The 72,089-nt window shown below is 34.4% G+C and overlaps 1 protein-coding gene across 1 annotated transcript; it reads right to left on the bottom strand.

Moving 5' to 3' along the window:
• Positions 1–53,467: 53,467 nt before the first annotated feature.
• Positions 53,468–58,024, bottom strand: LOC149939241 (sterile alpha motif domain-containing protein 3-like). The gene is made up of 7 exons (XM_090179074.1): positions 57,980–58,024; positions 57,573–57,651; positions 54,458–54,585; positions 54,302–54,392; positions 54,000–54,176; positions 53,728–53,934; positions 53,468–53,593 (listed from the first exon to the last, which is right to left on the bottom strand). The coding sequence occupies exons 2-7, from the start codon at positions 57,591–57,593 to the stop codon at positions 53,468–53,470; spliced, it is 750 nt and encodes a 249-aa protein (XP_090035200.1). The 5' UTR covers positions 57,594–57,651; positions 57,980–58,024.
• Positions 58,025–72,089: the final 14,065 nt, after the last annotated feature.

Genomic DNA, 72,089 nt, shown 5'->3' with positions numbered 1-72,089 from the left:
AATTATCGATTTATTGGACCATTTCAAGAGGGTAGAAAGTGAAATACTAAAAAATGAGCTACCTAAAAAGAGTAAAACCTCTAAAACAACTGATAGTGAGAGCAAACGAGAAAGAACTAAATTCGCCATTGCCAAATTTTTATTCAACTATTACAACCAGGCCACTACTATATTAAAAACCTACTTGGAGTTGTATAAAAATACAATCACCGGCTTTTCTAAAGGCGTTTTGCAGTCCACGCTATCCTGCATAGTTAGCAAGATTTTTGAATATTGCCAGTATGTTGACCGGAAGGAAAAGTGGAAGAGTGAAGAATCTGAAATTCAAATACCTTCCTACGAAGACGAAAGCTTGAGAGCTCTATTAAGGCTCGGCGTAGGTGGTCTCGGAGGCATCCGAAGAGCCAGTGTTAAAGGAAAGAAAAAACATCTATCTGCTAAACAAGTGATCGAGCAACACCAATTTTGGAAAATGACTGTGATATTTAAGATTACAAAGGCTGAAAATATTATACATTCTACGACCGAAATCAAAGTCCGGGATGGTGGAGGTTTACTTTTACCCGAACCAGGCTTTTTACCCTTCATAAAAAGAGTAAATGACGTAACAAGGCAATAGGCAAATGCAGCAGGCTATAAAAAGTATGGAGTGAAATTAATAAAGATGGCAGCTGAACGCGTCTTTGGACTATCTGATGAATTACGTGATTTATACGAAGGAGGAATAATCAAGGAAAATATCAAGGTTGTCAGAGAGGATATGTCAAGCATTTATTTTTAAAATATGGCTTAGAAAAATGGTTCAATGTCGAATCCAAGAGTTTGTTAGTAGTTATTTTAAAATGTGAAAATACTAGAAAACTGGTATTGGATTAAAAGATTATTTGTTAGCCCTTACGGCTCGGCAAAGTAAATCTAAAAAGGTGGTTCAATTAAAAATGTCGCTAAGCAAACCAAGAGAAAAGCAGTGCAAAAAATGGAAATTTCGAAAACATCAAGATTAAGCTACGACAGTCCTCCGGATATCAAAATACATCTATCTCAGATGATCGGATTAACTGTGGTCCAGAAATTCAAGATAATTCTAGTTGGGGAAGTCTTCAAAGTAGGAAGCGAAGAGTAGGTCTCAATGGAAGAAAGTTATCAAAAATAAAGCTACTAAGAGAACTTTAGTCCAGAAATGAATAGTTCCTTTGTAAAAGATATATTTTTCATATATTTTTGATTAGTGATATTCTTAGTTTTTAAATACTAATCTTTCCTATTTTAACGAAGATAAACTAATTATTATATCAGCAATAAAAACAAAACAGTTAATTAATCAAAGCATTTATTTTGGAAAAATATTATTCAAAATGAAAATTTATATACTCTTGAAATAAAATAACAGAATTGCCCTTTTTTACAATTCCCCCGTCTAATATATACAGGAGCATCCCTCTCATTTTTATTTGAAGAATGCCTTCCTACTATATTAACTCTAGTTGCCACAGCTTTGCGAGCGTGAGAGTAGTTAACACTAGATTGTTTACTTCCAGTTGCGTATTTAAATTGTGAGAATAAGCTCTCTACAGCACTTCCATTTATACGGCATGGAGACAAAAAATAACCTGGGTTTCTGGAAAGAAAGTCCGAAGCTAAGCCTTCCAATCCGAAGACAGCAATTATAGTTAGGTCCCACGTTTGCCATGAAATGAACTCAGTTTGGGCGGATTTGTAGGTTTGAAAGTTGGGGTTTTCATTCAAAAGTTCAACTAGCCAGTCTTCAAAAAATTTTAAGCTTTCCCTTATTGACTTTAGAATTTCTGAATTTACATTTCCTTTATTCAGAAATACATTTTCATATAATTTATTGCCAGCGTCTAAATAATAATAGCATTCTAAAGCGCTTGAACTTCTTTTTTGCGTTCCAGGATTATATTCTGCATAGTATTTTAATTCTGCAAGGACTTCCGGTTGCTACATAATCTTTCATTCAATTGTTTCTGTTTATATAACTTTTTAATAAACGAGGGACAGATCTCATTTTCCCACTTTTAACCCGTTGTTCCTCTCTTACGTACAATTGTTCTTGATGTTTCCATCCAAATTCGATTCCTTTCCGCACAAAATTCTTCGAACCATCATCTCTGGAAGCAAATAGTAGTCCAATGTGGTTTTTACAGTCATGAGTAGGGCATGCAATCCAATATATATCCCACCCTGGGTTAAATGGGTTTTTAAATTTAGGTACAATTTTGAAGTCCTAAGAATTTCCAACTTTGTTGTAATCAAATGCTCCTTTACAGCCCATAGTTAACTTGATCAGCGAAAGGTTGGAAGTTGCTCCATCACAAACTAAACCAATTACTCGGAAATCAAAATTTTCAAATACCCGAAGAGTTTCATACAGTCATGACATACTAAAAATATATTTACGGAGTGGCTTGATGTATAATAAGGTCCAATTACATCAAAGTCAGATGTCATATCACGCCATAAAAATTGCATAACATATTGGGCTGGTGTTGGTGTTTTTTTATTTGCATTTGAAAAAACATCTCGTAAATTAGGATATTCCTCCTCGGTCATTGACAAACCCAAGAATGAATGGGACTTTGAATTCCAAATTACTTGATCAATAACCTTGACTTCATCGAACACAATAACTCCTTCGCCAATTGGTTCTTTTTCTCCCTTAGATTTATTTTCTTCTCCCAAAGCTTGATATTCCAAGTCGATACCAGGATCCCTTTCATATTTCTTTGCTTGAGTTCTTAAATATCCAAGCTAGGAAGTTGGATAATATTAAAATTACGGATAGCTTCGAAAGCAGCTTTACTGCGGTCATAAATGGCCAGAGCTATTCGATAGATTATTATATTCCAACGGTTTTGTTTTGATCCAGTTTTGCATTTAATTTGGTCTACAATTTTTTGTATCTTCCCGTTGCTTTCTTTCCGAGTCTCGCTTCCAAATTTTCTTTAAAACTGCACTGCTAGAAGGTAATCCATGACAAGATTCATCTATTAATTCATCGACCTTCTCAGGACAAACTCAATTTATGCTGTATACCAGTCTGCTTAATTCAGATGATTGTTCTTCATTTAAATTAATATTCTTTTCTTTAATAGTAACCTCCAATTTTTGTAATTTATTTTGTAGAAATCTTCGGGTATTTTGAACATTTTTCAATCTTATTCTTCGACTTCTTGGCGTTAATTTTGAAATGGGATAATTGCTACTATTTCGCATGCGCTTAAATTTCTAGTTGGCGTTTCTTAATTTTTTCATTTCAAAACTCTTAAAATATTTCTTTGTAAAGATTGACATTTTTCACATTTTGCTAAAAAAGTGTTACCTTCAACTTCATTTGACCGTGTAAAAAACACTGGACAGTCTACAGATTGATATTCTAAAGAAGGGGTGATTATTTTCATTAGTTTTGGGTAATTCAAATTAGATGACGGTGGGACATTGTTTTCAGATTTTACGCCAGAACAAAATACCATATTATTGGCCTCAGTTTTAAAAAGTAAAAGATCTAAATATTCATAAAGTTTTTCTTCATCAATAACCCCACAATTCACATGATCCGCTTTAAAAAAAACACGGAGATGCATACTTTTCCACTCTCGCTATTTTAGACATAAATAGGATCACGTTCGTCATCAAATAACCCGCAAACCTTAGGCGAAGTGATATCATTGACAAATTCTCCTCTAATAAGTTTTTTTTTACCTGTAAAAAAGTAATGAATAATTGAAATATTTATCTTTCTAATTCCAAAGAAGAAATTTTTGTTACCTTGAAATTTAAAATTTGCGTATTTTGAAGTCTTGAGTATTTCGATAACTTTTGCAATGACTGGTTTCTGTTTGGTCATCCTTCCTGATCTTAGCATATCGGTATATTATCTATTTATATTGTTTAATTTCTTCTTACTTTTACAGGATGCGTTAATTCAATGTATGTCCCCAGCCATCATAAAACAAGTGACCGGCGGTGGATTATTCAGTAATAATATAGGAAAAGCCATGAACGTAGTTAAAGTAGGTTCAATTTGATACTAACTCATTATTACATAACTTTTGCTAAAAAAATCTTCATTTATTTCTTATTAAAATATTAATCTTAAGAGAAATACAATTTTAACTACATTAAGCAAGTACATAGAGTAAAGTGAAAAATTATTTGGTAATTTAGCTCATTAAACTTGTTAGTGAAATGTTACAAATTTTAGGCCCTTTAATTTATACAAGTATTAACCAAAAGTACACCACTAGAGCAAACTCATTTACAAACTTTTTAGAAACTAGAGTTGATATATCTTACTAATTTTGAAATCCACAATAATTTGATAAAAAGTTATTTAAATGTAATTGTAAAAAGCGAATTAAAGAAATGTTATTTCCGAGTCTACCATCCAGGTAATCTGGCATGATACTCTACCAAACCACCTAACACAAATAACAATCAACTATTTGCGGGCCCGACGGAAATCGAAGGAAGCACGTTCAAATTCCGATTGGAAAGTTTCCAAATATCACTTGCGAAACTTGCAAAACTAGTTATACAAAACTAATATAGCTCTAGCAATTTTAATAAAAGCTGAACCCAACTACTTAATATTTAAAGCAAAAGACTTTGAAAGATCTTGACTCTTTTGGTAAATTTTATAACCGCTTTCAATCTAAAAATGAATATAATTTTATTTAGGGTAATATTAAATATAAAATGATTATATATTGAAATTGGCAAATTTAATATGTTGATGTAATTCGGTTCGGCATAGCTAGTTCTTTTTCCGTTACCGGCTCGACCAGTAGGTTCTCTATACAAAAAGTAATTCTTTATAAAAAATATTAATTAGAACTAACATTTTTATGGCAAAAAACCTCAAACAAATCTTATTTGAAACTGATCGTAAGCTATTATAAATCTCTAAAAAATTTTCAAACTGGATATTTTTAAGAATTTTATCAACATAAGTTTAAACTAAAGCATTAAGCAGATGCAATGTTTAATGAAATATTTTTGCAGGAATGCAGCCCTGGATCAAATGTGGGTCGTAAAAAATAATTAAGAAGAGACAGATTATAAATTTATTGTACACCTATTTATATTGACTCATGAAAATAAAAATTAAGAAGATTTATTTAAATGTTTTTAACTGCAAGTATAAGCGATTGAATCTGGTCTGATACAAAAATATAACATTACTGGCAACCTTTTAAAATCGTAGAAGAGTCTAATTTAATTTCAAAACAAGTATTTAGGTCATGTTAGGCAGGTGTTAAGTTAAGATCAACCAGGAAAAGATTTTGTTACTTGTATAATAATAATAATAATATAATAATTTATGAATCAAAGAATCAAGAAAAAAGTACATACATTTTTAAATAGCGAATTTAAGTCATTATCTGACTTTTAAACCCACAACGAAATTAATAGACAAAATTGGTTACAAAAATACTAATTTATGTAAAAAAATAATATCATCTGCATGGATACCTTGTTGAAAACTTCTGGTATATCTGCACATACACCATCTACAGCATGTTAAAAAGTATAGGTAAGCTCTTCTTAAAGATCACATCTTTCGATAGATGGCCATTTACAAAGATTTGAATTCTTCGATTGGAGAGTTAATTTTTATCAAATAATATAGATTGCCTTAGTATCCTGCGCTATGCAGTTTCTTGAGGAGGTTGGCTGTAGGGTCATTCCATGCCAAATCAACCAATTTATCGCGTGATTTCTTAGGCAAGCTTCGTTTTCCATTTGAGACGATTGCGGTATATAACGACAATCAAGTAGCACAGAAACTGGTGCGAAATAATGTTCTGCATGCCAGAACGAAACACATTGATATCCGGCACCATTTCATACGGGATTCCTCTGGGAAAGGATAGATCAACTTCCAGTACATGCCATCTGAGTAAATGCCCTCTGATGTCCAATCCCAAGCATTTTTTGATCCAAAACAACAATCCCGTGTTCAAGCTCTTGGTATTGGGTTTCTAACTTCAGAAGCAGTAAGACCTTAGATCTGAAAGGGGACTGTTGGAAATAATGTAATATCAAAAGGTCGTCGTTCTATCTTATCGTGTTATCTTGAGTTGCATTCCATATTGTTTTCATGGCGCGCTTATATCATATATAACCATTGTTTTTAACTTTTTTTGTATGGCAGTCAATCTGTGCAAGCAATTGACATGGTTTATTGTTTATTAATCCTTTAAAATAAAACTAATTTTAATCTATTCTACAAATCCTCGAGTCGTTTTTGTTGAAGTTCCAACAGGAAATAACATTTCCGTTTTATAATAGGGTGAATAGGTAGGGTCCCGTTGACTTAAAATAGGGGGAGAGTTAGGCCATACCCCTCCCTATGAGTCTTGGGCCCGCTAATGGCGGGCTTGGTTTTCGATATGGAAGTTTTTGGCGGGTCTTGTCGGGTCGGGTCGGGTTTCACTTTATATTTTTTTTCGGGCCGGGTCGGGTCGGTCGTTTTTTTTACGGGTCTGGTCGGGCCGGGCTTTTTACATGAAACTGAGTAGGTCGGGTCGGGCTTTTATATATTAATGATCGGGCTTTCCGAGTTTATATTCTATTCGCAACCGCTAATCTCTACAGAAAGCGAACTATTTCATTATTGCTTGTTAACAAAAGCGACATGATAAGACTCAAAAACGTTGCCATCACAATTTTTTTTACTGAGAGCTAGTTTCACAACAGAGTACAGACTACATAGCCTACTAATTGGAAAAAATACTTAATATTTGGTCTATATACCCTGGCGCCTTTTCACTTTTAGATTTACTCGCCCGTAGCGAGACATACGTTCTAAAACGCCTCACTTGGCGGCGCTGAAGTGGACCAAAATTTTAATTTGGCTTACCTATGATTCCCCCCTCTCCCGAGTCTCCCACGTGGCTCTATCTTTTCACTTCGTGACAAGCGTTGTTGTGGGAAACTGAGAGGTTCACAGTTCATGCGATATCAGTGCTCCCACATGTGGGGATTTTTTCCCTTTTCCGGGATTTTTCAACCTTCCAAAATGCTAAAAGGGAATAATGCAATTTAAGCGGGAATACGGGAATAGTGGGGGAAAACGGCATTTCGCTAAAACTTAAATAAATGAGTTTTGAAAGCCTTTAGGTAGTCAACTAGGCATAGCAATTGAAATTTTTAATTCGGGAGCTTGCTCTAGCATATAGTACAAGCTTATACTATAACCATAAAAAGTGCAAGTTTATCGGGTCAGGTCGGGTTTCAATTTTATCGGGCCTTGGCGGGTCGGGTTTAAAATTTTACAAATTTTATCGGGCCGGGCCGGGTCGGGTTTCAATTTTATCGGGCCTTGGCGGGTCGGGATTAAAATTTTACAAATTTTATCGGGCCGGGCCGGGCTTGGTCGGGTTTCAATTTTGGCGGGCCGGGTCGGGTTTCAGTTTTAAAGAATTTTGGCGGGCCGGGTCGGGTCGGGTTTTAAAAATAGCTGGCCCGACTCATCTCTACCCCTCCCCCATTTAAACTACTAATCTTACTTGAAGGACGTATTTGCCCAATACAGTTTCGACCAATTTTACTTTTGAGTTAAGCGACTCGCGTCAAATTATTATTTATTATTTATTTATTAATGAAATGCTAAATAGAAATACGAAAAGTAAACAAAATATCCCAGTGAACCAAGACAGTCTAAACAACTTTTTTAGTAAAGACACGTCCTTAGTGCAACCCAGTGAAGACCTCTCGTCATTTACCAGTAACCCTAATTCAATGGCTGTTTTCTCTATGGATGAGTTAGAGTTAAAGAGCGTAATAAATAATCTTCCTCTCACTGGCCCAGGTCTTGATGACATCAGTCCTAAAGCAATCAAATTTGCTGCCGATATTTTATTAGCTCCACTATTATTCTTAATAAACCTATCTTTTACCTCATGTGTTTACCCAGAACGGTTAAAACAAACTCTTATAATCCTAATATACAAAAAAGGTAATATATTTGACCCCAAGAATTACAGGCCAATATCCCTTCTTTCCTGCATTGCTAAAATCTTCGACAAAGCATTTCATGTAAGACTTTAAGACTTCTGTAATAAAAATAATCTAATCTCTGATTATCAGTTTGGTTTTAGAAAAAACTTAGGTACCAATAACGCCCTCGCAACAGTATACAACAAAATGTTACCGGCCTGGGATCAAAGCCAAATCGCGCTATCAGTCTTTTAAGACTCGCGAAAAGCTTCCGATACGGTTCCACACAATAGACTTTTGAATAAACTTTGTCGCCTGGGAATTAGAGGACCAGCAAACAGTCGGATTAACACATGCCTTAAAAACCGACCCTGTAGAACTAAAGTAAATAGAAAGATTTCCCCACCTAAATTCTTAATAGCAGGCACCCCATAGGGATCGGTTTTATCTCCATTATTATTTAATCTATACCTGAATGATATTGTCTACTCTGTACCTAGAAATTTCCTTTACCTCTTCGCTGACGATGCTATTTTTATTAAATGTAATAAGTGCATGAAATTCTTAACAACGTTAATGCCTTGTTGGATAACCCTAAATGGTCTCTCCCTCAACGTGGAGAAAACATAATTCTTTATTTTCCATAACCAAGGTAAGAAGATGGACTCCCCCAAAATAGTTATAAATAATTTAGAAATTAATAGGGCTCTAACATAAATATTTGGGTGTTATCCTCGACGGTCAACTTACCTTTAATAAACATGTAAATCATGTATGTAATACATTGGCTAAAGTCTGTGGTGCCCTATACTATAATAAGTCTTCCATTCCGAGGCACATGCTAAGAGAGATTTATTACGCCCTATTTTCTTAAGTTATTAAGTTCTTTTTATTGCCCAACAAAAGGTCGAAACCCATCACGTCAAGACACAGTAATACAAACAATAGGTATATACAAGAATCACTATACGGAATGCATACGAGAAGCTCGGAAAAATAGATATATATAAGCAGATAGACAGAGAATTTAAAAACCACATAAATATGTAACATAGATATATGGAATTAGAATATAAACAGGAACGCTATACAGTGTTCCAATAAAGAGCCGCTAGAGACTAGACAAAGAGGTCTAGGTAAGTCGTAAGGGACTTCCTGAATTGTTTGGGACAAGTTACGACTTTGAGAAGGTCAGGGAGAGAGTTCCAATCGCGGAGAGAAGACGGGAGAAAGGAATGTTTCCTGACGGAGAGGCGAAGGTCAGGGAGGATGAACGAAACTGCTTTGTCACCCCGAGATGGCAGAGGTTAGTGGGGCCAGGGCGCCGTTCGAGCGATGTATAACGCTACTGACTAGGGTGAGGCGTTTCACCCGACGACGAGAAGCCAATTTAACTCATCTCTCTCCTATGGGATAACAATTTGGGGTAATACCTCTAATCGTAACTTACAGAAAAGAGCGATAGGCTCGATTTTTAACCTTCCATTTTGTGCACATACTAAAGAGTATTTTTTCAAAATTAAAATCCTTCCCATTTTTAAAGTATATGATTTTAATCGTCTAATTGTAATATTTAAGGAATTGAATAATTTAGGTTTACAACGAAATTTTTTAGAAACCCTATTGTTTCGGTAACAAGATATAATTATTTTTTAACAATACCCTTTTGTAAAACATCTAAAAAAATTGTCATCAATATTTTACTATGGACTCTTTAGAATCATCCCTCCAACTCTTGTTCAATTTAAAACTAAACTTAAAACTATTAATATAATTTATCTTAAAGAGCATATCTAATTTGTTGTTGTAACCATTTTTTTAAAAGTACCTTTACTGTGTTATGTAGTACGTAAAAAATTTCGCGGTTTCGTAATTATTTAATTTAAAATAATGTTAATCATCAGAACTGTGTTGAGATAACATACAATCTTAACAAGAAAATACAATCTTGTACTAGTTTTGTAGTATATATTTAATTGTAATTATCACAACACTACAGCATAATAGTTCGCAACATTTGTTATGTTAACTAGCATATTCATTTTGCAAAGTGAAATTCGACTTATGTGAAAATTTTAATTTGACTTTTTAGTCCAGGCATTAAAACAAAACTTCATTAGGTAAGATTAAATAATTTCAGATGAGGAAGTTATAACTTGCTTAACGTAGTGTGCCGTGCCTTGGTGTCCGAAAGTTCACTGCCATCTTAAGAAAGGCAAACAAAACCGAATGTGGAATTTATTTTACACATTAATTTACAAACCATTTTTATAGGCCCAGTTTTTCTTTCTGCCTGTCCACCTTATATTTTTCTTACCTGCAACACTCCCGTTGCATATATGATTCCCGCAAAACATGATTTTCGACCTCTCCCTCTTCGCCGGACCACCAGCGATTATTATTACTACTACCTTCGCCTTACGGCCAAGTGTAAAACACCGAAATTTTCTCCAAATTGGATCCTCTTAGAGAAATAAAAAGGCATATCTACTGTTCAATAATTCTTTAACATGAGCTAAAAACGAATGTGTTTAGATATCTTTTATAAATGGTCTTATATCAGCTCATACAAAATTGCGTTGTTCTCTCCTGCATTAAAAAAAATATCCTCTGCAGTTGCATTACAGCCTAAGCCAAATGATATTACTGGATAACTCACTTCATAATTGAGAAAACAATACAACGAGTTATGATCATGAAGTAATATTTTGTGAGTGCTTTTTTAAAGTAAGGTTATGTTAGAATATGGTATTAATAAATAATATTCTAATTTAAATACGGAAGTCGGTTGTATGACTATTAATATTATATTTGGTCGCTCTTTTTCGAATACATAAATGAATAAACTCATATGTTTTCCTCTTTTTCGTTTTTTAGGCTTGCTCAAACAGGTAACAGGTATTACAATTAAAAACGTCATTTATAAAAATGTTATTAATTTATTTTACAGTATACGGCAACGTTGTATAAGACACCTTAAGTAAGTTTTTCGGTGCTTTAGAGCCATAAAACATTACCTTAAACATAAATATTAAATACTATCATATGTATTTAAAATGATTTACTTAGTCTCTTAATAAACGCGTTTTACAGCAAAAATTTTGAAAATTTAAAAAATCCTTTTAGGCTATGCTAACCTAGATGTCAGACATTCAGGCAATTAAAATGAATACCATAGATAACAATTTTAAGCGTATTTTTTGGATATAAAGAAAACATACCACTGTAAATGTTGTAGGAAGCGTATGATTGAAAACGAAGCTGATAACGTACAGTTTTTTTAAGGAATATTGGACGATTTAATTTTAAAAATGTATGCATAATTTTCAAAACAAAACTTTGTTAAAAATGTTTAAAATGTGGATTCCCTTTAGCTTGATATGATAAATTGGCATCGACAGTTTTAGCATAGACGAAGAACGGGTTTAAAATTGTATTGCTTAACCAGCCTTTTATACATATAAGGTCGAAATAAACAGGGATTTAGAAAAGTTTTAACGATGATGAAACCGAGGAGCTAATAATGTGTAAGGTATTATTTAATCAGTTTCTTTAAGGTTTAGGTCCATTTGTGCTGCGGTTTCCATTTGCGCACTTCCCATCTGCGTAGTTTCCGCTTACGAACTTTTCCATTTGCCATTTGTCAATTGCGCAAATTACCATTTTCACGGTTTTCCCGTTAGCGCGGATTTCTAAGTTTCGTGGTTTTCCGTTTGCGCAGTTTCTCATTTGAGTGTATTTCCCATTTGCGAGGATTTTCATGACTTAAATATTTATTATTAAGCCTTTTTTTCCCTTGACAAATGGGTTATTTCTGCCAGATAATTTTTAACATTACCATGTTTAACATCCAGCTTCATGTTTTGCTTAGTTAAAATATATCGACATTCAAACAGCGACTCGTAGCCTCTCGGCCTTTAGGTTAAGATCGTAGTGTTTAACTGTATACTGACTAGTTCCAGAAGTATAGCCTCGACTATAGCTTGTACTCTAGCCTGTACTATGTATTTACTTCCAAGTTGACGTAATCTAAGTATTGGAGCCTAACTTCGCTCGAGCCACCCTAACCCCATTCAAAGAAAAGCTATGGGCCGTCTATAACGCCATCAAGAGGACAGTACCAAGCCAAACGCATAAAAAAAAATCCGACCCTATAATAACCCAACCACCGTTACTCTTACGTAACCTTACCTAACCTAACCAAGCTATTTTACCCCTTAAGAAACAACCAATGCCATTAAAAGGTGTATTTTTGTGGCAGGCATTAAAATTAAATTGCAATATTTTGGAAAAGGTGTATTTATGTGGCAGCCACTAAGGCTAAATATAAATATTAAGAAAAAAAATTACAATTTTTTGTGCAGGCACTCAAGCTAAATTTGAATATTTTGGAAATCGTGTATATTATGTGGCAGCCACTAAATTTAAATATGAATATTGTGAAAAAAAATGACATTGTTTGTGCAAGGCACAAAGCAATATTGTGTGGCGGGCATTTGCTTAGATTGTTAAATTTTAAAATTAAAAATTCCTAATAAGCTGAACCTACGCCAAAGTCAGCTTATACTAGTAAAAAATAGTTTTGTCCAAGCCTGTGTTCTTTAACAAACCAAGAAAACCTTTTCATAGCGAGAGCCAGGTTTATTCCGTCAGCGATGCAGATATAACATATAAATAATAATAATAATAATAATCAGCTAGGCTAATACCTAAGGCACCACCTTAGGCCTAAGTCATCAAGCGACTTTTGAAGCCTTTAATTCAGGTGGCCGGGTTACAATGCGTAGGAGGGTGGTGGCAAGCCCTGCATGCCACGCGTACGAGCCAACAGCTCCCTACACTAACTATTACCGTTAACCTCAACAAGTTTTTATGGAAGGGGAAACCGAAGATCTCGGGGGAAAACCCCTTAAACCAGTGGGGAGAGAACTTGCAAACTCTACGCAGAAGGAGTTGTTTCGAGTTTTCACCCAGTGCCACAAGCTGGGATCGAACTCAGCTCCTCTTGCTGCGAGGCGAAAGTGCTAACCACTCCGCCACCCCATATATCTTAACTCAAATTCCGAGAAGCTAGGGATCGGTTTTTGACTGAAGATATATTCCCAACAGAATAATTTAACAAACGATATTTCAACTTGGAAAATCTTAAAAATTATTGGTATTTTCTCCGCGACCAGTATTTAACAATACACTAGCAGCGCAGTTGAATGGTAAACAAAGTTATGTTAAAAATAATCTGCCAGAAAAAAAATTTAAGGTAAAAAGGCTTAATATAGAATATATAAGTCATGAGAAACCGCGCAAATGGAAAAAAAAGCGCAAGTGGAAAACCGCGCAAATGATAAACCACGCATATGAAACTGAACAAACGAAAAATGCGCAAATTAAAAACGCGTTTATGGTAAAATGTGGAAATGGGATAATGAAAAACCTTGAAATTGGCATATGCGGTAATGGGAACTGCGCAGTTGGCCCATTACCATCTTTAATGTAACAAACGAGTTTTCTATATTGCGTATTTAAACCAGCTTAATGGAATAAAAGTGATTATAAATTCAATGGTTTCGTAATTCGTAATAAAAAAAAGGAAAATTTGTAAAGATAAAATATTTTGCGGTAATATTTGCATCAACAAATTTAATAGAATATTTTCCATTTCCACTTCATTATCATTCAAAAATAAACTTTTACGGTAAACCAAATTTTTAAATTAACTTTCCTTTTTACTAACTGGGAAAAATACGTTAATATATAATTTATTTTATAGGAAAGACTATGTTACACAAATCTTTCAAAAATGTACACTGGATTTAACGGGCATTGAAGTTTACGTGTTTAGTGGTAAAAGATTTGTACGGTGGAATTATTGACGTTAATAAAGAAAACAGAATAGCTTCTTGATTTTATTTTATAAAACTGATAAATGAACGACTGGTGGGACATACTTTAACTTCTTCATACCAAATCTTCTATTTAATATAAGTCAGCTAACTTTTCGTTGAAGATTACAAGAAGCGCTTAAAGTCCAATATTCAAATGATCTTCTTCCTAGATTTAGGGCCAACGGAAATGATTGAACTTGATTCATTGAAATCACATAAATCAAACCCTTGCCAAACTTAACTGCTTCAAGAGTAGAATGAATATGATCCAAACCAAATATGGTAAATATGTCAATTCTTAACTTCCAAATAGTCCTTTTTCAGACATGTGCTTTAGTGTCGTTAAGATAATAATAAAAATTAACACATTTGCTTCGACACTAAAAATAAATGTGTTGACTGGAATTATGGAAAACCACATCGTTGGACCAAATTGATTCCCACCCTCTTTAAGGGTGCAGTTTATTTCGAAATGCTGTAAAACGTTATTAAATCCTAAATAACCAAAATAGCGAAAAATAAACAAAAATAATTTATTGTTTTTTTTTTAGAAAACATGGAGCTTCGTCACAATAAAGCAGATATGAAAAAGGTAACTTAATTCGAGAATATCCCGAAAGATGTATTGTACAGTCTGTTACAAAAGTCTTCGAAAAAGGGAGTTTTTGCATATTTCTTAAATTTTCTGGAAACGTGTAAACGATAGAAAAATGAAACCCGAAGCAATTTTAAATATTTTTTTATTTCCTTTCACGTGGTGTTGTTGGTTTTTTCAAAGTGGCAATAGTTTCGGCAGTAACGCCAGATGTCGTTTTTGACAACTTTTTTGATAATGGAGTTACGCCCCTGAAACCGGCATTTTCGGATTCCGGGTGGTCAATTCATATTTAGAAAGTGTCACTGTCATCGCTCTACGACCAACGGTTGAGGAGCTATAGTCGGTTGCAATTTTGGTTTTGATTTGTGAAAAACTAAAAGACGTCAAATATCACTTGTGGCATTCCCCCGATAATACAAAGCGTTTCAACAACATTTAATATTGTATTGGAAAAGAGAAGAGAATGGAAGCAATGAAAGTACAAAATACGTGATGAAAACTGTAATCACTGGTGTAGCCAAAGGTTTCCGCCTTTTAACCCCTCAACCGATTCTGCCAAATTCGTTTTACCACAAGTAACAATCTCTATTATTATGACACTTTCCATTGTTTCAATGTTAAAACTTTTAGTCACTGTGTCTATCAAAATATTGTAAAAAAAAAGCCATTCACTCGAGGAAAGGATGCGAAACCAGTAATTACAGTTTTCATCACCTATTTTCTACTTTCATTGCTTCCATTCTCTTATCTTTTCCAATACAATATTAAATGATGTTGAAACGCTTTGTATTATCGGGGGAATGCCACAAGTGATATTTGACGTCTTTTAGTTTTTCCCAAATCAAAACCAATATTGCAACCGACGATAGCTCCTCAACCGTTGGTCGTAGAGCGATGACAGTGACACTTTTTAAATCAACCACCCTGAATCCGAAAATGCCGGTTTCAGTGGCGTAGCTCCATTATCAAAAACGACATCTGGCGTTACCGCCGAAACTATTGTCGCTTTGAAAAAACCGACAACACCACGTGAAAGGAAATAAAAAAATATTAAAAATTGCTGGGGGTTTCATTTTTCTATCGTTTACACGTTTCGAGAAAATTTAGGAAATATGCAAAAACTCCCTTTGTCGAAGACTTTTGTAACAGACTGTACAACAAAGACGTGTCTAATTTAAAGCTGACATTGTTCTGAGAAAGATAGAAATTAAATGGGCTAGGAATTGAAATAAGAAATGAAGTATGTAAATAGCAAAGAAAACCAGAATAGGGGATATGCATGTATAGTGGTGGTGCATAAAATCAAAAAAATGTTGAATTTATAAGTTCCACGTACGGACTGCTATACAAAATATTAAATTCTAACTTTGGACGGTTGTCGCTTAATTAAGTGCCCATCAGTACAGTGCGTTGGAACTGGCTTGCGAATTTCACAACGCTTTGCACAGCAACGGAAAGCCATTGAGTTGGGAAAAATGTAGAGGTGCAATTGAAAACAGATAGTAGTGGGACAAAAATTCAACTTCAAATCTCAAACGCTATCTCTCTACGATGTTGTCATTTATGATCTCAAGCGGTGGGAAACTGTAAAGCCTTACAGCAAAACAAACGAATACTGTTCAGGTTTGTGTATTTAGTTACGTTGATTTTACTTTCAGGCGACCTCTTTTCGGGCCAAATCGACTTAAAATTTTAAACAGAGAATTAGTCTTAGCAAACTTAACGATTCTCGAAGTTACGGTGATTATTTAGACCATTAAATTAATTTTATAAGATTATTTCCAAACGCATAAAGACGATTCAGCTTCCCAGCTATAAATCACAGTTGATTGTACACGAAGTCATTACTAAAAGTATGAAAACACTATATACCGAAAGCGGTTAGAGGAACCCTCGACCACGTGACGAAAAGGTGACTCCATGATTGTATCGCAAGAGAAAACCTATCAGATTCTTGAGACAGTCAAATGATTGTTGCCGGGTGTAATCAAAGTTATTATTTACGTTATAAAACTCAATAAGAGACGATTTTTAAATACACGTTTATGATTTATCACATAACTGATATTAAAAAACTTAATTATAACGAAAAGATGAAACTCGCTCTACGACATGGCTGTCTATATTTTATTAGAACCAAAGCACAACACTTCTGACGTACTAACTTATGGTTTCAAGCGTCTACGGAACAGCGCTATCATAAGAGCCTCCTAAAATGGAGGACGCGATTCTTGAATTGAATGGAATTACGGTTTTCACTCGATAGGACCTCAACAAGGGCTACCAACAAATTGAACTTGATGGCGAATCGCAAGAAATAACTACATTCTCCCCTCAGATGAGGCCTTTTCTATACAAATGCCTTATATTTTGAGATAAATCTTGGATATAATAGTATTTCGACATTGAAGATTGGAGCTAACTGTTGGAATCGTTTGACACCAAATCAAAATTGATGTTATAAATATGACGTTTATCCGTGTGTCTCTCCTAAATAAACCCCTTCTGTAGGCTTCACTTATACGAAAATCATGGTCAACTTCAAGGACATCGTGATATGATTCCAGTAACTTATAAACTAGTTGTTCTCTAATCTCGCTCTCACTATCCTCGAATTCTTTAATGACAATATTGTTCCTTCTAATGGCGCATCAATATTTTATAACTTTAATCTACTCTTCTCTGTTTAAATACTCAGAATTTTATTAATACTTTCTACGTTATCTGAACGTTATCCATTTCGTGCTTCACATCTGGGATTTCTTTGACCGTACTTTCCAATTTTGCACGCTAGTTGTGTAACTTCCCTATTAGCAGTTCAACGTTTTAAATTTTATTGTTATTGTCTTCTGGTTGTTCAGAGATTGTAGTTAGTATATAATATGTGGCTCTAAATTTAATCAATTTTATCGTATAATTTTCTAAATTCAATAAGGATGGGATCTCTTGTTTCCGGACCCCAATTTGTAGGAAAAAACCCAGCCAGAGTTTATAAGTAACAGATATAAACCGTAGGATATTTACAACTCATCTCCATACTAAAAATCTGATGAAAATAGGAATGCGAAAAGTCATTTTATCTGAACTAGGCCACAGTTAGTTAATACTCAGTAGAGCTGAAAAAAGCATTGAGTAAAATATTTTTACTACCTTAAATTCCAACGGATAGTTCAGTAGGGAGATTAAGAGGCCCACGAATCGTAAAGTTAAAGCCATAAAGCTTTCCTCTCACGCGAGAAGAAACATAATGCTAACATGAGAATTATAACCGAGTATTTTATATCACCACTGTGGAAGGCCACCGCCTTTCACCACCTGTCACCTCCTTACTCCGCTCTTCACCGCTCACGTGTTACGTTACCGCCTTCTCTTCCTCTATTTCGTTCTTCGGAAAGTACGTCACCCCCTCCGTGAGAAGATGTTTACATGTGGGAAGGCTATTCCGTGCAAAAACCGTGTAAATCATACTTTGAGAAATATACAGCATTTTTAGATGCAAATTAAATTAAAATATGAACCAATAATTTCTGCATTATTGGTTAAACGGCAAAATGGTGGTTAAATTGCACTTTTTATGGCTACAGCGCTGGGCGGTGAATTTAAAGGATTGCTGAAGGCAGCAGCCTTTCTGTGTATTAATGGTTGACGGTTGGCTATTTATGCACCTACAGATTTTCGGGTGTGTACTACAAGGAAGAAATACAGAATATCAGGAAAGATTCCGGCAACTGTTTGTTTCAAATAGATCCAGTTTTAAGAAAGATAACTCATGAGCTTCTTGTTCGTTGGTGAGGTTACAGTTCAGAATTTGATCTTTGGGTGCAAAAAATTGTCGTACTCGTTCAAACCACATTTAAAAAACAATACTTTAAGAAAGTTCAGGACGTGTTTGCTTGAACCAATTAAGCAATGTTCACGTTTTCGGACTCATTGGCACTAGAATTGGATTACAATTGCCGTAAATGGTTGGTCCATCCCAACCACCCATTTCTTAAGACCATAGACTAAGAAAGGTTTACACAAGGACAACCCACGTAATTTTTTTAAACCGAAATAAACTCACCGCGAGATGGAGATACGCGTTCAAAATTTAGAGGCGAACCAAAGACAAATTAGAAAAGAGCTGTACTAGACCAGGACTAACAACATGTAGTATTAAAAAGACGGATCAATATGGAGTTTGGTGAATCTCTGGCTGAATATTCGTCAAGAATGAAACAATTAATGACGTTTTAAATGGTAATATTTGGTAGAATATAAAAATTTAATAAATATACAGGGTGGTGGCGCGTAATTCCGTACAGTTTTAAAAAATTGACCGAAACCTAACACGTAAACTAATTTACATAAAAAAATTGTAGTCTATCCTATAATTTCAACTTTTTGGCGAATTTTGAGAACATTTTGGGTGAAAATCTCCTTATATTTACTTAGAAATAGCTTATTCAAGTAGCCTACTAGTGGCGTCGAATCCGTACCAAGCGGGTTTCAATTCCGACCACTCGCTTCTAAATTTCGACCGCTGGCTTCTAATTGTCGACCATTAGCTTCTATTTCTCGTCCACCCGCTTCTGATTCCAGACAAACTTTCAAATTAATAATATAGGTATATACCTATATAAAATATTTCTTTATTTGGATGATTAATTTGGCGTTAGATTGAGAAAAAAATCGAGTCTAATGTATTTTAAACTTTTTAATTTTCTATGAAAATACTAATGTTACATTAAATATCGAAATATAATATGGTTTAAATAACGAAATATGATATGTTTCAAATAACGATATATATATATATATATATATATATATATATATATATATATATATTAAATCTAAAATAACGTAAAAATCTATTAAAGGTTAAAAAGACATGTTAAACAACGGTACATGAAATTATCAGTGCTTATGATATCGTTGTCTTCCGCGCCCATGCTACAGCATTCAAAACAGTACCAGCGCTTGCAAGCATCGCAACCAAACCACATTTCATTTGCCTCCCTCGCTGCCCATGGTACATGGCAAGATTGACATACGATATGTTTCTTAAGGATGCGCTTACTGGTCTTAGACATTTTCTTGGGTGTTACTTTCTCTTTAGTCGCTCTCATCTTCACGGCCTCTTTTAATGCCCTTTCCTCAATTTTCGCCCGTTTTCTTTCTTCTTTATCATGTTGTAACTTGACTTTTTGTTCTTCCGTCTTTCGTTTCTTCTCCGCCTTTTCTTTTGTAACCCTCTCGTTTTCTTCTTTCCTTTTAGCCATGAAAGAGATAAACTCCGGTCCAGTTAAGTGTTGGTTTACGAATTGGGTAGGAGATATTTCCACGAAAAGCTGGGGTTAAAATATCGGAGCAGCTACCGACCTCAAATGATGTCGCTGTTAGTGTAGTCTCAGTTGTTGTCGGTGGAGGAAGGCTTGGGATCAAACAATAGATTTTAGCCAAAGTAGAAATATGTCGATGGTAGGGCTCATCCGACCCTTTCAAAGAAACCGGAGATTATGTTCCTAGCTCGTATAGAAATTAAATTATCCCCACTTTAATTTTAAAAATACAACGCGTCAGGACTTTTCGAACAGAGTGTACTTCTGCACTCTAAATAGTGTAGTTTGAACGCCTGCAGACCCGCAAGGCCTAAAACAATTTTCTTTAACTTATAAATTGCGATTAACTATTAAATATCGCTTTTAATTCACTATTTTTACATGCAAAAATACTTAAATCATTCATATATTAATAAAACAATACCTTTTTCGTTAAAATCCATCTTGGAAAAGTAAAAAACGCGTTATCATGAAAACCGAACTAAACGTCGAGTTTGAAATTACGCTCGCTTCTCGCAACGACGCGTTTTTAGCGAAATGCTTCCGACTCGTGCCGAGAGAGGGAAAAAGCGAAGTTCGAAATGCACTACGCGTCTTCTGCTCTTGTGTCTGAAAAGGCGGGATATTAAACAGTGTTGAGTATTTTAATACAATCTCGGATAAACAAGCTACTAAAGCTTCTTAATTTCCGGCGTTTATTATAAGATGGTCGTCGTTAAATGATGGGTGAAAGAGTGAGGTTGGAAAGTGTACGGAAATTTGCTGCTTCATAAAGGTTTTTATAATGACTCCTATAGGCGCTTAAATAAAACATCTTCCCAGAAATTGCCAAGAAGTAATATTTCCGACAGCCAGGACTCATAAGTTACTATTTATATAGTGCTTGTTGAAATATTAGAAAGCTGGAAACCTTTCTCGAACATAACATCGGTTTTTTGCTAAGCCTTAACATGCCAAAAAGTTACCTGGTTAAAAGGAAACACTTGTTGCATACCGTACTGCAAAAGTAATACGTTTATTTCTAAAGGAATTAGTTTTCATCTTTTTCCGAAAGATAATTTTATACGAAATGAATTAACTCTGCCTCCATGAGAAGCCTTAAAATTGGCCGGTAATATAAAAATATTCCGTATAATTTTAATTCTTTATACCATAAGAGGATGATAATAATAATAATATTATTTTCTTATACTTAGTTTTAGTAACATTATATATTATACCTTAAAATATACTATCGAAAATTAACATTAGTATGTTCCTTATACACGTGAGCCGACGCATTTCTTATCTGACGCAAAATTCTCATGAGGGCAAAAACGCGTCTCCAATTGGCTTAAATACGACTTTTTGGCTAGCCATTCTAACCGTTTAACCGACCGACCGGAAATAGTTCCTTCTCAGATGAATTTGGAGATGGGAGTAAAAACCGAGTATCTTTTATTGAAGCGTCCATTTCATTAATTTATCGGTCAGAACGACTATACAGAGGAATATTTTGTATGGAAATATTGGTAGTTTTCGCAGAAATAAATATCTCTCGCATCCGTTTTCTTTAAGGAAAATGAGGGCTTATTTTCGGACGGGTGTGGGCCAGCATTACCGTAAATTTGCATAACCTTTATTGAACTAAATCGGGTGGTCGTGTAATTAGACATATCTTCCTTCGTTCTTCGAATTAAGCGTTGAAGTGGTATTTTTCTGATAGCCCTTTACTTGAAGGTCTACAATTGCGTATACCAAAAGTAAACTAACATGAACAAAAGTGGTCGGAATTAGAAGTGTACGGAATTACACGCCACCACCGTAAGTATATTAATAAATATGATAAATATAACTTTTCAGATTCTTTTTCATCATTATCTTTTTCTGATGATGAGTTAAGCCTTTGTAAAACAGATGCAGTACATGATTGTGAAAATAAACCTGAAGCACAGGTTCAAACTCTTCTTTAAATGATCCTCCGCCAATATGTATAATGTGTGAAGGTAGATTAAACGAGCTAAAAAATACTGGAAAAGAAATTTCATTTAGAAGAGTTAAGGATTCATCTCTTAGCGTTGGTATCCGGAATAACAATTGAAGATATGAGCTATTGGGAAGAGATCTTGAAAGAACAATTAACAGGACTGCATCACAATAAATACTGGGATAAGGTTAAAAACTAAAAAGCCGATCAGAAATTGAATGTTTTCTGTTCACTGTGGATAATTTGAGCGTAAGAAGTAGATTAATGAATACATTATAATTTATAAGGTGTAACATCTATATTTTACCCTCTCAGAGAATGAAAATATTTCTTTCAAATCTAAGGAAGTTGGGGTCAGAATAATTCTTGATGAGATATTCAATAACTTTATATCATACAAGCCTTTTAAACTGTGACAACGAACAATGCAATTTCATGACATAAGGAGAATCCAGAAGTCTATCATTACGTAATTGGATCAGTGTAAAGACAATTGTTGAACCACTCAACTTCGGGAATGAACCTTCAAAAGGTTATGGAATTTAGCCCTACAGAACCTTTTTATAAGAATGGTAAAATTGACTACAATTGGACTGAAATGCAGTCATGGATAATATTTTTAATTTTTCTTATGGGGAATGTACGGAGAACAAAAAAAGGGGGCGATGCAGAGTATTCTTAACGATGAAAGGTTAAAGGGCCAAAGGCAATATTTTGTTGGTAAAAGTTCGCTAGTGGAAAATACATCTACAACTCTCTTGAAATTGATAGTCACAAATCTGGTCGGGGGCTTCCGCTCCCCCTCCCCCCTGCTTGTGGTCTTAATAAAATATTACTGTGAGCCGCTTCTTAATCGTACAAAAGATTCATGGATGTTTCTTTTCTATATAGGTGATAGCGTAGATAAATCGTTCCTCCGATCATCATTAAAAACACGATAAAAATTTTACAAAACGAAAACTAGAATTACAAATAATCTGCGCTCATATCACTCTTACACCACTGATGTATCCTCTATTTCTTTAAAAATAACAGACGACGTTGCAATCCCGCTTCTCTTACTCCTGATTCTTTGAGATATCAGGAAAAATGTACTAAAAATTAACAAAAAAACTCATTATTCCAAATCCTCTTATACCCTCTATATTGTAATAAATCGCTTAAGTACTCCAATAAAAAACTGTTAAGAGACACGAAATATACAAAAACCTCCTAATCTTCCAAACCACGTAAGAAACAAATTCCCAAAAATCGTCAAAATTCGAAAAATCGTCTAACTGCCAGACCAATAATTTTCCCAGTTCATTCCAGTATCAAGGTGAGGCTTTTTCCAAAAATGTGGCCTGATTACGTTATTTAAGTTTTTTTATAGAAATCGACCTAGGGGTTGACTACCCAAAGCACCCAGCCAAAGCCGAAATACATATGATAGCAAAATATCTTATGCTTAAAGAGTGAACAACATGTGGTATAAGACAAGAAACTCGTTTGCAGCGGAGCGTAACGTTAACAAGTTTAATGCTAACTGGTAAATTACAACCCAACACGAACGTTCATGGTAACCATCTTGTTTGGTTTTTAGGGTGAAAGATTATCAACTTCGTATTTTATCAACTTATTACGGTTGCAAGACTAAAATTTAAGAAAATGGTTTAAAAATATGTCCATTTCCTTCTGTTAATTATGTTTATCAATTAACGAAAAGGTAACGAGAAATAAATTCAAATATTTTCAAAATTAGTAAAATAAACTATTTTTTTTAAATTCCCAAAAATATATCTAAATCTGAAATATCATTAATATTAATCCCAACTTTGTGAACCACCTTCAATTTGCTGTTTTTATCGAACTTTATAATCATCAGTCGGTTACATTTAATAAATATAGTCCCGGGTAACTCGCATAAATTTTAAGGTCCAACAATAACTTTGTGTCTAGGGGTTTAGTGTTGAATTATTAATTTTGTCTAGGGGTTATTTAAAATTGAGTCAGTAGGGCTTACCGTGATTGCTAAAATTTAAAATTTATTCTAGGGTTTAAACCATGATTATTCCTGACACATGAATAAAATAAAATAAATAGAAATCTGGCCAGTGCTCGTGATGTTGCCTGTTGCGCAAGTAATTAATAGAAATATATCTTAAGAGTGAACGTTTAAACCCTTCAACAATCGATTACCGACAATTTGATTTTGCCTTGCGCCATGAAAATAAAATAAATACTCATAGGTTTCCAGGGCCCATTCGACCACGGCGAGACAGGCGTCCGGATGTTTGGCGCATCCTCAGCGGTCGTTTTCGACGGATCGCAAGGTGACCTCGTGGAAGTGTCAGGGAAAGTAAACTTTGTCCCACTCAGTTTCCCGAACCTATTTCTCTTTTTCGTACTGGTCAACCGTTTTTATGCCCTCGCCTTATTGACCTCATCGAGCGAACTTTTCTGTCCCTCGAATTCGTTCCTTCGCTTTTTTTACCCGACAAGCGAAGCTCGCGTTGGAAATCACTTAAATTACTCAATTCACGAAATAACATATTGGGAGCGTGCCGATGAAGCTCTTTTGGTTAATACAGTTTATAGCTACAAACAATGATTAGGTGGTTTGATGGAAAAAATAATAACAAAGAATTTTCAACATCAAAGTTGAAAGATGAAGTTAGTTAGTTAGTTTTATTCAGAGAGTACCGCGTAGTCTTCAAGATCTTGCATATGGGAAAGTTGCAGAACTTAAAAATTTTATTTTATATTATTCGGCCCTTACGGTCTGACATTCTACCAGTGGAGTATTTAAATCATCACATACCTTTAGGGCCAGCCTCTTTTATAATAAATTCTGATCTATATCTTTAACTGACTTAGATCTAGCTGACAAATAATAAGTCTAATATGTGATTACGTTTGAAAATCTGTGCGGTCTGGAATTTATGACAGCTGTCATTCACCAAATATTACATTTAGCAGATGATGTGTAGCTATTAGGGCCCACCTGGGTCACATAAAATTTTCCATTTGAAGATCATAATGGGAAATTGATTAGAATGGTTCACGGTACCCAACATCCAGAAATTCAAATATCTGGTGCTGTATCAAATATTTTGCATCAGTCTTTTATGAATAAAAAGTTAACTACGGGTTCTGAAGTTCAAAATCTTTGCTCAAACCTTTCAAAATTGCCGAATGCTTTGTCCAGATGTATTTTTTAGGTTCATTTTCACATAATAACTCAATTCCTTGGAATTTAAGGCTACTCTTTTAGATTTTTTTAAGATATTGATATTTTACAAATATTTCACAAGTTCTAAGTAAACTGTTCCATGTATGATAACCGATCCATTCAAGAAATTTAAACATGATTCTTCAAGCGTTAAACTTAATTTATATAATAAAGTGCAATTTGGAAAAATTGTGTACTAGGTCTATGTTAAACATCCTAAATTTTGTGATTTACATGAAAATATATGCGTTAAATGTAGTTCTGACTTTTTAATCTATGTTAAAATTTTAGAATAAACCCAAAATCAGCCCTTTCAAATTCGTTAATTAAATAACTTTAGTTTTCAAGTTAAACAAGTTGAAATAACTGTTTAGATGCTAGATTACCCTACTTACCAATTAGTGCCTTAGAATGTCAAATTTCACCTTGTTCTTTTATTCATATACCAAAAGGAAATAATTTTTTTATGTGACCCAGTTAATTTAGTTGAAAGCGAGCGATTTTTTAAAAACCATTGAAAAAGGCATATCTGAAATTCTCAACATTATTGTCTCATTATTTAATTTTAATTTTTTCTGAATTTTTATTAAGGATTCTGTAATTTATTTATTTATTTATATGAACAAAGACTACGAAGCCACATTAGGTTTATATGTAGACCGACAGAAAAAAAGTACATGAGTATACAAAAAAACGTGATATATATATATATATATATATATATATATATTTAAATATTAAATAAGAAATGTTAAATAGTAATGAAACCGAAAAATTTTAGGGGAGTTGTCACGAAAAGTCTTTAGAGAGTAGATAAAGATTCAGAGGTAGAGGTAGAGAGCCACAGAGTAACATACTTTCGAAAGGAAATCTTGGATGATGATTGCAGAAATTCAGATGGTAACGTATTCCAGTCATTTATGACTCGACTTGATAAATGATGAAAACGCACTGAGCGCTTAACTAGAGGTTTGACTAGTTTGGCGTTATGACCCCTTGTGTGTTTATTGGTCGACAAAACAAATAGGTCATAAAACATATCATAACTCGGTGCCTTTAGGGAACGTTGATAAAGGTCAAAAACATAAACCAAGTCATTGATACGATGGCGTGATATAGGATCCACAATTCTAAGTGAACGATTCATAAGGGTAGGTGGTAGTTTATCCAGGCCGCGAGTAAGCTTAGTGAAGCGGTTATGCGATTAAGAAAGATAAGATTTATCACCTGCTAAAGCAGGAGTCCACACAACTGAAGCAAAATCGATGTTTGGTAGAATTAATGAACAGTAAATAGTGCGTAAAAATTTCGACGTGTTAATCCAGAGATCAAGTTGATACGATGACTGATAGTTCGAGTATGCGAAGAGTAAAGCAATTTGTTATCAGTGATTACACCAATGTCACGGATCTCAGTAGAGCTCCTGATGATAGATCCATTAAGTGTGTATGTGTGACCAGGATTATGACTCGCAAGGTGGAGAACTAAACTTTTATGTGGATTAAAGCTCATGCCACGATTTGACGCCCACATGTGAAGGTTATTCAGATCCCAATTTCGTATCATCAGCGAACAAGTAAGGTGTCGCGTGAGGAACAGCAGAGGTAAGGTCATTTATGATAACAGAAAACAAGAGCGGACCCAGCACCGTTCCCTGTGGTACATAGCTCAATGGACAATGCGAATCTGAAGAAAATCCCTTCAGAACCACCCTTTGTGAACGATTAGTTATCAATTCCTCAATCCATTTGAGAGCCAACTCAGTTATTCCGGCGGATCACAAATCCGCGATTAAACCATCATGAGGAATCGTATCGAAAGCTTTGCTCAGATCAAGGAATACCACATCAACAGCTTTACCAGATTCCAGCCATTTGGTCCAATCATTGGTGGCAGCGAGAAGATTACTGGAACACGATTTACCAGGATGGAAGCCATGTTGGGAATTAGAGAAAAACCCAGAGTCATTCAAGAAATTCTCCAATTGCGGTTTTGCAATACGTTCTGCAGTACGTAAGATTTGGCTAGTTTGAGCGATACCTCTAAAATTTCCCGGTTCTGTACGGCTACCAGATTTATGTATTGGAGTAAGGTTTGTAACTTTCCACGAAACTGGTATAGTTCCAGTATTAAAACTGCGTGAAGATATGGTACAATGGTTCAGTGAGCGAAGCCGCTAGAGATTTCAGTAGGAAGGGGTGTAGACCGTCGGGACCCGCTGCTTGGGTAATATTCAACTGACGAAGAAGCATAAATACTGTAGTTCGATCACATTGCAAGACAGGGAGAGTAGGAAGATCATCGCTCAAGGGGGGGAGATACAGTTGTAGTTGGACGGTGGGATGATACCTTGGCAAAATGGCAACCAAGAGTTTGTACAATTTCATTGAGATCAGTGGTTAACGTCCCATTAACCGTCGTCATTTCATTAATTGTAAATTTACTCTTTCGTAAGTTATTGACATGAGCATAAAAAGCCTTAGGGTTCAAAGAAATGGGTTTGGAGAGACCATACTCTGTTTTTCGTTTTTGTTTTCGTAAAACATTAGTAAGTCCGTTTCTAGCTTGCTTGTATTTTTCATTGGCAGAGATAACAGTCGCAGTATTTCCATGACGTCTTTTAAGACGGAAAAAGGTAGTCCAACATTTAAATTTATAGGCACTGGATTTAGAGAGATGAACATCAACGCGGGAGACATGAGGTAAATGTGGTCCGCGAAACGGAACAAATAACAAGATTCCTTTATCCAAAACAGCCATAAAGTTTGTACATAAGTCATCAATATTATTAGAATTTAAAATTTGGGCCCAATTTACATCATTTAAAATCGCCTTTAAAAAAATCTCTTCAGATCCGTCGAATAGAAGGATCAAGTATAATGAAACGTCAGTTTTAAAGAGAATAACACTATGGTCACTTTTTCCGAGAGGTGGAAGATGTAGGGGATCTTTTGCGAGGTCAGGATCAGTTGTCATAATTATGTCAAGTATATTCGAGGCAGAATCCACACGAATCCGAGACGGAGTCATTACAATTTGATGTAAATGTAGTGAAGATAGCGCATCGATAAAAGTGCGGGCTGAAGGGGATGCACCAGGTAAAGGACAAAACGTCAGCTAGTCGATATGAGGATAGTTCAGGTCGCCAAAGATAAGTAAATTAATACCATTAGAGTCACTGTAATTGGTCGCCGTAGCGATAAGTTCAAGAGTATGAACATGGTTAGCGTAGGATGGTTAGCGGTTAATGACGCAGATTAAAAAAGATTGAGACGCAGTCGTGCATGATACAGTAAGGAACTCCAAACCGAGATTTGAGGACCAAGGGTCAGTTACAGATTTCGGCAAAAGTTCAAGTACATGACAACGGATGCTATTCGACACGTAAAGAGCGACACCACCTCTGTGTAATGGTGGGCAACGATCACTGCGGTAAATAGTTGAATTAATCAGTGATAATTCACAGTCCAAAATATCGTTAGTTAACCAGGTTTCAGTTAATGCCACAAGTTCAATATTACGCTGCGAACAGATATCTTGCAGTTCAGTAAGTTTATAGGTACTTAGACCGCAAACGTTGGTGAGGAGTGAATGAATATAAGTATGGAGATGAGGAACAAAAATTGGAGAACACGGGTTTAACATTGAATGAGAAAGGTTATTGCGTAAAACAAGAGGCGAAGGACAGACAGGTAAAACTCGAATAGGTAAATTTAATAGTTTTTTGTGGAAGTATGGTCAGTGGGTTTGGTAGAAGGCGAAGGCGAAGAGCCACTGCGTTGAGAGAGTTCCAACCTTGAAAAACAATGCCATCACGAATTACCAAGTTCGATTCACCTTGGGCTAATCGATTGCGTAGCTCTTCCACAGCTTTGAAATGTTTCGCTTGTTGAAGTTTAGTGCGGTCGATAGAGCTAGACAAGGATAGGGTTGAATCAGATGCGCGTAAAGTCTTCATTCCAGATAGAAATTTGTATTTGAGGTTCAAAGAAGGGAAGATCAGTTTCACGAGACGAGGAGAAGAACGCAGTTGCCCTAAACGTATAAAGACCTTTTCACACGAGCCAACTTTTTAAATCAAAATGCTGAGTCAGCAAAAATGGATCAGTGATCCATTTTTTTCTCGCGTACATTTTTGGTGGATCAACTCATCGAACTTTTATTCACACGAACCAACTAGTTGACTCAACTCAAGTTCACTCATCTAGTTGGATCAAAAAGTTGGCTAGTGTGAAAAGGCCTTTACTTGGACGTTAGACAGCTTAGCGTGTAAAAAACGATATCGGCTAGCAGTCCGCGAACGTTGGAAATATCAGTATCTGGCGTTGATTCGGGAAGATTTCGAAGAATAGCGTTGAACTGACGGCGTTGTATGTCATCTCGCTCTTTAAGAGATTCCTCGATTTTAGTTTCTAAACTTCAGGAACCGGCATGTTTAGCTGAATAGCATTGTTCAAGGCGTTTGAAATTAGCGGTGAGCTCAGCAATAGACTCGTCCGTTTTCTTTATAGCGGAATGAACGTTGGAGCAATTGATATGAATTGAAGAAAATTCGTTTTTTAAGTCGGTCTTGAGTTTATCAAAATCGTTTCTAAAATCAAGTAATTCTTGACCTTGATCAGCGACATTAGCGGAGAGGGCGTCAATAAGATCTTGATGGTCAGAAAGCTGTACGTTAACATTGTCACGCTGATTAAACCAGGTACTGACTTTGGATTCAAGAGAACAAGACGAGTTTCCATAATATCGCAGTGGGCAGCTTGAGGACGACTGTACTTTAAAGTATCAGTACCAAGTGGAGGCAGTATAGAAATGCTTTTTGAACCATTCAAATTATCCGCAGGTAAAGGCTCATCACAGTTTGTCAGAGAAGTCGGAGAATGCAACGCGTAAGATATTTCCTTCAACGGTGTAGTTTTCAAAACTGAATTAACATTGGTAGCATTACTTCTCAACAGTGAACGGAACGAAGACACCTCAGACTGCGGCATCGCAGTCGAAATAAGTTGAAGACTTCAAGTAGCGTCACGTGAGAAAAATAACGGACCGCGACGCGAAATTAAAAATTTCGATAATAAAGCGGGCCTAAAAAAGTCAAAAATCGACATTTTTGGACACCGAAAAACAGTCGCAAAACCGAAGATATCGGGCTGATCGCTAACTAAAAACCGAATATGGATAGAGGGGACTATCAGGAACTGGAATATCGTAAACTCTCGGGTTGAGGAACACGAAAAACACAAGAGAAATCGCGAAAGCACGGAGCACAATATAACACGTCTTGGATCGAGATTAAGTTTAATTAAATTACAAATGGCATTTGTTCATCAATAAACATATTATTTATAATTTTGTCCATCTTTTGAAAAAGCCAAACCTATATATGGTAAAATATAATTTTTATAGTTTAATTTTTAATAGTGCAGAATATTAAATAAATATAACGGATCGCCATCGCGATGCAGAGAGGCAATGTGGCCTCAGTACTAAACACTTTCCCTCCGGGTGCCTCTCTCGGTGATTGTTTGTACTCCCTGCCCTGAGTTCGTGTGGGTGTTTTTTATTATTGTTATTTTTGTACTATTGTTCAAAAGATTAAAACTGCGAAAAAAGATAAGAATAAGAAAACAAATAATAAAAATAAACTCTTAATTTTTTTCGATCCCTTAAACAAAATTATATGTTATAAAATATATATTTAGCTATGGCACTATTAGATTAGTCCATATGGAAAATTTCAGCTGCTTAGGTATATTCAAACTCTCTGCTCAGACGAAATTAACATAATATCATAAGTATGACACTTCATGACAACGTTTCTTCGGTATATGGTTAGAAGTAAAATGTTGTGTTTGAGTTAACGATCGCGTAGCTTTTCAACGCAGAGACCGCGGAAAGTGTTACAAATGTTTTTCAAAAATCTAAAAAAATCTTTATTTCCTCAGAAAATTCTTAAAATACCACTAGTCTCTCGACTATTGGCGAAAGTCCTCGAACGCGTTGAAGCAACCTTGCCTCGAGTGAATCTCGTTTTTACACTATGTTGATAGACACAGTAACTAATAGTTTTAACATTGAAACAATGGGAAGTGTCATACTTATACTGATATAAGTGATATTATGTTAATTGTAGTAAAAACAAACTTTGGAGGAATCGGTTGAGGGAGTTAAATCGTGGCAACAAGTAATCATAGTTTTCTACACCAATTTTTTACTTTTATTGTTTCCATTCTCGTCAAGCCTATTTTTCTAAGACATTCCTATACATTATTAATTGTTGTTGAAACTCTTTGAATATTCGGAAGGAATGCCAAAAAAGGGATATTTTACGTCTTTTAGTTTTTCGCAAATCAAAACCAAAATTGCAAACGACTATAGCTCCTCAACCGTTGGTCGTAGAGCGATGACAGTGACACTTTCTAAATAAGAATTGACCACCCGGAATCCGAAAATGCCGGTTTCAGGGGCGTAACTCCATTATTAAAAAAGTTGTCAAAAACGACATCTGCAAAGAAGTTTCACATATTTTTTATATTGATAGTTCATTTCCGTACGACTAACAGTTTACAGGAAACCAACAAGTTTACATTAACAAATACTTTTTTAGTAAAACATGATAATATTAAGTAATACGTGATTATGTAGTATTCAACTATATTGCATAGTAGTTTGATATATTTATATATTAATAGTTTAGTTCTGTAAGAATAACAGTTTACATACATTTCCCATAAAGTTGGGTTAAGTAAAACTACTATGAACAACAACCTAGAAAATTTTTAGCCTTTTCATCATATTAAACGTGTAGGATAATTTAAATTAATGTTTTTCTGTTCATATTATGAACCTTATTAAAAAAGTGCACTTTGGATTTAAGTACTAAACTAAACCGAAGCCTCCCAGAAAATAATTGAATTAAGGTCCAAACTATCAAAATTAAATAAAACTATTTTGAAATGTTATAGTTTAATATTCTTCTTTTATTTAAGGTAATATAAAATAGTTTGCTCATATGGGCATTAAATGTGTCAATCTTGATTATTTAAATTGTGATTTTCGCTATATTTCAAAATCTATATCTTAAACTGCTGATCCTAATTAACATCTTGATATTGAATAGATAGTAGTATAAATTGAATGTATGTACATGTATGTGTTCAAATTGTAACATTTTATTTAAGTTTGAGTCTTTTCGTTTAAGCAAAACATATTGTTAAAGATGGTTCATAGATGATAAAAGGACCTTTATTATAATATATGAGGAAAGCAAGGCCCTTTAAAGAAGCTTTTAGAAAAAAGCCAGTGTAATATTTGTTTTATATATTTAAAAGGGTTATTACGTTCAAATGAAATACATTCATTAAAATTCATCATAACATACAACTGAGTCAAATCATCAATTAATGAATTAAGATATATTGCTAACGCAAAACTCAAAAATCGCATGCTTCAAAGACGCTGACAGAACAACAAAGGCAAATATGGATAAGTATTCTACTTTGGAAACGTTGAGCATTTCTTTAACGTAACTTGAATTTTACTATGCGTCTCAAACAATATGTTTTCAGACCAAATATTAGTTACTTTAAGTATAAACGAGTATCTATTAAAGTGAAGACGAGAGTCGTCACGTCCCCAATCAAAAGAATGTAAAAAGCCAATGCCAGAGAATTCAAACTTAGGGTAACTGGCTCGTCTTTAGGCAAATTCTGCTCATTTCGATCTTTGTAAAAAGCCACGTCTTTTGCATATCTGTGTAATCCAACTTTTGAATGGAAAATCGTCATGACCCTAAAATACAAAATCATTTAAAAAATAAAAAACTCCTACGCTATTTGATTTGCAAACTAGCTTTGGCTAGAATGATTTTTAAAAAGAAAACACTATTCTTTAGACATTAAACCAGTATTTGTAGCTCAATTTTGGCATAAATTGGTATTAAAATGTTTTCTGTCATTTCGGCGTTCAGAAAAAATTACAAATTTAAAAGATTAAATCTACGGCTTTTGAGATTCTCGCCCAAATTAAACGCAAGGAAATTTTCTAAAATAAACTTAACTTAACGGAAAGAAAATATTAAAAGACATATCTTGTCAAATAACGGCTTCTTCTTAAGTGGAATGTTTATTTTATATTCATTTACAAACTGTTTTGTTTTAAAGTAAAAAATAGTGTTATATTGTATACTTATTTTAGAATATTGAAAAATATAATTGTAACTTGAGAGTTATTAGATCTTAAACAAGAAGCGAGCGATACAGTTCTTTGGCGTATATATATGATAATGGTTAGATTGAATTATTATTAACGTGTCCAAGAAGAAAATGAAAATTATTGAGCCCAAAGCGCGTAAAAATGCACCCTCCCCCCTTAGTGAAGAAGTTAGGAATTAATAGCCCTTTACATGATACTATGGGGAAAGACATAAGTTTCTTCAAATACGGTTTCAATGTGATTAAGGGTCCTAAGTACTGTACATGCAAGTTATTAATTTCGGCAAAAATGATCACCTTATTAAAATTTTAGAAAAAAATCTCTTATTACTAGTCCAAATCTAAATGGAAAATTAAACCAAAAGCAAATTTTCTAGTTTTATTAATATTATATAAATAGCCAAATAGAAAAATTATTATGTTATTTCATAGTTTTCAATTTCCAATTTTAAAATTTTCTTTTCCACGTTCTTATCTGCTTAAACAAGCCACCATAATGGGCTGAATTACTGAATAGCCATAGTTTCTGACATTGGTTCGCTAAACACGTTGCGTTCTCGTGATCAATCTTGATCTAATGTTCTAGAGATATACGAAAAAGGAATTTCATTTTCATTTTCAAAAAAATGTCTAAAAATACGCATTTATATTATTATAGATATTTAATTTAAACATTTTTATTTAGTTGGGTCTAATCAAATAAACATTTGCGAAAGCTTGTAGATTTAAATTTAGCGGTAAGTCTCTTTCGTATTAAACCAAGGATTTTGAAGAGTTGACAGTCGGGTGGGGTGGCGGAGTGGTTAGCGCTTTCGCCTCGCAGCAAGAGGAGCCGGGTTCGATCCCAGCTTGTGGCACTGGGTGACAACTCGTAACTACTCCTTCCGCGTTGAGTTTGCAAGTTATCTCCCCACTGGTTAAAGGGGTTTTCCCCCGAGTTATTCGGTTTCCCCTTCCTATAAAAACTTGTAGAGGTTAACGGTAATAGTTAGTGTAGGGAGCTGTTGGCTCGCGTGGCATGAAGGGCTTGGCACCACCCTCCTACGCATTGTAACCCGGCCACCTGCTTAAAGGCATTATAAGTCGCTAGATGACTTGGGCCTAAGGTGGTGACTTGGGTATTAACCTAGCTGATTATAGCTGATTATTATTATTATGAAAGCGTGTGTGTGGCCAATAAGTGGTAAAATCATTTTCGCAAATCACTTTGAGCAGCTCAGTACGTGACCCGTGTTGACGAAAACCTTTTTGCAAACTTGTAAGCTCGTTTGACAGGTTCTGTATTTTCTTGTTTTCAAAATTACTTGTGTCACTACTCTAGAAAATGGAGACTGTTTTTGAAAATATTATGATTGAATATGTTTCACGGCCTAACGTCACTAACAATGTAAGGTCTATAACATACCAGCAAGGAAAACCGGTTAATGCTAAAGATAGGTGTCGCTTCTAAGTCTTCGTCTTTTTCGTGTATTTAAATTATACAAATTATTGGAAACTGAACAGTTTTCCTAAATAGTGGAATTCTGACAACAATATGCAATACTCGGCTAATAGGAGGTAATAGGTAAGGAAACCAAATTAGTTTCATAATTAAAGTTAATAAGTAAATTTGAACTAACAAATTCTTGAGATCATCCTTGAATCGGTCAGGAAGATTTCGATTAAAAATGATGTGAAAGTGTACACTTTTAATTTTATCCTCAGGAAAAAATACGCAATTATCTGGAGTAAATTCAAATTCATTTAGAATCACTAAATTAATATCTTCAACGCCAATGTAGACACATTTCCTATTTCGTAATTCTAGAAAAAATTCCAAGTACAATCCCGGAGGGACCAAATAAATTTCGTTTTTTTTCATCATATCTCTAATTAAATGGTCTTTAGCTTCCTAAAAAAATAAAATAAGATTAATAATTACAAAATTATTGTTTAGATCTTATTTGAAGTTTTCCTTGCTAAACCTTTTTTAAGGGTGTGAAGAGAGGCGAAGCAACTAATAAATTAGACTAAAAGCAAAATAGCATAAGATAATTCCTTTCTACAGAAATAACAATTATCTTCTAATTTTTTAAACTCACTTAAACAAAAAACCATTGTTTCTTTACCGGATCTCGTAAGTAAACAAAATTTCAAAAACAGTTCAGTGATTGTTTATTGATTTGAAAAAGAAAATCCGAGTGATGACACTGATTCAACGTGCATGTAGTGGCATTTTCAGCTTAGGATTACAGAGGGATAGCTTACCCGAAAGAAGTCTTTTTCGTTCCCATCTCCGTAAAATCCTATTTTACAATTTGGGAATTCTACCAAGTCCTCAATGCTTTGGTAATATTCAAAATCACGGGGTAAAGTCAATTTCGACAGCATTACCCCTGATAATGCAGATAGAACCAGAAATGATCCTAAAATGAAACTGAACCAGCCAACTCGTTCCCCAAGCATCATAGGTTTGAAAGATATTCCTAAATAATTTAGTGCAGGTTATAAACATTACTTATATTATTAATATTATCCGTCCTTGCAATAGCGTCTTAAGATGACTAATCATTATTGTAATTTTTTATTACTAGAACCGGAAACTTAGCTACATTTAAACATATTTTCATGCCCACTGTTGGCCTGAAGTAAATAAGATCTCTTACCGCTCAAGCAATATTATGTTTCGTCAATCTGTTTAAAAAAACTATTTGACCCCTCCGCCACTTGTTGAACAATATTGTCACGGCAGCAAGTAGTGGAAGCATAATATGAGATATTTTGAATATCTGATTTATCGACCACCATTAGCAGCCGTTAAGAAAAATGGTACAATGAAGGTGGAATAAAATAATAATAAATAATTTTGTAAAACCGAATGGAAACAATATGGCTCGGAAATTAACGTTTACAAGATACAATTTTTGAAAGTTGTATTTTTACAGGATTCGTAGCTATCATCATCTCCACGATATTTGACAGCACACTTTAGTTGCTGCGGTTCTATTGGAAACTGATTCGTCAAAATACAAGTAACTACAGACCCACGATATCGCAATAAAAATCTGTGATTGGGGCTAAAAAATGATTAATTTGCCTAATTAAGTGAGTTTGCCGATACAATAACCCTTAAATCTATTTGAATATTAAAAATTGAATCTATTTAAATATTGAAATTTGAATCTATTTAAATATTACAAATTTAATCTATTTTAATATTAAAAATTGATAAGGATTTGATTAGAAATTAAATTTTTAGTTTTCAATGATCAGTATACGGAACTTCCCACCAAAATATTAAAAAAAAGCAATTTGGGCCATTTCATGGGTTCGTACGACATTGGAACACACTTTTGTGATATTTCAATTTAGTACTGTTTAAATAATATAACGCAAGCGCCCACCATCGTCCTCAAATCATTTGACACCGGACTTAAAAATCCTCAAGGAGATGATCTATTTCGTCGGCGTCTTAGTCTGGCAGGTATAGCCGTTACGGTCTGTGTATTAGTAAAGGCACTCGGGACCCGGCTCTTGAGCGAATGCTTTCCGTAACACCATTAGTGATACAAACGGTCCCCTAAACTGTTGGCCACTATTGGGATCCTAAAGTTGGTTTTTGGCTGTCCTTCAATCTGTCGAACAATCATTTTACGTATAGGGCGTTAATGAAACCGATATTACAATGCCTTAGAGATCAAAAATACAATTCTTGAATACTCATCTTCTAAATATTTTGCAAGTAACAAATTGCTTAAAAGTCGCTTAAACAAATTAAGGAAATTTCTTTACCTTTTCCTAAAGTCACAGATAGTCCATACCAAAATACGTTCAACATGCTGTAAGCAGTTGATCTTGATCGAGATAAACGTCTTAAGCACTGGCCAAAGAACGGGTAGCTTATAAGAAGAACAGATAAATATGCAATCCAAACCTTGCCAGATATTAAAACAAAGGTCATTAGAAAACAGTTTCGTAAGACATAATTCTAAATATTTAGTTATATTTAATGAGTTTTTCTAGTTTCTCTGTTATTAAGTTAACTTAAAATAGTGAAGAAATTATTTAAATCCACCGTTAGGGTAGGATAATTTAAATTCATAAAATAACCAGCAGACAGTAAGCTTTGTCTTTTTACGGTATTAAATATGTTGTGGCACTTATTTATATCGGCAATTAGAATTGTAAAATTCAATTGAATTACATTTAGAGACGAGCCAAATAGCAAAGGCCGCTTTATGGTACAATTATAAAGTTCATTAATAAAATAAGTTTATAATAGGACAATAATTTTGTTGAAGAATTGCTGAAGAATGCAAAGGGAAGAGTAAAACCAGTTTATATTTCATTGCCATATTACGTGTAAAAGCAATCATAAAATTTAGAAAAGAAGTTTCTAAAATTTTGTAAATATTCACCAGATTCTTTAAATAATTATTTCCGAAGATTGCAGTCATGTATTTCAATATAAATATTTTCAAATTTCGCATTTGAATTTAATTAAAGACATTTATAAAAAATTTTGATATTTCTTAAATTTAATAAATTAACTTTGCATTTTCGATCTACGATATTATCATTTCGTTATTTCAAACAACTCACTTCCCATTTGAAAGACACCAGAAACGATAATGATCGACTTTTTTCAAAAATTGGTGTAATAGACAAAATTTTGACAGCCTCTTCAGCAATCAGTGCCGTTGTTTCAATATAAGGAATCACATCAGGTGTTATAGTTGTAGGTAGGAGGCAAAGATCCGATTCCTTAAATAGACAAATAGTATCAGCAAAAGCACCACAAGTTATTTATACAGGGTGAGGACGGAGACTGCCAGATCGCCCATGGCACTTAGAAGCGGTTTAAGTTTCCTAATTCTGAACCAAAGCACATCTCTCTTGGAGCTCTAAGACCTTCACCTACTTCACCTTCAGGCTTTCAGTCAGACGTTGCCAGGAGTCCCGTATTACACGGGGGGGGGGGCGCCAGGGGATGCTCAGCGCCCCCAAATGAGTACTTGAGCATCCCCAATCTGACTGACCCAAAAAAAATCGATTGCTCAATTACCGAAAGATATGATCTAAAACATTTGTATATTAATCAAAAAGGAAAATTACTTTTACTATAGAGCTAGTATCAGTAAATATTTGAAACCATTTTACTAAAGTTCATGAAAATTGCTTTCGCGCGTCTCACTGCACCAGAAAAACTTTTCAATTGTAGAAATATTGAATCAGCTGATCAAAGATGTTTCGACGGATATTTTAGGGCTACAACCGGATTAGTATATTTACTAATTTCATAGGTGAGGAGATAAAAATTACTCAAGGTATTGGCACCCCCAAAAAGAATTTGAGCGCCCCCGAGTTTTGGCGGCTGTGTACGGGCCTGTTACTCATAGTTCAAGGTGGTGATCACTATTCTCGTTCAATAAAACTTGCGGTTCGTCATTATCCATAATATAACTACTCAGTCCGGCACTGTTTTAAAAGAATCTTTTCCATCTATTTATTTACCAAAATTTAATACAATTTTGCCTGTTTATTCGGGGCCTCCGTTGTCGATTTACAACTGCATTCGTCGTATTGCTAAAAGCAGAAGCTTTCAAATCCAGAACCCCCACGAACTCATAATTTTGAATAATAAAATGTGTAAAACAATCGATTAAAAATTTTGGATCAAGTGAACTTAACATTGAAACTAAGTTAATCACTGTATTGAAATATAAATGTGAACAGTTTATAAGCAAATACGGTAATAATATGAAATCAAATATTTGAAATGAAAAAGCTCAAAGCTTACATTTCTTAATAGTGATCCAAGGCATCCTGTTCCATTTGTGGGAGTATACATTACTCCTAAGTCTAGTCCATATCCTTTTAGAATCATTTGCGAAATACTTCAACGATAATTTATTTATACCAAAGAAAATATACAAAATAATTAACAAGTAGGCTGATTTATTGTCTTAGGGTAATTAGGTTTCTTAACGGCTAGTACTTATATGAGATTGGTCAGATTTTTAAATATTTATTCAGCGTAGGTAAAAGCCCCAAACCTTATCTTTAGAACAAAAATTCCAATGCTTTTCCTTCTCTGTTAAATTAAAAAAAAATTACCATTCGCTTATGGCAGAGACGGCCAAAGTGGTTTATGTGCATTACACCAAACAGTTGAAACTACTTTTTTTAATGATAAAATACGCGAAAAAGTAGATTAGTCCATAAATAAAAGGGATAATATAGCTAAATCCTAAACAAATTTGAAGAAATCAAAAAACTTACTAATAACTCCTACCAATAGGTCTTCCAGCAAACAAAAAACGCGAATCTCGGATCAAATAGATCTTCGAGTAATAAACTACATAAAAACTAAATAAAATAGCCAGAAATTCCAACGGTAGACCGGTTTCGTTCTATTTGGAACTCATCAGTACCGTGCTTTTTTTAATGATTTTCAAAATATTTGAAATTTCGTCTTCGGGTGCGAGACGCTATTCCTACCTAAGTATTTTTATTATTAATTAAGGAATTTGGCTAGTAGCGTACGTTAGTAGACGACATTTTGATTAACTTTATACTGCCTTCAAAATATAGTTCCATTACTTCTTAATTTCAATATATACCATTAGAACATAATATAATTTAAAAAATAAATGAATTATATTAAAAATATTAATTCATACTTAATATTTAAATGTTTTAAAATAATGTGCCATGGGTCTCCAGTATAGCCTTCAAAGTCGAAACTTCCATCTTTTCTTTCATGTACCTCCATGAAGAATGGTATCTAACAGAATAAACTTCATAGTATCATTAAGTTTTGAATTTCACATTTGGAAATTTTTTCCTGATTTGACTAGAGAACAGATCATTAACAATTTCTATTTCACACAATATTAAATAATGTAAGTTGAGTTTGAAATTATTGGTGCTAAGAAACAAATTTAGATCGTCATGAGCATCAACAGAATTGGCTTTAATATTTTATAGAAAATAGTTTTTCAAAAAGGGTGAGTACTAAAATAAAAAAAAATTAAATATTTTATTTTACATAAATGCCACGGCACATTATTATCCAGCTATGATTTTAGTACGCATCATACAAAAGTTGTGCAACAATTTTAAATATTTTTTAGAATTTTTACAAGTTCCAACTGGTTTCATTTGCAAAGGCAATTGCTATTTCGGATTTCATCTGATATAAATAATTTAATTAACAAAACTGCGGAAGAAATTGAGGGGCTTTTTCACGTGGAGTAAGCTTTCCAAATCAGCCGCTTGAGGCCAAGCTAACATCTTGCCATTATAATAGGCCCTGTGTGTTTCTCATAGTGTTATTTGGCCAAAAATGGCTGGTTTCAAATATAATATAATCACACGTAAGTATCCAACATAAGTGTTTTTCTTATGAAATAAAGTTCAAATTATGTCAGAGAAATTGTGTATTTTTTACACGTGACGAAGTGGGTGTCACCCACTGGGGTGAACAGAAACCTGTTATCTTTCAAGTAAATAGGTGCTTCTCATACATAACATAATTGAAAATATTGCTCAAATTTCGATTTCATAAAACCAACCAATTTAAGCTATTTTTGAAAACATTGAGTGTAAATAGCCGACCCCTCCCTTTGATAGTCATCAACGCTATTCAGGAAAAGTGAAAATTTGTAGAGATACATATAGTAACGGGGTTTTGGATCTTGTAAAATTTGTCATGTCTTTGACAAGGTAAGGTTTCTTCCTAGCTGGAAATCGTTAGTGTTTGTCAGCTTTCTACTCGAATTTGTTTTGTGAAAAAGACGGATATTAGTTTTTAAGAGAACAATGCATTTAAGTTATTACTTTTCTGAAACCCACCTTTTTGGCCATTTTTCTATGATTTTTTTTAAAACAAGAACTGTTTCAAATATAATATTTGGTGTAGTAATGCAGAGGCATACATTTAAGTTCTTATACTGGTGCTAATAATGACAATTTAAGTTTTGTTCACATTATAATTGCTTTAAATTTGTAACAATAATTGGTAATTTTTCATAAATATTCAATTGCAAGTGGTACAAACAAAAGATCTTATAAAAATATTGAAAGCAAAGGTTATATTTAAAGCAAATATTCTTAACTATATAAACATATAATTTATTATATTACCACCAAAATCTTTCAGCTATTATACTTAATCAACCTGAATGTAAATTATTTAGGTACAAAAAAGTTAGAAACTTGTGAATTGAAAGTTTCAGAAATGAATTAAACATCATAGTCTGCTTTAAACTTGCAATCATTATATGATAGTGGGGTGGCGGAGGGATTTGTGCTTTCGCTTCGCAGCAAGAGGAGCTGGGTTCGATTCCACCTTGTGGCACTGGGTGAAAAACTCCAAGCCTCTCTTTCTGCGTAGAGTTAGCAAGTTCTCTCCTAACTTTTTAAAAGGGTTTTCCTCCAAGTTCTTTGGTTTCCCATTTCCATAAAAACGTTTAGAGTTTAATGGTAATAGAAAGTGTATTTCACTGTTGACTCGCTTGGCATGAAGGGCTTGCCACCATTCTCCTACGCATTGTAACCCGGTCACCTGTTTAAGGCATTAAAAGTCGCTAGATGATTTGGGCCTAAGGTTGTGCCTAGCTGATTATTACTAATTTATATCGATTTTGATCAAAGAATTACTACTAGAGGTTAGAACCTGAGTAATATGGATCACTTTCTTTGTGAAAAAACGAATTTTTAATACCATTTCGACCATTCAGCGTTTAAATTTGATTTTGCTAGTCTAAATTTCCTCGAAAAAGGAAGTGTTGAAATTTTTCAAAATATAATGCTTTTATTCAAATTTATTTTATTACTTACTTCTTGCCCAAAAAATCTTAGTTGATTTATTTCCATTTTTGGCCTTTTTGGAAATACGTTAAATTAACTGTAAAAAATTATTTATTAATCTATTCAATTAATATGTTCTATAAGATAATGTCTTTAAACACTCAATGCAAAATAGAAATGAAATGTTATTTTATTTATTTGCAGAACAAAAACGTTTCATAAAATATTATATTTGTCTATTTATAATAAAAGTAGCAACGCAGCCTCACAAGTTATTTTTTAAAAATGACATCACCAAAGTGTTTGAAACTAAATAAAAGTATGCGACTACGAATAGTATTGTAATAGACAAAAACACGAGACAAAATGGAAAGAGAAGAAAATAGCCCGAAAAGTAAGGACCAAGAAGTCATTTCCTGGTGTCATTAGATGGACGACTTGCTCAATTAACAATTAACTACGTGCAATCAACATATGGTATAGACTTATTACAAATTTTTATTAGGCATTTCGTTATTATATTTTAGGCGTGCCGTTCTATTTAGAAATTTCTGAGAATGATGTTTCCACGTACAAAGCAACCCGTTTTTTTCCAAGAATTCTAATAATGAACGTTTTGTCGACCATATTTTATTTTTAAGGCTGACCCGAAGGGTTGATCACTCCGCGTAATCGGTGTACAGAGCTGTACCTTTGACTGTACTAATGGGATTACGCGTAATCTTTGAAGTCCCTGCCTTTAGCAGTGCTGGTCTAAGCGTAATCTGCCGTAATCGGTGTACAGACTTTCTTAGAGTGGTTAGCCCCTCGGGCTGACCTAACATGGTCTTTTCCTTCACGACTTTCTTGAAACATCTTATCCGGTTATTATTAATTTGGTTATTAATAAACATTCAGAGCTACAGAAATGGTAAATGAATATATAGTTTCAAATTTCTGAAAACTATATATATTTTTCCACGTTGCAGTTAACTACAGCCCTTAAACTCTATATTTTGATTACATTAATTTTTTAAGTAAGAGGATGTGCAACTTATTGATTTTTCTTACATGTGTGGTGTTCAAAACCACATGGACGATTTGCCTGGACTTTGTTAAAGTTAAATAGCACTACAATGGTTTCAATGTGGCCAATAATTCATTATCATAAAGATTTGAACATTAATCGACGTTTTCTTAAATATCTCAATTTGCAACGTATGTGTTAGTTTGGCAATTTCATACCTCACCACGGAATAAGAACGTCCAGATTTAATATCTGAAAACCAAAATGTCAAACTTTAGATAAAAATTTTAATTATTTGCATCTTTGTTTTAAGCAGTAAAAAATAAATAAGAATTAGCTAGGCTAATACCCTAGGCACCACCACAGGCCCAAGTCAGCTAACTGAAGCCTTTGTACTTTAACATTTAAGAAAACAGAATTATTGAAAATTACCTTACGGGTTCAAGGAAGGGTTGAGTTGCAAAACAGGTTACTAAGATACTGAATTTCTTTACGTATAAGAGGTGTTACATAAACAACATTTATTGCGTATATCTCATTTAGGTCGAATTCATATTTGTTTACAAAACATTCACATGGACTACACTAACAGCGCTACTATGACTTTCGTCGCCTTCTCGTAGAATTATTATTTCACGCGTTAAATCGAAATCTGATAAAAAAATATCAATACATTTATTTTGAATTATTTATAATAGGAAACGAGAAACCTCGTGTATCTATATAACCAAATGTTCATTTCACAGAGCAAATTATATTATCTGTATCGGACATTACAAACTAAAAAGTTTAAAACGTCCACTATCGATCTTTGTAGTCGTTTCACAAGCTTCCTTATCTATGTCCTTAAAGCATTTTTAAGTTACAATTGAAACATCCAAGCATCTCTTATACCGTTACAAAATTTGTCTATGTAAAGTACAAACATGGGCATTATTTTCTTACTGTATGTGAGTAATGCTTTGAACAAAGATAAAATTAATTGAAAAAAGACTACAATCTTACAAGTAAGTGGGGTAACCCATCAATTAAATTTTGGTAACTCCTGTGTCCGTTCTCTCTTGCTTTTTCAAGCAAGCACTGATATTTTTACGACATCCACTGAATTATTTCATTGACCACTTCTAAAATCTTGGCCCTATAACTGGGGAAAAGAGAAACTTGGGGCTGGATTTCAGGTACAATGAATTAAAAAGGTGGTGATCACTTCTCTGCGCTCGTTCTCGCAGCTGCGAAATTTAGGTATCGAATAGAGTAGTGGCTCTTAAATAGCATCCCTTAAAAGACATAAATATATTTTGCACTTAAAAAATCATATGAGGTATCTTATAATGAAATGGTTAGTAACACTAGCTTGATAGCTCCGTTCAAAAAGTATCTTTCTTTCTATATTATAAAATTTGTAAGTTATTTTCATGTTCCTGCAGCATTATTTTTAAATGAAAAGAAGGTCATTTCAAAATCATGCATTTCTTGTTTGATTTTTTATTTCAAGTGTCATTTTTTTACTAATTTTTAAGTTTTTGAAAAGGTTTTGTGTATAAAAATTTATCTAAATACGAATATTTGATTAAAGGTCCGTTGATGACGTTTGCTGTTGTCATTGATTTCATGAAAGACATAAAATTTTATTTTATTTATCAAAGCTTGTCTTGGTTTTGAAAATTGGGTTGCGTTACGGAACTGAGGTTACTCGTATGGAAACGTTATAGACGTTCGGCATTGGTTCCTATTCCAAAAAAAAAACTACCAAGGGGCCAACGGTGATTTTACAAATATAATTTTTAAAAAGTGCTTCGCCCTATTAGAGATAATATTTACTCATTTTTCCTTTTCCCCAAATAATTGCCAGACATTCCCTTACTGTAATAACCGCGTTCAGATTTATTTAGGGTTCTACTAGCGTACTAGACAACTCTAAGGTTTACCTCTACTTTTTGTTGTAGGACTGCGGCCAAACTAACGTTTGACGCGTCAGTGGATAAACTAAATGGTTGTAATAATAATAATAATATTAATAATAATAATAATTGGTGCAGTTGGTAAGTGCCTTATTAAAGAGTCGAAAGCCTCTTGTTCTACATTTCCCCATTTCCAGGTAACTCCATCGTGTGTTAGGTGATGTAAGGGTGCAATTATAGTCGCAAAATGTGGAATAAATTTTCCGCTATTGCCTTAAATATGTCTTCCGAATCAAAATTTTCATCTTCAAATAAATTACACTCACCTAAATTAAAGTTAATGCCGCTATTTAGGAAATGATGATACCAGCACCAACTCATTTCTTTTAAATTTATTACCATGCCTAACTCTGTCAGACTATCTAAACATATCTTACGGGTATATACTAAATTGTCTAAAACGATTGCTTCACACGTAACGGTTTCTTTGGTTTGCACTAATTTTTTATTTTCTTCTTTAAGTTTTAATTTGGAAATTGAAATTTGAAGTTTAAGTAATTTTAAGTTTTGGCAAAATTTACTATCTATTAATGTTAAAGAGCTACTAGAATCAATTAATGCGGTGGTTGGTATTCCACCAATTTTTATTTCTATTAATCATTTTTAGCACTACTATCGCTAGTAATATGAAGGCAATCTGCAGCAAAAGGACAATTTTTAATTCAAATTACTTGTTTCTTTGGGGGGTGGACAACCCCGATGCCCCCCCCCCGACGTTTTACAATATGGCCTTTCTCAACGCACTTAGAGCAAACGACTGTCAAACAATCGGATGACTCTTGCTCCTCTTTATTACAATGGCAGCATTTAATTTTAAAGTCATTTTCCGAGCTACTATAGGGAGTTTGGTTTTACATTTCTTACTACCGTTGCTATTAACAATTCTATTAGGGCTACTATTATTTAACCTGTTATTTTGAGAAAGGTCACGCGCTCCATTTCTGAAATTTGAGTTTGGTCTATGGTTGCCAGTACTTTGATAACTTTAGTTGGCACTAGTATTGTTATACCATGAACTCGTATTTTGAGCTAATTCAACCCACTGGGCAGCGGCTTAAACTTCACCTAGATGGTCTTATTCCCCCTTGACGGCTACAGGATCTCTCAAATAGGACAGCAAATTTCTAAAAATGTACTGGGCTTGGGAAACCAAACTTAACGGTGTATTTAACTGAAGAAAAATTCTTTCATGGCATCTACGTAATCCCTAACAGGTTAGTTGAATCTCTGTCTACGATCCAACAAATCTTCGTCATTTACGTGAAACACGTACTCTTTCTTTACTAATACTTCAAAATCTGAAAATTGAGGGGGTTTCGGCTCTAACGCCAGCCACCATTCCAACGCGGGGCTCAATAGCATTGCCGGGATCCAGTGCGATACAAAAGAAGCCTCCGGTACCCCCACACTAGCTAATATCTGTTTCGCCCTCAAGAGAAAATCCTTTACGCTTAGCCCAGAGAGTTTCCCGTTGAATTCGGGCAGGTTTATTTTCGGCATCCAACCGGGTGGTGGAGTACTCATAGCCATATGCGAGTGGCCCCTACTACGAGGGGGTAGCCAATTGGATAAAATTGTACACCAGATCTCTGATTTCCAAATATCCCTCAATTATTTCCAGTATTTCTCAAATATTTCCAATATTTCTCTGGATTTCTCGAGATTTCTAATATTTCCTATATTACTTGTGGAATTCTAGGAAATAATTATTTTGATTTCTTGCTAATTGTACACCATATTTCTTAAGTGGCTACCCCCTCGCCCTACTTTTTCCTACTTGAGACATGACCGGGTTTGATATGATATTTACACTGGTTGTTATGCCTTGCTGACCAAGTTGCGAACTATTGTAGAAGGTGGGTGGTCCTATATTTAACCTCTTCGAAATATTACTACTATATTGATGAACTTTGCCCAACATTTAGTGACGGTTGACTAACCAGATTTGATACTATAATTTTGCAATTATTTTGGTTGGACGTTAAACTTGCTAATTGGGCTTATTGAGTCTACAAATCTAATATTTGCTGTTGCATCGAGGCTATTAAACTGGTGGGTATGAGATGCATTCCCGTGGGGATTACACTAGATGTATTCAAATTTTGAGTGGTCGTAATTGGTAAGCAACTACAGGTGGATGTAACGACTATATTCGGAGAGTGCAATCCAGTACTAGTTACTGGTAATGAGGTTCCAGAAGTACCGGGAGGGGCTATTACTACTAATCCACCTCAAACATTAAATTTATGTTCGCAAAACAAAATTTGGTACCAATTGACAAATACATTTTTAATTAGGGGTGCGGATCTGAATTTATCGTTTAAATGAAAATCAACATTATTTATCTAATATTTTTATAAGTAATAGGCCTTTCTATAAAGTAACATTTGCCTTCTTGTTTAGATGTATCGAGCGCGTCACTCGTGACGTAGACGACACGTTCAACTATCATAGCCAATAGACGCTAGCATAAACTCTATATATGTCTTATTCAACTTGTTAAAAAGTTCCACGTGCGTCTTGATATTTTAGCGTAAACGGGCTCGAGCGATTTCGCGCGTGCTCCAATAAATAAAAAAATTCGCAAGCCTTTGACGCTAAAATATGAAAGAGCGCGTGGAACATTTTAACAAGTTGAAGTTGTTGAAGAAGACACGAATTAAATTTGGACGAGTCGCCCTTTTTATAAAGATCTAGCCTTCAAAACTGAACTGAACTCCTACGTATCTCGTGACGAAAGCGATACATGAAAACAAGTTCGGCAAGCGTAATGACTTTATAGAAAGGCTTATTAACACCAATAGTTTGTTTATTATTCCTTAAGATAAAATACTACGTTTATATTTTCTTAAGGTAAACTACAACGTATAGTTTTTTCGGAAGGTAAAATACTACAATGCGCCATTAATTTTTTGTTGCTTTACGTCCCAACCGTCTTATATTGTGAAGATTCTCAGGCCGGGTAAATTGAGAATTGTAAACGAGTTTGAAACATTCAACGACGTTAGTAGGGCAGCTGTAGTGCCGAGGGGAAAATTTAAGTAACTATCCATTTGAAAGTAAACGTATGTCCATCAAAGTATGCCAAATCTCTTTTATGATCTGTGTGAAAATGAGCGACTAAGCCTTAAGAGAAGTCGGGTAACTTTCGCAACCACAGCTCTTGCATAATATGAGGAAGTCATATTGATGGATATAAATATTTTTCACAATTTGCATTACAACAGATTGCTCAAGATTAAAGCACACACCAATTCAAGCTGTTCAGTTTTCCAGAGACTTTTAACATTCTGTGTTCTTTATATTTATCATGGTTTTACTTAGCTTATTTTCGTCAACCAAAACAGTCCCGACAAAAAAAGGTGGAAACCGGTACAAATTACCTTCCCCCGTGTAGCCTAAGGGCAAGGTGTAAATTTTTTATGATTTTTCTATCTGAAAAGGTAAGCTATCTCAATAAAGTCTGACTAACTTTTAACACCGGTACAATTTATTTGAGTACATTAGCTGGGACAAAACTCTCAATCAAAGTAAATTTTCGTGAAATATGTGTTTTATCCAAAATTATTTTATACGAGACCTAAAACTTTCGTTGCAGGTAAGCGTTTTCCAACAATAGAATCGCAGCGGCTGGCGTTCATTAACACGCAATCCCTGTAGGTTTCCGCATTGCCTTTCTTTCGTACATGTACGTGTCCGCAAATAATGACAATAAAAGGGTTATTGCATTAGTTCCTTTTCAAACATTTCATTTACTTCCGCATTTCAAAATAACTAAAGAGACTCGCCGTTTCGCTCTAATGGAACGGAATTTCTAAGTGTGTATTGGAGAAATTCTGCGTTTGCTCGTGCAGTCCCATTCACACTCAAGCAAAAAAGCTGAAATTCCTTCAAACCGGACCCTGAATATGAAGAGAATGATGTGCCATTTTGCAAATGTTTGAATTGCGTGGCTAGGCCTACTCCAGCTGAAAGGCTGTGTTGAACTAAGCGACTTTTTATTTTATTATGTATTTTAATTAGAAATATTGGATGCCTAACAGAAGTAGGTCGATTCAACGCATCAGTTTAAATAGATAAATGTTACAGCTTCAGATGGTTCTTCGTTTTGAATTTGGTGGCATTGTGTTCCAAGTAAGCAACAAATGCTACCGACATAAGGCATTTCAGCCGTATGTTGCTTGGCAGTATGGGTACCTATAGGAAAACATAATACGGAGACTTAAACCTAACACAAATGGCCGCTTTGAAGGTTACCAACCACAACTACCATTGAGAAAAATACCCCAGAATACCCCCAAAATATTGATTAAATGAAGCAATACAATAAACGGTGTTATGTATTTCTACATAAAATAATAAGTCAATAACAATAAAATTGATTCATCGGCACAGGCTATTTGACAAAATCTAGTAAATTTCGTTCTTTCATTTGCCAAAATGAATTTTTCCGGTTAACGTCTCTTCGCCATATTCTTAAAAAATGTCTTGGGGTATTTGGTGATTGAATCTTTCATTTTTCGCAGTTCTTCTTTGGCCTTTGTTAAAGCGATTGAATCTTCAGCAAAGCGGTAATTCTTTGGGGCTTTAATTGGCACCAATGTACACTCTGTTAAATAAGTCTGCGGCCGTTGGGATTTTGGCACTTATTTGCGATTATCTCGGTAGCCTCGAGCTTGGTTTCCACCAACGCGCGTCAAAAAACAACACTCAACCTTCAAACGTCTAAACGTTTTTACGCGAGACCAGAAAAATACCATTATGACGAGTAGAATGAATGTAAGGGCGAGACGCCGATCCCGGGGTCGGGGTCAGGGTTGGGTTCGGGATCGGGGTCCGGGATTTAAGGGGTGAAATGGGGGTAAAATCATCGAAAAGTCAATGTATTTATGATATTTCTCGCGACGATTTGTTTTTTCGTATATCAACATATTGTGTTCAGGCCAGCTTGTTCATATATCTAAGCTTATCGCGAGTGACACTTGAACGTATATCTTATCACGTTTTATCGTACGGAATAAGTTGAAATGATGTAAAAAGTGATAACCTGGGAGATAGCGCGCGTGCGCGGATTTCCCGGGGCGCGGATTACCCGGGGGGACGCGGTTAATTTGAATTTAAGAGTGTTTTGACGTCATGGAATATTCGTTGTTAAAATGACGTAGAATGGAAATATTTTTAAACTTCATTTTAATATCATTGTAGTACGCTTGGAACTTGACTCTATCTCACGAGAATTTCTTAAAACGAATATCTCGATCGCGTTTTATCGTACGAAATAAGTTGAAATTATGTAAGTTGTATGATACTTGATAACCTAGGCGGGAAGATAGTGTTCGCGCGCGCGTGCGCGGATTACCTGGGAGGCGCGGATTGCCCGGGGGCGCGGTTAATTTGAATTTTAAACATGGATTCCCTCTCCGAAATAATTCATGTAATCAAAATTGGACCGCAAGTTTTTTTCTTTTTAGGGGAATCTCTATGGGAGTTTAACATTACAATAAAGCTAATAGGTCCAGTTTGGGGTACTTTTGGTCCGAAATGGGGTACATAGGGCCGAAAATGGTGACTTTGGTCGTTTTAAGGGTACTGTTGGTCTATTTTGGTCCATTTTTGGGTACATCAGAAAAGCAGTTGGAAAAACGAAGAGCCTTATTTTTTTCCACCCATCCCCAAACTCCAAAAATTTATTGCTATAATTTATTTATCCCTTCCGTAGGTATAAATTAAGATAAAAACCACTTACCTATATTTTAATTACGGTAAATTAAAAATACTTAATTAATGTACTAAGTTACGTTTAAAAGAACCTTTTGTAACAATTCCAATATGTAAATATAGGTATAAGGATTGAAAAAATACTTAAAGTAAGTGGTTTTACTGATAAACTCTAAAGGAATTTAACTTTAAAGGGTATCTTAGATTATTGTTTTTAATTTTATTCAAGTTGAAAACGTATTAAGAGTCCTTCAAAGTACTATAAAAGGATTTTATTTACGAACTAAATTCATATTTTCTTCAAACTTTCAATTCGCTTTTATTACTATTTAAATACGGTAAAATATAATTCTTATACACAAATATAGTCAGAAAGATACTATAAAACACTAAAATTAAAATTAAATTAAATTTGTGTGGATAAGATTTGTAAATATCATTTTGAAACTAATAACTTTCACGCTTTATTTAAGTCAAGCCAATAAAAACAATTACCTATATTTTAAATACGGTAAAATATAAATACATTTCCGATATGTAAATAGGTAGAATAACACTATGAAAAGTTCCTTTTTCTACTTTTAATACGACAACACACAACTCTGATACGCAAATATATACAGAAAATATAAAAAAATTACTCTACGTTCGATACGTTAAAATACATTTCCGATACACAAATATAGATAAAGAAATACTATAAAATGTAAAAAGGTAGAAAAATACTACACATTAACCATTATGAATTTAAGCTTACAGCATCCTTCACGTATAGAGCATAACATATATGTTCGGAGTTAACTTGTTTCCTCGTTATCTTTATCGCATGTGTTTTAAATAGCGTATGGAATAAGTTAAGAATGTACTGAAATGGTGTATGTTTAAACCTCGTAGAATAAAGAGTAAAACATATGTTCAGAGTCGGCTTGATTACTAAAGCGAATAACACAGATACGTTTCCGGTGTAGTCACGTAGGAAGAAAAATACTACAACACTCTCTATACTCTACATTCAACACGTTAAAAAATACTTCCGAAATGCCAATATAGGTAGTAAAATAATACAAAATATCTATACTTTACCTTCAATACGTTAGATTACATTCCAATATGTAAATATAGGAGGAAAAATGCTACAAAAGCCTCTTTTCTTGGCGTTCAATATGTTAAAATAGTTTTCTAAAATACAAATGTAGGTAGTAAATACTACAAAATCTCTATACTCTACCTTCAATACGTTAAATTAAATTCCAATATGTAAATATAGGAGGAAATATACTACAAAAGCCTCTTTTCTTGTCGTTCAATATGTTCTAAATAACACTGTCAAGCGTTCCCATGGGAACGCTTCACGGTTCAATATGGCACCATTATCGTTCCATTGCGGAACCCTAGACGGTTCTGGATGGCACTGTCAACGGTTCCTATGGGAACGCTTCTAGGTTCTGCATGGCCCCATTAACGTTACATTCTGTAACCCTTTACGGTTCTAAATAACACCATTATCGTTCCATTGCGGAACCCTAGACGGTTCTGAATGGCACTGCCAAGGGTTCGTATGGGCACGCTACAACGTTCTGCTTGACACCATTAACGTTCCATTGTGTAACCCGTTACGGTTCTAAATAGCACTGTCAAGGGCCCGTAAGTTAATGATCTTCGGTTTTATATTCTCACCATAATGGGTTCGTTATTAAAGCCCTCGACGGTTCTATAGTCCAAAACGATTTGCTCCTTAGAAAATCTTTTAATTAACGACCTTATTACACTTTTTAATTTAAATTAAATACAGTATGTATACTAATAATGCAAATAACAATACAAATATTTACGAAAAGATTTTATTTTTAAGAATTGCCTTTTTCTATTGCTAATCTAATTTTTTAACAACATTGCAAACTGAAATCGAAATATTTTTAGAATCTAGGCCAAAAATTACTTTTTGGAAATATTCGAGAGTTTTCTTTAACTTCTTTGGATATTCTAGCTGAAATACGTAGTAGGCCGCGAAAAGACATATAATTCCTTTTCTTATGTTTGTAATATAAAAAACGTGGCTTTCAATTCTTAAAATGATATCCGATTTGAATACATCATCTTCAGAAAAAAAAAGCGTCGGTGTTGGATGTTTTTGTTCAGTCTAAATAAAAGATAATTTTCAAGGGTTAATCATTTAATGAAATTATTTACACTTTACGGGTTACATTTAGTTAAAACTTAGTGTCCGGAGTAAGTAAACTAAATCTTTTTAAAAAATATATATAAGATGTAAGCAGAGTCGATGAAATGACCAGCATTTTCTAGCCTATTTTAATTGTTGTCATTGAAATATAATTTTTACTGCGCTTGTGCGGTATTTTTTTATGTTATCACCAGTTTAGCAGAAAGTATTCTTCAGTCTAAAAATGAACTTGCCGGCGCAATTGCAAAAAATATACCAAAGATGAACAATTGTACAAAAGGCTTAAATAAATACTGGTATTTTAATTTCCTTACACTATTTTCTAAAAACACAAGTTTTTTTGACGCCTATCCCCAAAAAGCTTAAAAAAAATTTCAATTGAAGTAAAACTTTTAGAATTTTTTCAAACCATTAATTGACGTAAATAATTTTACGAAACAAATATTTACCTCATTGATGTACAAAAGATCAGAATCTTCCGAAAACAGAGTGCAAAAAAGCAAAATTGCCGCATCTACTTCTAGCTCAGTAAAATTAAAAACAAATTAATTTTGGATTCCAATCTTACCCGTGGTATTTATCTTACCATGAAACTCGCTTTGTAACTCAATATCTTTCTTCTTTTCCAATAATTCGAGAATTGCTTTGCTTTTAGATGATTTTTTTTTCGCTAATTCTAAAATTTTGTTTTTTTTTTTGAGTCATGTGACTTATAAAGGTGTGATTTATATCCAAGCCGTTTGATTTTCCACAAATTCGTGCGAGTTCCTCGATTAACTGTAAAATATTTTGTATAGTATAAAATATATTACGTTATGATATAAAATATATTTTATTATATAGAAGAAAATATATTATATATTATATTTTATACAGTCTTAATTATATTTAGATAAAAGCCACGTCTTTACTTCATTTTCCTTTGCTAAAGCTGGAAATTTTTCAAGAATTTCTGAAATATCTTTTTGGATTGAAAATTTTTGACGGAAATTGAACGTTTTAGTCATTTTTTCATTTACTAAACTTTGGTCAATTTTGCTGTGTTTTAACTCATTACACAAGAGTTTTAGGTGCTCTTTAATGCTGTTGTCGTCTTCCGCATGCGAAAGGTCTTGAAGCTGAAATTTATTTTATAATAATTTTATTGAGACATAAAGAGAAAAAAATATAATAGTCTATTTACATGTAATATTCTTGGTTTTGTGATTTGTTTTAACTCATTTTCTTTGGAAGTCGCTTTCTCTTTTCCTAGACTTCGGCATGAACCGAACTTCTTTTTCATTTCGATAACTTTCTTAAGTTTGGTCAAAGGCATCCGTTCGTGTCGAAATTTTTGTCTTATTGCCAAAACCCAATTAGCCTAATACAAATTAAAAATACATAAATATTGATTAGTTTATATTGGTCCGAAGAAAAAGATGTTTTATATCTTAGAAATATAAATAGATTTAAAATAGTATTTTTATGAGGAGTTAGTTAACTTACGTGTTTCGGCCTGAGTTTCGGGTCAGCCAGAAATGGATGTTTCGCCACCAATAACATTCCAATCTTTTGATATTCGTCTTTTGTTGGATACCTTCAAAAAATAAATATTAACATATTCTAATATTATCAGGCGGGTATTGAATCTATATAACTTACAATACGTGAGTTCTCATGTCTTCGTAAATGGCAGAGATAATTTTCCCACGGTACTTTTTTCCAAAAAGGGTCCTATCTTTGCTTCTAATCAATTGTTCAACTTCATTAGAGAAGTTCGGAATTGAGTACTTAAGGGGCAATTCCCCTTCGTCACGGTCCCGTAAGCCAGATTCCATATCTTCAGATACTTCGTTAGAATTTCTTTGGTGCGGTGAATTTAAATCTATGCCAACATCAATTTCCATAGTAGTTTCATCTCGTTCCGGCCTTTAGAATTGTGAATTGTATTATTAGTTTATAAGCTTAATTGTTTTAAATATGAGAAATGGATAGGAAAGGAAAATTGTTTGTCACACTTACTCGGCTGGCTTTTGCTCTGCCCCATCTTCGGTTGATGTTTGCTTTAGCCCAACGTGGTCTACTACTTGAACTTTCAGTTTCGATTTGTTTACTGGGAGGCTACCAGTTGTTTCTAGGTCAATCCAATCCGACCAACTTTCTTGGTAAATTTGCAAAAAAGATACATCTTTTTGGAACGTTGTTCCAATCTCGTTCATTAAATCTTTGATTGTCAAAGTAGAATTAACATTTATAATTTTCTTTCTCTCTTCACATGTTACGTGATATGTCATATAGCTATCAGCCATGCTATACAAAAATTTTAAAAACACAGATGTATCAGTCTTTTAAGCTTTGCAAAGCCAATGGTGCAATTTGACGTATTCCTCTCCTCCAGACTTAAATGAATGTATTGGGGGATGAAACATTTTTGCTGTACCCGGAGTCAAAAGCTCCCACGTATTTATATCTTTCACTGAATACGATGCCATATGCTGATTACAGCTGTGAGTTTGATATAATCTTACACAAAGTACCAACTCATTTTTTATTTTCAAAACGTATAAAATTTTGTAAAATATTGGAATATTCTCAGCTTCGATAAGATCGAAAATAAAAAAAAAGTCTTTTGCATATTTAACGCTATTTTTAATTAACGATTTGGTTTCCATTATAACATCCGTGTCGACTAAACTAAAACGATCTACTATACAATCTCTTAAACCACTCGGTAACTCTTTTATATCAATTTCTTTACATTTGCCCTCATCATTATCATTTTCGAAACATTGGCTACCACTTTGTAACCAACATAATAATTTTTGATGTCGATTAGCAATTGTTTTGGCAATATTTTTAAAATTTCTAGCTTTGAAAGCCATATTTTTGAAATATTGGTGTTTAGCTTCATATCGCATACACCAGTGTCTAATTAAAGGTCCGTATTCCTCTATTAACCGAGGATAATGGATAAGATAGTGAACCTTAGTAATAAAACTAGTGGGAGATAGTTCTTGAAGTGCCTCGCAAAAATCAGAAATTTGGTATTTTAAATAAGAAAGCCAATGTTTTGAAATAGCCGGCGCTGTAACAATCTGAACTATTTCAGTCAATAATATTATAAGCTGCCAATGTTTATTTTCAGAAAGAACAATATCTCCTAAAATCATTGGAAAAATATAAAAGAGGCATTTTTTTGTGAAGCACTTCCGCATATTTTTCCCGCTGCTGTTAAAACTCTATTGCTAATTAGTACGGGTTTATTTCCTCTCTCAAGTTCACCATAGTGAAAAGATTCAATTTTAGAATTAAGATAGTCTAAAGAAAAAAGTCCACTTTTTACAAACTCTGTTATTACCAATTTCATAATTTTGGGAATTACGCCTTCAAATAGGTCATGCATTAAGTCGGGGGGAAATGACTCGGTAAATTTGAAGTGAGGTATAGATATAAATGGGCAATCTCTAACAACACCGTATATTTTTGCATTGTCTGAGTTTTTTTTTACTTCCGCTACGTGGTATTTATGCACAGCTTCAGTTCTTAAGATAAAGCTATCCTCGCTAAATTCCGTAGAAATTTGCTCTTTGGTTGCCATACAAATACGACAAATTCTTCCGCTCGAAAAATGTTTTGTTAAACCACCGAAACAGTGAGCCGAAAGGTTGTCGGCACATATTGTTGTTATTGAACCCCTAACAACTTTTCGGTGTTTCTCAATGAAAATTCCCTCGGATTGCAACATTTTTAAGTCATTTATAACTGGCTCTAAAATTTTGTCATAGCCGTACTTTAAGACATGCGTGTATTTAAAAGCGCTAAGCAAGAAGATTTGGCTGAGTTTGCTTCGACGATAGACTTTGACATTGCCAATTGTAAAATATAATAACGTAATTTTGTTTAAACCTCTCTTTCCACCTAATGGGTTACAAAGCTCCACTTCGTCCAAGTACAATTGAATCCGTAACATAACGTCTTTTATGGGGTTATATAAAAAACTCTTTCTTTTAAAAACCTCGCCATCACTAAAATCACTTAAAACATCTGTATTCAAAACCTTTTCCTTGTTTAATCTAGCTTTATCTTCCATAATATCTTGCCAAATGTCATCGTGATTTAATAACATTTTTATAACTTTTCCTATTGGTACCATTACAGTTGTATCTTTAATTTCTCTTTTTTTAATTTTTCTGACCCCTAAGACAAATTCTTCTGGCTCAACTAGATTCAGTGATTTTTTACAATACGCGTTAAGTACGTGCTCACTTTTAATTATACTAGTTACTGAAGTTGCAAGATGAGGATTTTCAATAATGTTTTATCTAGGTAGCTCTAAGCAGCTTTCTAAAATCCCGCTTAGGTCATTAGCTATATTCTGGGCAACAGAAGAAGGAAGTTGATGCTGCTCTCTAATTTTTAATAGAAATAACACGACGTTTTTTCTAAGCTTGTCTATGTCGAGTGCATCTTCGTGGCTAACTTCTTCGTTTTGTAAACTATTATTATCAAACCCATCAAAGCTAAAGTCATCTACGCTAATCTCAGGGGTTGGGGAAACGAGATTGGCAACGATATCTGATCTAGCATTGTCTTTTAAATGAATTGGATGTTTTCTATATAAGTGCTTCCTGAAGGATTCGATATTTTTAAATGTATAAGCACATTGCGGAACAGGACAGGTAACGCTAAATCCGGGCTGCGGCCAGTGCAAAATTTTCATGTGAGAGAAAAGTTTGAGCAAATAAGTTCTTTCCGTTTTGCAAATAGAACAAATGTAATTTAATGGGAGTGGGTCCATTGTTTTCAAATTGTAAACTGATAGAGAACTGCGTTGCCCTCACATGCTCTTTATAACCCTGTAATGAAGTCAAAACAAAGAAATTGAAACGTTACACTTTCAGAGAGATAGTTTAATCGCGATTTAATCAGTATACTCTTGTTTTAATCAACTTAATTGTGGGTTAATAACTAAAACGTGATTTTGTCGGATTTAATCGATCGAGAATGCAAACTTTAACATGGGAGTGAACGGCCCCTCGGGAAAAATACTGTACCAAATTCATAAAAAAATATTACATCATCTGATAAAAAATGAAGAGCGAACTTGAGAGGATGTAAAGAGATTTCAGTAAAACTATTAGTGAGAGTAAATTGTTTAAAAATTGCATAAAGCTCTTTTATTACGTTTAAAATTCCCAAATATTAGTTTAGTCTGGCACTCAGTCAAAGATATTTTAGTACAAAAGCGTTAGTCCTTGGAGAGAATACACAAACACGAAAAAACGTAAACCATACTTAAAGCAAAGGATAAAGTAAGTCGACAAATATATTTTATTAGCTAAGTTATATCATACTTTTTAAAGATATTGAAATGATAACGAAGCGCGGAATTATTTAAGCGACTAAATAAAATATTGCTTAATTTTAAATTACAGTTGAAATGTAAACTTGTCGAATGACTTACGTATCCTTTTAAAAACCGATTTAAAATTATCTAATTTTAAATCTTAACTTACTGTATGACTTAAGTTTGTGATATATGAAGACCCATTGGTTTAAAAACGCAAATAATAGTTTATAGTCTTAGTCGATAGCTACGCCGCAAAATTTTCGTTTTGAAACGAAAACATTTGAGAGAGTTGGCCGTTTTCGGGGTATCGAAATCTGGCAGCATTGCCTATCTTCCAGCCTGTATCTCCATACCGAAAATGGCCGATGATTACGCCGCCGAAAATATTTTACTAAACAGATCGGCGGCGTTTTTGACCGTTATTTTGAATTATCGACTAAGACTAAAGCTAAACTCAAAAATCAACCATTATGAATTTGTAATTAAAGTACTGTTTATTTACGGTTAAATTCTGAAATAAGTTAAAATATTTTAAGCATAATTAAAGACATTTAGTTACAACTTTTCTATAAAATTTTAGAAATAAAGTAAAAATCTAAATATATTACAAATTAAAATGTGCGCTTTTTATTTTTTTAATGGGTTTTCAAATATAATACCAATGAACTTAGATTATACTTAAGATTACTTACTTTTTAGACAAAAATGAAAGTTGTTAAACAAATAAGACTCCAATTATCGGATTCTTCAATTCGAAATTATCCCTCGTGGTGGACGTGGTATATTCCTGCACTCTATACCGATTACCGTGACGAAATAATATACTACCGAATTACAAGCCGCGAAGGGTAGAAAGTGAGTGACCGTTGGTAAACGGCCGTGTCCTATACAGTTAAGCGCTAAACTATTTTCCTAGAAAACGGGAAATTCCTTTGCGCCCTCCCGGGGTCTCTCCATATACTGTGTTGGTGGGGGGGGGGGGCAACCCGTTTCGAGATGTTTGACTGGGCAAGGAATGAGCGACCAGTGGTGTTGCAATTTGGAAAAACCACGTCGTTTCCCTTAAAATATTATCAGTTTCGGACAGCCTGGCCGTTTGGGGAGGCTTAGCTCCCGCCAGAGATATTGAGATGGACGCGTCCATGCTCCATCCCATTTTCCTGACCTATGACGTCGTCATTGTTATTTTTCTAGGGAATTTACGCTCGAGAATTTACAATATTTTTCTTTGGAGCTTATGCTGAAAAAGGTGGGGGGGGGGGGGGGGGGGGGTGATATGTTACATTTAAATTTTATAAGGGTAGTTATTATTTATTAATTTTCGTTTTAAGGTTGTTATTCTAATTCTAATACTTAATTTAGTTATTTAATATATAGGTTTGTAAATATCAGAAAATTTAACATGAATTTTGATATTAGTAAAAAGCATTTTATACTTCCTTTTTCCCGCTAGTTTTAATGAAATCTAAAAATTAAAAGTAATGCCATTGAAGTTAATGAAATTTAAAATTAGTGCTATTTATATTATTATGTATTGCTTCTTAATTTCTTAAATAAGTTACTAAATTGTAATTTTTTGTTAAAACGAGGCTAAAGTTTAATTTGTGCTGAGTCGAACAATAAAATGTTTTATTTAGTACAAAATGAAACGTAATATACAAAACTTAAAAATCTTAGTAGAACTAATATATTTCGTTATCTTTCTATTGAGAACAGAAAAAAGCAATTTAATATCGCCACCTAGAGAATGTTTAATGTTACATTTAAAGTTATTTAAAATTAAAGTATTTTTATTACTGAGTATAGGTATTTTTTTTTTATAAAATGCGTTACTCAGTTTAAAATTTATTTATTTTTAAAAATTGTTATGAAAGACAAACTTATTTAGGTTCCTATAAAACCCCAATTGTTTTATCATGAACCCTGACGTCAAGTAAGTAATCGTAACGTTCTACTAAAAACCCCGAGGCTGAATTATAAAACCATAAGTTCAATGTCAAACCCACGGATTTAAAAATAAACCTTTTACGTTCTGAAATGAACCCTTGGTCTAAAGAAACGGCAAAATGTTCTGTGTTGAACCCGGGGACTCAAGAAAGAACCCATATATGTTCCATAAAAAACCCCAATGTTCTATTACAAACCTACAAGTTCTGTGTAACACCCAAAGGTTCTATAATAAACGCTTAGGTTCTACATCTATCCCAGAGATTCAACTTAGAACCATTCAAATCACTAAGAACCGCAATAGTTCCACAAAGAACGGTGGAGTTCTAAAAAAAACCCATTACGAACCCTTTTTTCTAAGAGTGTTCCAAGGTCTTTCCGGTAGTGTTCTCAGCTGGTAAGAGGTCATGTTTAGAAATTAAACTTCGTAGTTTTTAAGCATAATGCTAAACTCTGATGTTTAATAAGTGTATATTGCGTTACGAATTTATGTATATTTCGCGTTGTCTATATATTTCGTTTAATTTGGTTTTCTATTTTTCTAAAAAAAATAATATTTGTTAACCACCGTTATATTAATAGTGTTAACTACAATATGGACCGGGTTCTTATATCATCTCATAATTTTAAGTTATTGGTAATTAAGACTAATTAAATAACACTAATGATTACAGGAAGTTTTATTTGCTCGAAAAAGTGAATTATTTTCAAACACTATGTTTTCTAGAAAGTTCAAATTTCTACTGTACATTATATGTGTCAGGGGACACGTTCTACCAAAATTGCATCTAAATCGAAAAATATTGTCACGTTTTTTGAAAATTTAATTTTTAACCGCTAGGTGCTATAAGAAAATTGTCAATAAGAAACTTGTAGAGCGTCACCGAAAACGTACAAATAGCGTTGGCGCGAAAAAAATAGACGTCTTTCTCACTGAAAAAATACGACTTGAAAAAGTGACAAGTTGGGCAAGCTAAAATAACTTTTTTTGAATTCCATTGGGAGAATAGTGTAACTGTATGAAAGTCAGAAGGAGCACCGTGACAAAAGGGATTAAAGCATGTTATTTTCAATGGAAATAATTCCAAATCATGTTGTCAAAAACGTTTTCGGTTGCCATGGCAAAACGAAAGCCCGTCGCAACTTTTCCCTCGCAGGTTTTTCAAGTTACATGGAGGTGTACATTATACTCGACTTTGAGCAAAATCGGTGATTATCACCTTGGGTCGTCTCCTTGTCAATGGAACCTTCCCGTACAGCTCCAAAATTAGCAGGAAAAGACTTAAATCCAACAAACTTTCAAAAAATGTCTGTTAAACGTGCATGTAATGTATTTAGCAACGCAGTTGGAATGGGTATCTATATGTACACCCTATCTAAATATATGGAAAAAGAATGCTTGGCTACAGACAATTTTGTCAAAGAAATTGATAGATTATTTGACATTTTTAACTCAACCACTTTGAAAACAGACAAACCAACAAGGAAACCCCTTGTAAAAGACTCTCCAAGCTTAAAATTTTTTAAAGAAAAATTTTCTTATTTTAAAATGGTCAAAGTTATTGACTGTAAGAGGGAACCACCGTGCATTACGGGCTGGAGGATTGCCATATCATGTTTAATACAAATGAGTTCAGACTTATTTGACAATAACCAACTGAAATACATTAAAACATCGTATCTAAATCAAGATGTTCTTGAAAATTATTTTTCAAAAGCTAGATCTTTGACTGGTAGTAATGATAATCCCACATGCCAGAAATTTAGGTTTACTTTCCGTGAGCTTTTATGCTCGTCATTGTTTTCCAAATCTGACAAGTCGAATTGCAAGTAGAGACCTGCGCCGATCTGATATGGGTCGGCGGCGGCGTTTGACCCAAAATATACCGGCGGCGGCATTAGTATAAATTTTAGAGCTAATTATTGTTGCGACAGTTTAAAAAACACATGACCAGAAGGGCAAGGGCAAATACCAACTCGTACTATTTCTTCCATGGACTAATTAATGTACTTCGCACAGGGACGCCCTGTTCCCGAATATTTGCTTCGGGCGATTGTTAAATGTGCGATCTGGCGGCGGAGTTAGGAACTAACTAACTAATGATAACCGGGGAAGAAGTAAAAGGGGTGAGGGGAAGGAAAAAGCAAATGTAGCTCAGCAGCTGGAAAACACGTGGGACTGGCTCAATTTGTAAAACGTTTGTTTTAATGTTTTAAAATACATTAATTCGTCCATTGTCCTTCCGAGGTAGGCCACTGGCCTGACGTCAAACGACAACCGAAATTATTCGCAGTTATGCCGGGTCGAAATTCGGTTGAGGGCTCGATATTGGCTTTTTATTTTTTTGGTCGTGCTCCACGATAACGCTCTGCAGTGGCGTAGACAAGGAGGGTTCGATGTCAACCCGCTGGGCCTACCTTGAGTATACTAAATTGACACCCCATTCTCGACACCTCTCTTAATATTAACATTCTTGGACCCCCTTTGACGAATTTCTGCCTACGCCACAGACGCTCTGAGCCTTCCAATCAGAAATAAATCCGAGTTACCTCCGCTTTAATAAAATCAAACAATACTGCAATCTCATTGGTTCTTAAAAATAACGTTTTTCGACGCGATTAACGCTACCTCAACGTGTCCGTCGATAGTCTCGACATATTAACTCTCCCTGAGTATAAATAAATATATTCTTGGTATTATGATGTGATTTTATGGACGTATTGGACGTCTAAAATGCAGTATATCAAACGCTTCATTTATTGAATTTAAAGTAAAAAATTATTATCAGTCTCGGATTGTCCATAGAGGTAACCTGCCCGATGGCGTGGATCCCATGGACCGTTCATGAAGTGGGCCTCCATAAACCTGGTACCGTATGGTTGTTAAAGCTGGGACCCTTAGTCTCCTCTCCTAGCAAAAAATATATTAGACCCAATCCGCCACTGATTATTATATTGCAATTTTAGAAAACATATCGATAAACCAAGCAACATTTAAATTTAAAGATAATTAAAATATGGATAAGCCTTGGTTATATTAGTGACTCTCTCTATAGCCAAGATAGCAAAGCTGGAATCTATTGACGCTAAGTGAAAATGCTATTACTCTGCGTCGACCGAAATCCAAAAACCAAAATTTTACGTTCGACGTCGTGTTCAAATGTAGTTATTTTCGCGTAAATGAAAACCAAGCTTAATATACCAAGAATGTATTTATTTATACTCAGGGAGAACGAATATGTCGAGACTATCGACGGACACGTTGAGGCCCTAACCCGTCACGCTAAGGGGGGGGGGGGAGGAAAAAAGGAGGCGGTCTTATTTTTTGCGTCCTCGCAGCAGCGTTAATCGCGTCGAAAAACGTTATTTTTAAGAACCAATGAGATTGCAGTATTATTTGATTTTATTAAAGCGGAGGAGCATACCGGGGGCCCCAACGGGTGGAATTGGAGAAACGCCAAAAATAATCTCGACATATTCATTCTCCCTGAGAATAAATAAATACATTCTTGATATACCAAAAAAAGTGTATACAGAAAAAAAAAGGAAACGGCGGCGCGCCGTTTCTTGTATCAGCAGCCGATTTTCGAACAATCGGCGGCGGCGCGATCTGCGCGTTCAAAATTATCGGCGGTGGCGGCGTTTATCGGCGGCGCAAGCCTCTAATTGCAAGGAAGTAGACGAACAATATGTAGTCAAGTTAACTGAACTTATGTATTCTCATTTAAAAACCCTTTGGATAAAATAGATATAAGTGATCTTGATCTACCTAGATCAATTGATTACCTTCCACATGTACATAAAAATGTCTAAACTAATGTTGCTGGGTACATTGGAAAAAAATTATGGAGGTACACAAAGGCTGTATAAACTGTAAAAAAGCAATGTCGAATGAAACAACTAGAATGGAAAGTGACACAGAGACCCTGATAATTTTACGAACATATGTTAATGATTCTGAAAAAGAATGCGGCAACCTAAACATGCCAACAACAGAATTTTCAAATGGGATTATGAGACTGGGTAAATATTTTGATCAACTTTTTACACGAACAATGCATAAAACCCACTTGATGGCAAAACTGGCTTACAAATTAAAAGAAATCAAATTACCAAATCAAATGTGTAAAGAAATTCAAACCAAAGTGCTTAAGTGTTTCATAACATTTCGTATTTATCGTACTCTCTCATCATTAAATCAAGAACACATGGAAACTAAAACAGCTATGAGAAGAAGTGAGGGTCAAGACAGGAGCGAAAGAAAAAATCGGAAACTTGCAGAAGTACTACACATTTAAGCTGAACAACTTATAATATAATGAAATTCATATAATTTCTAAATAGAAACATTCACAAATATTTTAACTTTTTACTAGTTTTAAAATTTATTTTTCAAACTGATACAATAAGTGGTATTATTCTGTTATCAATAAATACCCAATTGAATTTAACATAAATGATGTCTAATAATAATAATAATAATCAGCTAGGCTAATACCCAAGGCACCACCTTAGGCCTAAGTCATCATGCGACTTTTGAAGCCCTTAATTCAGGTGGCCGGGTTACAATGCGTAGGAGGGTGGTGGCAAGCCCTGCATGCCACGAGATCGAGCCAACACCTCCCTACACTAACTATTACCGTTAACCTAGACAAGTTTTTATGGAAGGGGAAACCGAAGAACTCGGGGGAAAACCCCTTTAACCAGTGGGGAGAGAACTTGCAAACTCAACGCAGAAGGAGTTGTTCCGAGTTTTCACCCAGTGCCACAACCTGGGATCGAACGCGGCTCCTCTTACTGCGAGGCGAAAGTGCTAACCACTGAGAAAAACTAGATCAATTTTGTAGATCAAGCAATACTAGTATTACCACGTGGTGCTTTAAGTTTGTAGATTTTATAACTGGGGATGAAATAAATTTAATTGAAATGGGCTAAGTGAGTGTAAAATAAATGGATTAACATGGAATGAAAAAATGCTGGTCAGACTTATCAGTTACAAACTGAATAACTAAAAAAAGGTTTCGGCCAAGGTGAAAAATAGGCCCCCCCTTTTAGTTTTCTTTTTTTTACGATTTATTGATACTATTTTTTACGCTGAATTTAATGGTGTATTAATTATTATCCGCAAACGTATATAAAAAGTTATCTGGAATTTCAGATTTCACTGGCTGTCCTATACTTCTGCCCCCCGAGATAGAGTAGAACACATGAAAACAAACTTTCATTTTGGTCTACACTAATCAAAAAAGAGAAAATGTAGGTGTATTAGATCTCGGGAGTCGGGAAAAGTTTAAATTAAATATTAAACACAATTATACATATTGAAATTATATGTACCTCAATTAATTTCGTTTTCCGCATTATACACGTGCCGTTTTTGAACATTTTCTTTATTTAGTCCAAAGTAGGCGACTATCGGAATATATCGTAGGTGTCCTAGGTTTTGGCTTAAAAAACTTGCAAGTTAGAGTAGGTTAATATTTGTTTTAACAATACTAGGTGCGTTAGGCTAGGTATTGTCCTCTATAGGTTGCGTTGTAGAAGGCCCATCGTGATAGTAAGAATGGGTTTGGGTTGGCGCCGCGCGCCCCTATTGCTCGATCGCAGCGAGTGCGTGCCACCATCAGGCGCCAATACGGGGAACACTTGAATACTCGGTGCATCAGGCTAGGTACTGCCGTTGTAGTGAAACGGCTGAGGGACGATGCTAAATTTCGTGGAAAAAGTTCTTATATACATATGAAATCACGCCAAGGAACTATAAGGTACTACAATCAAAAACTAATTTTAGACCAAAAACCTAGGTAACCTACGAAATCTCCCGATAGTCGTCTACTTAAATAAATAAAATGCTAAAAAAAAGGCACGTGCATAACGTGTTTCAAGTGGTCAAAACGCAGAAAACGAAATTGATTGAGTAACATATCATTTAAATATTTAGTTAACCACCGAACCCCTTATTTATAAGAGTAAAGTATAATCTACACACTCATTTCTACGTCATGTAATCTACTACAACTACAAATTTCTTTTACAGTATTACTCCTTGGTACACACCAAAAATAAATTTTGATTTCACGTGTCCTGCTCTATCTCGGGGCAAATGTATAGAACTTCCATTTCCGTAAATTCTACTCTACATAGCGCTAATTTTTAGGAATGACAAGTAGGACCTTTGATTGAGCTTATATTGGTAGTTAGACTATAGTAAATATATTATTTTAAACATATCATATGTGGCGCTTTAACAAACGATTAATAATTTAGTTCTTTATCAGATTTTTATAATGGATCTGGTGGATTTTTTCAAATGCTCAGTCTCTCCTTTGTTCACCAAACATAAAACATTATATAAGCATATGCTTTTTAAACATAGAAATCGATTAAATTGTATGTATCGCTGCACAAGCTGTAACGCAACATTCAAAAACTATAATTCATTAAGAAGCCACAAGCGAAGGCGTAATCATGACGATAATCTGAAAATATTGCAAATTTAAGTTTTGACGGAGACGATTTTTCAGATTTGAATTACTTAAGTGACCGTGAAATATACATTTTAGCTCCTAAACAAACATTTATCGAAGCGTCTTCTTTACTTAAACTCAAAGAGTGTTTTAAAACGAGCGACAGTCAGATTTTGTCTGTGATCGAAGCCTCAAAAGAACGATTGGATCAATATAAAAAGGTAGAAGTCACTAACGACGAACCCTTTCAAGATCTTGAGACCGCCCATAAACAAAATATATTTTTTAAACTCACAAAATGTTGCAATAACACATCAAACGTATCGCGACAAAATATTTTTGGATATTTAATTCCGTTTCATAGAACTTTAGAAACTCTTATGTCGATGCCAGAAACAGGGCAATATCTATGTAAGCCAGTTCAAGAAAACACGGATGATGGAGATAATGAATTAATGGAAGACGTATGAGATGGATCATACTTTAAAAATTTAAAACCCATTTCTCATAATTATCTACTTTTTTCCTTGTATACTGATGATTTTGAAATAGCAAATTCTATCTTTTCCCACGCTAAAAACCACTAGTTTACAATACTGTACTGGCAACTTTTAAATATTCCCCCCGCATTTCTATTAATGTTAACAAATATTCATTTCTGGCTGTAGCTAGGCAAAAAGACATCAAGGATTTTGGGTTGGAGAAACTGGTGGAAGATTTTAAACAAATATGCAACAATTAAAAAATTGAAAGATTTTATATGTTAATGGCGAAAACCAATTTTCAAGGGAAAACTTGCTTAGCAGGGTTCGTACAAAATTACCGGAATTAAGTTCAATGACATTTCCAGGTATTCCCTGACCGAATTGCAAAGTTTCCCCGCCCATTTTTGTAGAATTAATTTATGTTTTGAGGTAAAATCATGAAAAATATTTATTATGTATTTTTAAAACATCTTTAAAAAAATTTATTCGCCGGATTTGTTTGGGATCATTTTAAAATTCCCTTACCTTTTTGGATCATTTTAAAATTCCCTTACTTTTTTGGGGTAATTTTCAAATTCCCTGAGTTTTCCCTGACCATTTGGAATCATTTTCAAATTCCCTGACTTTTCCAGGTTTTTCAGGTATTCCAGGTCGTGTACGAACCCTGTTACGTAACCGGTGATACACTGGCGGCGCAAGACCTTTGTGGCTTTAAAGGAAGTGTAGGTGGGGCATACAAATTTTGCAGGACATGCGAAATAACCAAGCCTGGTATTGCCAAATCGTTTGTTCATTCCGATTTCGAAGAACGCGGCGGAAAAAAAAACATAAGGATAGGTGTCTTTCCTTGAAAAGTTGTTCTAAACAAGCTAAGGGTTACTGGTCGAATAGTACAGTTAACGAATGCTCAAAAAATGTTATAGAGGGAAATGTTGGGAACACAATTTTTGACTTCGAAACTTTGTTTGGACTAGTTAGGAGGTGAACTTATCAAAAGTCCCTGCCCGTAGCCCTTAAGCCGGGGGTTGGAGGGGGTTTGAAGGTATCATTTTTAGGTTTTTCGATTATATCTTGGAAACTATGCATCCTAGCGACATGGTCACTCTATACACAATGAACGCGGAGTACATTTGCTACAGGTTTCACTCAGTCACGTGTTTTGATATCTTGTATAGTTTTCGAGATATCCGCTCTTGAAAGTCTGTAATTTTGAAAAAAAAATTTTTGCCTCACATTTGTTGCTCGTTTTCACCGGATAACCCTTTAACGATGCACCCAAAAATAAATGCCGGCCATAGGGTTGTAAAGCATTAAATTCACTTCAATAATCTATATTAATTTACTATTTTATCTATTTTCCTTAGCATTTTTGTTAGACATCCCGTTTTCAAATTGTTAGCGCCCAAAAATGTTGGTAGGACTGGAAAATCACCATCTTTTTTTGTTATGTTTCGACGCCATATAATCTTTAACTATAAGTCTTAAAGTTTGTCATTTTATTTATTTATTTATTTATTTGTATGTCATGTTCCTAAAAACTCGAGAAAGGTTAGCCCTAGAGCTTTGAAATTTTAATTTAATGTTCAGGGCCTGATTTCCAACTAAACGCGCCTAATTTCAAATACCTGACATGGTTATTCATATAATTCAAGTTTACTCATAATTCAATTATATTTTACTCGTTTTTGGACTTCCACCCCTTTTCTTCCCTTATATCCTCTCTTTAGTTCCTTGCGCCCGTCCCGACCTTTAAACTTTTTAAACGGGTTAGTGTGAAATTCGTAGAAGGGAAGTTAGTGTGAAGGAAAGGGATTTCGTAGAAAGGGAGGTTTAGTTGGGATTTTTAAGTACAGGACGTGTTGCGTTTTTGCTACAGCATTTACCTTTCTTACGTACAAATCAGATCTAATTCATTAAAACTAAGGCCCCGGGCGAAGCCGAGTATTAAAGCTAGTAAATAATAATAAAAATACATCATTGAAAGGTAAATAATCTAATTTTTAATTAAATTAAGTTATTTTTAGCTGTTTTATTGAAGATTTATTGTATCGAACATAAATAATAGACTGCGATCGCTACAATAACGCGTCTCATAGTTTTAATAAAATACGCGAAAAAGTAGATAAGTCCATAATTAAAAGGGATAATATAGCTAAATCCTAAACAAATTTGAAGAAAATTAAAAACTTACTAATAACTCGTACCGATAGGTCTTCGAGCAACGCGAAACTCGGATCAAATAGATCTTCGAGTAATAAACTAAATTAAAAATAAATAAAATAGCCAGAAATTCCAACGGTAGACCGGTTTCGTTCTATTTGGAACTCATCAGTACCGTGCGGGAAATCTGGCTGGCGACTATCAAATCGAAAAGAGAAACTAAGCCTAAACATTAAAAATTTCAAAACGCGTTGCGTATAGCATCGGAAAGCCGAAAAGGGGGGAGTGTGGTGGAGAATAGTATCTACGATAAGTTAAGTTAGAAGAAACCACCTATGGACTATGAGAAGGATGATAAAATACGCGAAAAAGTAGATAAGTCCATAATTAAAAGGGATAATATAGCTAAATCCTAAACAAATTTGAAGAAAATTAAAAACTTACTAATAACTCGTACCGATAGGTCTTCGAGCAACGCGAAACTCGGATCAAATAGATCTTCGAGTAATAAACTAAATTAAAAATAAATAACATAGCCAGAAATTCCAACGGTAGACCGGTTTCGTTCTATTTGGAACTCATCAGTACTGTGCGGGAAATCTGGCTGGCGACTATCAAATCGAAAAGAGAAACTAAGCCTAAACATTAAAAATTTCAAAACGCGTTGCGTATAGCAACGGAAAACCGAAAAGGGGGGAGTGTGGTGGAGAATAGTATCTACGATAAGTTAAGTTAGAAGAAACCACCTATGGACTATGAGAAGGATGATAAAATACGTGAAAAAGTAGATAAGTCCATAATTAAAAGGGATAATAAAGCTAAATCCTAAACAAATTTGAAGAAAATTAAAACTTACTAATAACTCGTACCGATAGGTCTTCGAGCAACGCGAAACTCGGGTCAAATAGATCTTCGAGTAATAAACTAAATTAAAAATAAATAAAATAGCCAGAAATTCCAACGGTAGACCGGTTTCGTTCTATTTGGAACTCATCAGTACCGTGCGGGAAATCTGGCTGGCGACTATCAAATCGAAAAGAGAAACTAAGCCTAAACATTAAAAATTTCAAAACGCGTTGCGTATAGCATCGGAAAGCCGAAAAGGGGGGAGTGTGGTGGAGAATAGTATCTACGATAAGTTAAGTTAGAAGAAACCACCTATGGACTATGAGAAGGATGATAAAATACGCGAAAAAGTAGATAAGTCCATAATTAAAAGGGATAATATAGCTAAATCCTAAACAAATTTGAAGAAAATTAAAAACTTACTAATAACTCGTACCGATAGGTCTTCGAGCAACGCGAAACTCGGATCAAATAGATCTTCGAGTAATAAACTAAATTAAAAATAAATAACATAGCCAGAAATTCCAACGGTAGACCGGTTTCGTTCTATTTGGAACTCATCAGTACCGTGCGGGAAATCTGGCTGGCGACTATCAAATCGAAAAGAGAAACTAAGCCTAAACATTAAAAATTTCAAAACGCGTTGCGTATAGCATCGGAAAGCCGAAAAGGGGGGAGTGTGGTGGAGAATAGTATCTACGATAAGTTAAGTTAGAAGAAACCACCTATGGACTATGAGAAGGATGATAAAATACGTGAAAAAGTAGATAAGTCCATAATTAAAAGGGATAATAAAGCTAAATCCTAAACAAATTTGAAGAAAATTAAAACTTACTAATAACTCGTACCGATAGGTCTTCGAGCAACGCGAAACTCGGGTCAAATAGATCTTCGAGTAATAAACTAAATTAAAAATAAATAAAATAGCCAGAAATTCCAACGGTAGACCGGTTTCGTTCTATTTGGAACTCATCAGTACCGTGCGGGAAATCTGGCTGGCGACTATCAAATCGAAAAGAGAAACTAAGCCTAAACATTAAAAATTTCAAAACGCGTTGCGTATAGCATCGGAAAGCCGAAAAGGGGGGAGTGTGGTGGAGAATAGTATCTACGATAAGTTAAGTTAGAAGAAACCACCTATGGACTATGAGAAGGATGATAAAATACGCGAAAAAGTAGATAAGTCCATAATTAAAAGGGATAATATAGCTAAATCCTAAACAAATTTGAAGAAAATTAAAAACTTACTAATAACTCGTACCGATAGGTCTTCGAGCAACGCGAAACTCGGATCAAATAGATCTTCGAGTAATAAACTAAATTAAAAATAAATAAAATAGCCAGAAATTCCAACGGTAGACCGGTTTCGTTCTATTTGTAACTCATCAGTACCGTGCGGGAAATCTGGCTGGCGACTATCAAATCGAAAAGAGAAACTAAGCCTAAACATTAAAAATTTCAAAACGCGTTGCGTATAGCAACGGAAAACCTAAAAGGGGGGAGTGTGGTGGAGAATAGTATCTACGATAAGTTAAGTTAGAAGAAACCACCTATGGACTATGAGAAGGATGATAAAATACGCGAAAAAGTAGATAAGTCCATAATTAAAAGGGATAATAAAGCTAAATCCTAAACAAATTTGAAGAAAATTAAAACTTACTAATAACTCGTACCGATAGGTCTTCGAGCAACGCGAAACTCGGGTCAAATAGATCTTCGAGTAATAAACTAAATTAAAAATAAATAAAATAGCCATAAATTCCAACGGTAGACCGGTTTTGTTCTATTTGGAACTCATCAGTATCGTGCGGGAAATCTGGCTGGCGACTATCAAATCGAAAAGAGAAACTAAGCCTAAACATTAAAAATTTCAAAACGCGTTGTTTTAATAGACAAGGAGCGTTTCGGCTAGCATTTTGTCACATGGTTTGGTTATTTTTACACAAAAATAAATTGTTTTTGTGCTTTACTGCTAGTTATAACCTAATTAGGCACTCATTTGTTTCAAGTTAGGTTGCCACTCCAAGACCAGTCGTTCT

This window comes from Leiobunum rupestre, chromosome 6 (genome assembly GCF_980474605.1).
Source record: "Leiobunum rupestre chromosome 6, qqLeiRupe1.1.hap1, whole genome shotgun sequence".
NCBI lineage: Eukaryota > Metazoa > Arthropoda > Arachnida > Opiliones > Sclerosomatidae > Leiobunum > Leiobunum rupestre.
Note: the sequence above shows the minus strand (reverse complement) of the source record. Positions and strands in the feature narration are given on the sequence as shown.

Excerpts from the sequence above, each read along its gene's own strand:
- LOC149939241 (XM_090179074.1), bottom strand. The coding sequence starts at position 57,593 with ATGGACCCACTCCCATTAAAT. Across the intron at positions 54,586-57,572 it reads TGGACCCACTCCCATTAAAT|TACTCAATTCCGAACTTCTC; the intron begins TACATTTGTTCT and ends TTGCCCCTTAAG. Across the intron at positions 54,177-54,301 it reads CGAAACTCAGGCCGAAACAC|GCTAATTGGGTTTTGGCAAT; the intron begins GTAAGTTAACTA and ends AATTTGTATTAG.